General features: G+C 37.0%; 1 protein-coding gene and 2 long non-coding RNA genes across 5 annotated transcripts; 1 reads left to right on the top strand and 2 right to left on the bottom strand.

Annotated features, from left to right (window-relative positions):
- Window positions 1-11,214: 11,214 nt before the first annotated feature.
- Window positions 11,215-16,176, bottom strand: LOC132059434 (uncharacterized). 3 transcript variants are annotated; one of them, XR_009415561.1, is made up of 4 exons: window positions 15,644-16,176; window positions 14,523-14,556; window positions 13,522-13,729; window positions 11,215-12,275 (listed from the first exon to the last, which is right to left on the bottom strand). It is a non-coding gene; the product is annotated as an uncharacterized LOC132059434 (long non-coding RNA). The 3 variants fall into 3 exon arrangements; XR_009415562.1 differs by having other exon boundaries at window positions 15,649-16,176; XR_009415563.1 differs by having other exon boundaries at window positions 15,665-16,176.
- A 13,261-nt stretch (window positions 16,177-29,437) lies between these two features.
- On the top strand, window positions 29,438-30,238 carry LOC132061172 (uncharacterized mitochondrial protein AtMg00860-like). The gene is made up of 3 exons (XM_059454030.1): window positions 29,438-29,513; window positions 29,649-29,815; window positions 29,924-30,238. Exons 1-3 carry the CDS (start codon window positions 29,438-29,440, stop codon window positions 30,236-30,238), a joined length of 558 nt encoding a protein of 185 aa, XP_059310013.1.
- A 13,950-nt stretch (window positions 30,239-44,188) lies between these two features.
- Window positions 44,189-44,780, bottom strand: LOC132060700 (uncharacterized). Its single transcript, XR_009415983.1, has 2 exons — window positions 44,531-44,780; window positions 44,189-44,398 (listed from the first exon to the last, which is right to left on the bottom strand). It is a non-coding gene; the product is annotated as an uncharacterized LOC132060700 (long non-coding RNA).
- Between the last annotated feature and the right edge of the window lie 27,309 nt (window positions 44,781-72,089).

Here is a 72,089-nt window from a genome sequence, read left to right as displayed (position 1 = left end):
TAAGAGGTACTCGTACACTACAGGTTTGCCAAAAACAGCCGATGATGATAAGAAAGAGTGGGTAGAGCCACGGCGGCTAGGGTTACCACTATGGAAACCCTCTATTTCCTTTTAGGGGTCGTTTGGTGTTGAATAAAAAAAATGAAAAGGAAAGAGGGTTTAACCCCTTTAATGTTCAGTTGGGCCGAGTCAGGTCCTTATTGGACCGGACCGGGCCATTTTTTTAAGGAAAAGAGGGGGTATATATATATATGCATGATATACATGTATACACTTGTATATCCTAGTATACGTACATATATATATATATAGGCACACTACAAATACACACATAATTAATGGAAGCTAATTAATTTAAACTCCTTAATAATGACTTAACACAATTAACCGACTACCCCAAACTAAAGACACGGGTAATTATGCAATTTGCAATTATGATCTTAATTGAACTTAAACTGTGGATTTGGTTTTTTCAATTATAGCCATATTTAGTTAAATCAAACAATTAAAGACTAATTTTGCAGTAATGACCTCAATTGACATAAGCCATGAAATTGGCTATTTCAATTAAGGCCAGAATTCACATAATAAGCAATTTATGAATATAGCCACAATTAAACACTTGATTTATTATGATTAACTCCAAAAATTGCTCAAGTACAAATTGGACATGCAGAAATTAAGATTTGAGAAGTAAGATGACTAGCTTATCTAATAAATTAGATTCCTTGAATTAAAAGGAGTAAAAATGCTTGCTAAATGAACTTTCAATAATTTTAACAATTAAATAAATAAATGCTTGAATTATTTCCTGATTGAATTTTGCAAATGCTTTGTATTAGTTATAAAAAATATGTGAATTGTTTTAGAATGATTTAAAGTATTATTAAGGTTATTTTGCCAGATGAAAATGGCAAAATATTAGCGAAACAATTTTATAAAATCAGTTTGACTTATAAAAAGCGCGTATTTAACTCCGTCTATTATCCAAGGACTCCGAATTAAAATAAATTATCAGACGTCAAAAATTAGGTGTCAATAGCTATTCCTTTACTCGCCACTATGACACGATGTGTATTATTTGTTTCCTATGTGAACTATGAAGTTTAGAGCTCTCAAGTGTAGTAATTCCATGTATTGAGCCAACGAATCCCCTAAGAAATGTTATGTGACTATAATCAATTGTTACTTGAGTGTGTTACTTCTCGAAGTCAAGTCGCAATGAAAATAGAGTTTCCCCATAGGTGGGACTATATTAGTAGTCTATAGAGTACGATTCCAAAACACAGTTCGAGAGGTGCTCCAATTTGTGTATTTGACAGTTTCATGTACTTCCTATTTGATGCTGCCCTGATGACACGAGTTTCATATGTCTAATAGCAGTCTCTTGTTCCTTTCAGTAGGTACGAACAGGCCATAATGACACCTCAAAAGAGTTTTCGTGGCATGACGACGTTTACTTGACGATCAGATAAGAATCTTATATGTTTGATAGTTGTGGTGTGTTCTAACGACCATTAGTAAAACTGGCATGGAGAGTTATTTGTTGGAAAATTTCTAGTAATAACGAGATAAGAACCTTACTTGTGTGATAGTCTATAAAGTACGACTAAAGGGATTATAGAACAGTGGCTAAGATGAATAATGCGTAGGATGAATTGTATGATGATTCTCAAGTGACAATTGGAAGTTATAAATCTATGGCTAAGGTATGGTATTTGATAGTTATGGGCTCTAGGCATGGGACTATAGCACATTACTTAAGATAAACGATATCCCACGGCTAATGTTTGAGTGACCATTATGGGATGTGGAATATAAAGTTAGATTGGGTTGTAGAGAGTCCTTATAGGAAGAGTCATGTGGATATAGATAGGTATGATTCCTTAAGAGAGTACAAAGGCCTTAAGAGGCTAGAGCGCAGATTTGAAGTACCAGTCAAGTATCATAAATGAAAAAGTGTGTCCGTTCTTATTGTATCCCTCGACATGAAGTCGAGTCATTTGTCTCCTCTCCTATATGAGTTCCACAAGATAAAGAGTGTAAGCCTTTCACTAGTATTCAGTTATTTCCATTATGTGACGTCATTTGTATCATATCAAGTTCCCATTTGCCTATGCACATATCCTTGGTTAGTATGAATGTTAGTTGTCGTCACATAAGTAATCCATGGACCATGAGCTATTTGAGTGCTATTGAACCAATCCGCATTTGATTGAACTTATTAGAGTCGTAAGTGATGACTATTTGTCCATCTTTCTTGGCATGGATCCTTAGTACTTTTCCTCCCTTATAAACCAAGAGCGGTTAAAGGCTGTCACGACCCAATTTCACTAAGTCACGCGGGCACCTACCTTTTCGCCTAGGTAAGCGAATCATTATCCCAACAATCATAAAAACATGAATAAATAAATAAATAAATAAGCGAAAGAAGATAGAATAACGTAAGTCTTATGATAATGATATAAGAAAATGCGGAAGTAATGAAATACACCCCAGTATCTGGTCTAGTCATACAAGAGCATCTAACTAAATACTACAAGTCTGAATAATAGTAATACATCATTGTCTCAAAATCATGTCACGGACGGAAATAAAGACATAATAAAATAAGAGTCTTCAAGGCGGCAAGCATCCTCGTGCTCACACTGTAAGACTCATAACAACAATCCTCATCTACTATCAGCCACGAGGAGTAGAGTTCGATCCCACCTAGAACGTTGCATTCATAAAAGAATGCAGCAAGGATAGGTCAGTAAAAACAACAAGTACTGGTAGGATCATAGGCTGACTAAGACTAGCTAACTTATATAAAGATAACAAAGTAAGATAAACACATAAACCAACAAGTACAAGTTAACACGAAACTATATCCAAAGTACAAGTCATCACCTATGTTATAACATCTAAACCTAGCTGTGCCAAGTCTCAGTATAATCAATCCAAATTAGTATATCACAATAGTGTCACAACAAGGCATCAGATTCAAAGGTACAATGCAATGCAACAGATGTATATATGATGAATGCAATGCATATGCACCGTACAAATGTACTCCAATGATGGAACATCACATCTTGGCAGCACAACCCATAGGGAACCCGTGAAGTCCATGTACCACTCTCACGATCCCCGCAAAGACCTCGGGCATCGGACACTCAATTGTTCCCGGCAAGAAATCTCGAGCAACGTACACTCAGTCCCTCCAGTAAATGACCTCGGATCACGAACTTTCGTCTGTCTTTTATGCTCTCCGGCAAAAATCTCAGAGGCTACACTCCCTCACTTCCATCATCAGTACAATAACAAGGAAATATCAATGAATCATGGAAATGAGTATGAATACGATGCAATGTAATATCAAAGTATCAATTCAATCCAAACAATACCACCCGGGGCACACAAGTAGTATCAATAACAAGGATACATAATAAGCCACAATGAAAGCCCAATCTCGTCTCAATACCGAATTAATTGAAGTATCGTAACATCATAGTCATGATATAATACTAGTCATAATTTCCCAATGTCTCAACGTGGCAATGAGCCAATAAATAAGTAGAACAAGATAAGTAGATCAACACAAAGGGGTGGCTAGCCCCCAAATCATATAACAAGGCCTAACCTAAGTCAATATCCAACCCAACTTCATACTCGAAGGTTTATATGCGTTCTCTAACAATATCATCTAAACATACGCTTTGCTAATCGAAGTCTCACCATAAGGTAAACCATAACCTACCTGGAGAGCCGAACAACAAGGTCTCCAAATCAAACCTTAGTCTTCCCCTTCCGTTGAGCCTCGAGATAGTGAAAGTCTAAACATATCTGAATCATGAAATTATAATCAAGAAGAACATCATTCAAGCCTTACTTATATTCATGACCCAAATCCCAACCTATATGGAATAGGGTTCATGAACTAGAAAGATGGAAATAGGAATCTATAGGTCTCAACATGAAATTAAAGTTCTAGATGATCAATTCCCATCAATAATAAGCTAGGAGAACTAACAAAATACTTAAATTTGGATTCTAGGCAAAACCCCAAATTTGGGTATGAACCCTAACTTCCAATCCCATAAATTAGCCACTAATTAGGAAGGAATCATGCAACAATAGATTCTAATCATCAATTCTATGCTTAATGAAGCTAACCCAAACAATAAATCAAGATTTAAAAGCCTAGAATGAAGAACCCATTGAACCCTCTTTTAATCATCAAACTCTTAAAGAAGTAGCATGATAATGGATTCCTAAGGTGATAATGTAATTATGGAATGGAAAGGAAAGTGAAGGGACTTACCACAATGATTTTCACCCAAGAATCGCCTTGAAATGCTCCCACTAACTCAGTTTTTGGAATAGTAATGAATGAGGAACTTAGGGCTTTTAACACTCATTTAATGAATCTATTTGCTCGATAACCGCTCCTGCGACAATGATACCACAGCGGTGATACCGTTTTAGCGTCCCCTCAGACCGTTGCGATGGTCAACTAGTGACTACACTAAGTGCTTTTGCGAGCGTACACGTTATAGCGTGTCGCCATTGCGGTCTCGGGTGCCACCACAGCGGGTGCCAGACACCAGAAATCCCCAAGTTTCACAATCTCAACCCGAAATTTTGACTATCACCCGAGGCCATTCCGGCCTCGCATACCATATGTCTATACATAAAAACACACTACAAACGCACTCGTCACCTCGAAATCTTCCAACGGAGTGTCTCGCTGAAGTCGAGCCCCGATTACCTCGAATCCGACTTCCCGACCCCGTCCTAAAATGCACCGAGTGCATTGGGAACCGAAATCAATATACGTACAAGTTCTAAAAGACCATCCGAATATCTCGGAATCAATGGATTTCTGAAAAAGATCCGTTTGCCTAAAGGTCAATTCTGAGTCAACGTTTTTTCGCTTTAGACCCAAATTTTCCGAAAGTCGCCCAAATCATATCCAAACACCTCGAGAAGTGTGTCAACGGTCCCCTCGAGTCAAACGTGAGCTAAAAAAGCTCAGGAAGGGTCAAAAGTACTGAAAGGACTATAATGACCAAACGGGTCGTTACAAATGCTAGTTGTCATTAGAGCTGCATTCATGTACTTAATAGTTGTCCAGTTTATAGGTTGGTCTAAATCACGATTTGCAGAGTTGGTATTTAATCGTATATACTTGGGTGATTCTTGAGAGTAATCAGATTCCTTAATTGTATTGTTTGCAAGTTACAGTGTCGTCTGAATAATTGAATCATTTGTAAGACTTCCCCCAGGTTACTATGTGGACTAAGTATGTAGTTGTCGTACAGAGTATGTGGCCTACAGAGGCTTATTTACTAGCCCACAGCGGCTTATTTGTTGGCCTATCGAGGCTTATTTGACGGGCTATCGAGGCTTATTTGACGGTCCACATCGGCTTATTTACTGGCCTACAGAGGCTTATTTGATGGCCTATCAAGGCTTATTTGACGGCCTACAACGGCTTATTTGCTGGCCTACAAAGGCTTATTTGACGGCCCAGAGCGGCTTATTTGTTGGCTATAAGCCGTGTCGATATTTTTTCGATTCGTGTTGCCTGCGTCATTTAAAGGAAAGTGTCCTGGGGGAAGTATAGTTGTCAATCGTATCAGAAAAAAAGAAAAAAATATATCTACGTGAATGGTGCTCTAAATGGACTTTATTTTAGAGTCGCCACCTAATTTTAGAAATTAAGAAAACCGGTTCGAAAGGTTCATTCAAAACGGTTAAAATTTTAAAAGAATCTTAATCTAACCAAAGTTCGGGTAAAAGGGATTACGTGATCCCCCGAGGAAGGGTTTAGGCACCCCGGTATTAAGGATCCGTAAAATACGATTGACCTACAGGTTCTAATAGTATGCCTTTGTAGATATAAATTGTTTGTGATAAAAAAATGCTTTTGTTTATATTCCTGCAAATCAAGATGTGTCATTTATGCATAAATACTCACTTTTTGAAGAAATGAAAATGATAGAGTTTTGCGCAAAATTGAGCGTTTTGGGTTTCGAACTAGAACAACTAGGTTAAAACCCGAAGGCGTTAACCTAAGTAGAACACTACGTAAGCCCACTCGAGTTTAGAAGAAGATTTTTTAGTTTTAAGTTTTATTAAAAAAAATCATTTTTGACATACTATTACTATCCATATTTTAACCATATTTTATATTTTTTAGATTTTTATCCTTTTAGTCCAAGTTAATCCAAAAAATAGTTTAAGTCCAATTTTGTCCAAGATGTCCATATGCACGGTCCACAATCATTTTTGTCTCTAGTTCCGCAAAATTAATCAAGTCCATTATTTTGTCCCAAAAATCATTTTTGTATGCTAATAATTGTAAAAATCAGTTTTATATGTAGAAAATGGTTTTTTGGCAACTCTAATACATGACAATTTTTAAGGGTTCCGATAAATCACATTTAATCAATTTTGACAAATAAATAGTAACGAGATAGGGAGTTGGGCCGACCAATTTAATGTGAGAAAAATGCATAAGTAAATATTTTTCCAAATTATGCTCCAATGCCTTAGTCCTTCCATAATAGGGGTGAATCGATCTAGAAACCTCGAAAGACCCACCAACAAATTTGAGAGGTTACAAAAGATAGGTGTACAAAACATTAGTAATAGGCCTAGGTCAATTATCTAATTTACAAAGCCAAAATGAATTACAATGCTTTTAAGCCTAGACCATAATTATCATACTTATAAATAAAAGGACAATTTATGCAAAAGGCTCAATAGTTGCTATGAATTAGTAACAAACTCACAAGAACTAAGTTTTTTTTTTTTTTTTTTTTTTTTTTGAGTAAGTTTCATAACTAGAAAATGTTAAATTTGACATTACATAATTTTAGCACAAAATTAAACATATCGATTTTTTGCTAAATAATATCGGCCCACCCCAAAAAAAAAAAAACCCGTGTCTCGTTAATTAATATAACTTAACGACTTTAAGGATTTATTCCATAATTAAAACAACTTATTACATTCCATTTAATAAGGACACCAATTAATAATCCCTATAAATAAGCAAAAAGACAAATGCAGAGAGGATAACTTCCTTATATAGTTCATCAAAAAAATTCTTATATATATACACACACACAAGTATAAAACAATCTATGTTCAGAAAAAAGAATGTACGCATCTTTTTAAAAATATAAAAAAATATATTAGATGTATGTTAAATTAGTAACCGTGTATTTTATGTATATATATGTATATATATATATACATATATATATATGTATATATATACATATATATAGATATATATATATATATACATACATATATACATATGTGTATACATACATATATATACATATGTGTATATACATATATATATATATGACATGTTTATATATATGTATATATATACATATCTATAGATATATATATATATACATATATACATATGTGTATATATACATATATATATATATGACATGTTTTTTATATCCCAGGTATATATATTGCTGTAATTAAATTTTAAGTGGTGAATATATCACAAACAATTTGAAAGGACTAGACTTTATTGTGAATACTATTAATTTTGCGGATACTCACTTAATCATGTAATTATCATACTTACAAATAATATTGAATAAATCATACTAAACCTACCACCGCAATGTCAAAATTCTAACTTAAGCTACTCTTTTTCTTATTTTTTTATCAATTTAACTAACCTAAAATCACTTAACATTGTCTAAATCAAACTTCTAATTTATTTTCATTTTTCAAATAGTAATAAATCCATAGGATACTCACTTAATCATGTAAATAAAGTTAAAGCTAGCACATAATCCTTTCAACTACACAAACATCATAAATAACATATAATCATAACTCGAAAATGAAATAAAGGATGGAATAAGAGGTTACTCCTTTTGATGGGGCAACCTAAAGAACAAAAGGAGGGATTGGAGTTCCATCAAATTTAACATCAACACTTCACAAATCTTTGAAAACCCTTGTCTTTTTAATTTTTTTGGATGATATCCGTATTCTTCTATGTATATATATATCTATTGTATTTATATTTTGTGTATTTTTAGTAAGAGTGTGTATAGGCTACTAAGTTTTTGAATATATAAATCAAACCTTAGCCATTTTTTTATTTTTATTTTTTGTAATTTTCGAACTCCCTTTCTTTGTTTTCTTTTTTCCTCTCTTGTGTGTGGTTTCAATAATGGGTCTTTAGGTGGTGAAAATGGTGAAGGTAAAAAAAAAATGGAGTAAAAGAAGGTGGTGATATGTTTTTTTATTGCTATGGGTCCCTCCTTTTTTTTTTTTCCCTCATCCATGACCATTTTCTAGGAAGATGATAATGAATATTTTTTGTTTTCTATTGTATGGTCCCTATCCCCCAAAATAGAAAGATAAAATTTTTCCCTTTTTTCTCTCTCAAAAAAACGTGACCTCCTCCATTTTTAATGTTCATCCCTTCTATTTCCAGGCAAGCTATTTTGATTACATGACAAAAAATAGGCGTATGTGGCCATAGCTTTTCCCCCAAAATCCTTATTCAAATTTTCAAAAATCATCCATTAAGATTTAATTCTATACAAAAAATAGGCCACTTGGCCGTTTTTCCTCCCAAGAAGATCTTATCCAAATAGTACCAACAAAGGTGCAAATGGATAAATCCCCTCCTTATTATTTATATAAATATAGCATAGTTTTTATACAGTTAATTAGTCTATACGCCCCTCGTAAAATAATATTTTGATGAAATAAAAATCAAAATACGTCGTTTTAAAACTCGAGCTTCAAAACGAGCCCAATATTGATATACTTCCGAGTAATATTTAAAAATGTAAAAAATGCGGTAAAAAATGAGTCGTAATTCATACGTCATTATAATTAACAATTTTCCCTAGTTAGACGCAGCAGGATAGGTATCTTATTTTTAAATCATGTTTGTGAAAGTAAATAACTCGTAATTTCTTGTAATCGTTAATTTTTATGGAATAATAATTATACGCCAACTTTTGCAATTTTCTCGGGATTTTTAAATTTTAAATTTTTTTTAAGGGCATCCTTACTCCATCTTGGACTCGGAAAATTTGAAAATTAAAATACGCGTTTTATGAGGTGAAAATTAGGTGTCAACACTGGCCTATAGAGGCTTATTTGATAGCCTATCGAGGCTTATTTGACGGCCCACAATGGCTTATTTTCTGCACAAAGGCTTATTTGATGGTCTACCGAGGCCTATTTGCAGGATAGATATTTGTCGTACTTATACATGATAGATCCCGTTGTGACTAGACAGAATGCTTGTTATGCTCGCATACGATTTATGTATTCTAAAGAAAGGTAAAGAATTAAGTTAAGGAACAGTAATCAAAGTATATGATCCCAAGTGAACAATAAATGGTCCCAGAACGTCGCTCCACATAGCGATCCAAAGATATCATCAGAAGTACAGTAAGGTTCAGTAAGTGTTCCTATAGATGTTTTAGAGCTTTCAGTTTAATCTACTTGATTACACTTCAGTTGTCTCCTTTATGAGCTTCAGTTTATAATGTATGTTTCGTGTCTGCCTTATGTACTCGGTACAATCTTTCTGTACTGATACCCCTTGGTCGGGGATGCCGCATTTGTTATGTGTCACATTGCATGTTCAGATATACGGGATGACGGTCATCCTCTCTAGACATTGCGTATACTCGGCGAAGGTATTGTAGGCTCCATTTCCATCTAGTCCTGAGTCAGATCTAGTGATTTCAGTAATATTAGAGACTTTGAGTAGCTCGGGGCCCTGTCCCAGCATTTATATCAGTTTTTCAGTAATAAGTATTTGTAGAGGCTTCATGGACAGTTGTATTATTTAGTCTTCTTGGTTATGTCATACAATTTGTGCAAGTTCATAATAGTTGCATATAGAGGATAGTCAATCCCATGCGGGTTTAGGGCGTGACAATAACATTATGCTTATCATGATAGGAAGCTCAAAGTAGTCATGACACATAATTAAGCACGTACAACAAGAATTTCAACAAGCACCCTACATTCCGTATAGCATTAATAACTCCAGTACCCGCATATATTCTAGTCATCTCCCATATACATAATATACACAAAACAAAATTAATTTGGAAACGTTCTCTCATTGAGGTCAAAACCTTAATGTGCCTCGGCCAAAGAAGCCTTAACCTTTACGAATCACCTTTCTTCGTTCGAAATATCCTTGATCTATTAAAAAAAATACTCTACAAGGTTAGACAAATCCACTGATACTAATTTTGCAATTTTATACTAGGTCGGGTCAAAGTTAACCCCAAAAAATAAAATTTGGGCCTCGTGGTCAAACCTTAAATTTTATTATATTTTTGTATTACCCATAACTCCACGAGTCTAAATTTATCATGAGATATCAATTCCGAGTTTAATTCAATGTTCAAATATCTAGTTTATCCTATATTAACTCTCGTGCAATCCCCCAAATTCTATATTCAAATTCATGATTTAGGATTAATCTAACATAGATTCATGTATAATTACTAGAAATCAATCTAGAATTGCTACCTTGTGTTATATGATGTTTCCTCTTCGGTTCACTTTCCAATCCATAACTTAGTTCTCCCCAAAAGTGAGTTAGAATGTTAAAAATCTTGAAAAGAGCCGCTTTATACCGCAACACCTTTTGCAATTGCAGAGGCCAGCCTCACGATTATGAAGGGCCCTTAATCTGGCTATTTCCGCAATTGTAATAGCCACGTCACAATTGCAGTGTCGCAATTGCGAGGGTATTATCCTGATCGGCAAACAGAAACTACATGTTTTTAGCTATCTTCCGCCTCATATTTAGATATCTTTTCTTGTGTTTAAATATATTTCGTTCACATTAAGCTTAATATTTGTGTTTCATTGTGTAGGGGATGAATTAGTGAAAGATGAGAATTGGAAACTAACAATGATGAAAATGGACTTTGAAGTTTGAGTAAAAGTCCAAGTCATGAAGTGGGATCGAGTCTAGAAGCCGAAAATCAAGTGCACATGCAAAATACATGAAGAAGGAAAAATAGGCCAAAAGTATGTGGACACGCCACTAGGCCACGCACCGCAGCAATGCATTGTCAGAAAACCTTATATTTAACCCTATAAGTTTTGACTTGGCACCTCGAGCTACACACCACACTTGGTCTCTGATAAAAGACTTGGTGCGCCGGCCCATGCGGCGCACCAGTGCAATTTTGGGTATTCGAATTTACTTGGTTTGTTAAGGGTGTTTTTTTCTAAGGGCTTCCCTACTCGGTATAAATGTGACTTAAACACGTTTTTGATGGGGGAGTTCACTGGAGAAGGATCGAGAGACGGCTAGAGGATGCGTGTCGTGGAAATTCATTGAGTTTTTCTTTATTTTATCTCATATTGTAGTTATGTTATTAATAATTAGAGATTTGTATGCCATGAACATGTGTGGCTAGCTATTATATGTCGATGATCAAATTGAAATTTTGCTTCTCCTGATTGCATAATTTCCATCATGGTGTCCAAAAGTCCTTAGTTTGCTTCTCGTATGAGAATGAACATGTTTATCAATAATCCTCTCAAGAAACTCATCAAACTCCTTTGAAAGATCCTTGAGCTTGCGGCTGAGTCCACTACTAGAAAAATGGCCTATAGCGAAGGGAAACATGGTCCCTAAAAGTGGGTTTCTGGTCCCTAAAGATCATGAACGACCAGAAAAAGCTGGTCGCCACCCGTCGCTCTCCGCCGCTAAAAGTCATCAACGACGAGAAAAATAAGCTGATCCTTAAAGAGTAATAGCGACCAGCGACAATCTGGTCCTTAAAACACTTTTAGAGACCTTATTTTCAGTCCCTAATAGATGAAGTTAAGTCTTAGTAACTGGTCCTTAAAGCTTAGCGACCAGCTGCCGTGTAGTCCCTAAAAGTACTTTAGGGACTAAAATACTGGTCCCTAAAGATACTTATGACCTGGGTCTCTGTCCAACATTATTTCTGCAAATCATATTCAATTTGCAACTAAAAACTAGATCACAAAAGGATAATATAATGATGATCCTGCTTTCATACACATATAATTAATTAAAAACAGAAAAAAAAAAAAAAAAAAAAAAAGAGAAGATTTGCATCAGTTGGCATCTTACAACCACAATATAAGCTATAGTAACAATATTGTGGACATGTTCCCTTAGCAGAAAATGTATGAAGCTAACATTCCTAGCCTATAATATAGAGTTTGTCCTCAAAAACTTGCTTCTTGTAAACTCCAGTATTCAAAACCTGTAACAAGTACGTAGTAAAAAAACATCCTTTAGAAAAAACTATAAAATCAACTAGACAATTGGTTAAATAATTTTCTATAACTTTACTCTAATAATGCTTTGACCACTAGTTAATTCCCCAAAAAGCAATCCAGATTGATCTAGTGTATGAATACAATTCAGAGATAAATAAAAAATGAGGCATACTCCATGTTAGATTCCAAATATCACACTGTACAATTATTTTATAAAAAAAATTCATTTTCATATGTCATACTGAACATACCCTGTTCAAATGCACCAACTAAAACGACGATTCAATTATGTTCTGCACTTGTAAAACATATTAAAAGCTAAAACGACAAGTCAATATGAAAGCAAGAATGAGAAATGGAAATCTATGTAAAAACCTGTATTAACAGTACACTTCTTAAAGTCTTAAGAAAATAATGCAAATACCAGACAAAAAGAAAACAATGATCTTCATACCTGGACCTTGAAACCCTAGAGATTTTTATTTTCATAGCAGAAAGCCTAATAAACGAACTAGAGTAATTGACTTTAGTTTGAAATACGGTTACATCCTTGTTCTATTCTAAATGATTGTAGATAATGTTGCTAAATTCCTTATGTAAGATTGAACTTAAACTGGCTTAAATTGACGATATGGACATGAAAAATTCATTTGATGGACTCTAACTTGCTTGAGGTTGCGAACTATATAATTTTAAACAGTTTGATGATCAGCAAAGATAGAAATAGCAAAAGATAAGATTGTGATTAAATGTTTTTCCTATTCCTAAACTTTGCTGATGTGCCAATATATGCTGGGAAGGAAAAACCAGTTTATTGGCAAATGAAAGAAATGGAAGCTACTGTGATCAACCTAGCCACTAAATATCCTGCTGGTGTTATTTTTAATATCATCCCTCAGGAATATTCTATAACATCAGTTTTTTAAGACCAAAGACTAGTTGTTGTACACATAATTTCATCAAAATTGGGATTACAGATAAAAAATCAGACACGCAAAAATATTAAACATTTACAAAGTTGTGAAACATCAGCAGCAACACCCAAATTAAGAAAGAACAAGAAGACAAAAACACCAAAAACCCAGAAATTAAAGCTGAAACTAAGCTCGAAGAACGAAAATTGACAACAACTAATAATGTTGCTACTCATAACCAGCAAATCAACAATCGCCAAAAAGCACCCCAAATGATACATATGAACATACACTAACTAGGTATATTATGTCAAACCTGAAAACTTTCGGTGGAAAAATATTCTTTACCAACCACTCTCATTGTTTCTTGTCTACCCCCTTCGGCAAATTCTTAAGAGCGTCTTGGATTGGCTTACCCTTCACATACTTTGCATCAATTTTCCTCTGCTTTTGTTCCAAAATTCTTTCATCCATCCCAAGATATGATCGCGATTAATATCCTTGTCATCACTCTCAAATTTATCCTGCAATAAATAAAACTTAGGTTGAACTCTAGTATGCAATTAAATTCCACAAAAAATGAAACAGTGGCTTCTAGAGTTAGGTTGAACTCTTGTAAGAATGTGGCTTCTAGAGTTAAGCAAAGAAAAGAAGAAAAAGAAAATCAGAGTACTAAAATGAAGCATTACACACAAAAAGAAAAAAAATAGAAACAGATAAACTCAACCTTCTGTATAACAGTGACAAGAATCATAACTGGCAATGTATAAGTTGATGAACAAAAATAAAACTTTCAGCTAAACCCCCAAATGACGTATTTCTCAATAGCCTGTGCAACTTTAACACATCAACAGAGGTTATCAATATAGCAATAAACTTTCTCCTGTAGTATACAGAGCAATAAAGCAAGAAGCCGCTACATATATATATATATATATATATATATATATGTGTGTGTGTGTGTGTCATACACATCAACAGAGGTTATAATATAGCAATAAACTTTCTCCCAAATTGTTTTTTTCATTAAATGAGTCAGTAGGTTACATTCATGTACTTCTCATTTTGTTTCTTGAGAGTCTAGGAAAAGATTCAGAAGGAACAGATAAGAGAAGCAGAGAAAAGAAGAATAGAAAGTAAAAAATCTGCAGTAGCAGCAACAGATAAGAGAAGAGAAAAGAAAAAAAAAACTATAATTATAGTAGCAGTAATTTCAGATCAGAGAAAACAAGAAGAGAAAGCAAAAAGAAACTGCAGCAACGATAGCGGTAGCAGAAAAGAGAACAGAACAGAACAAGAAAGAAGACATAACCATACTTGAAGAAGATAAATCAGTTGCAACAAGCAAAACCTAGACCAAAGAAGAGAGCAATGAAACAGATAAGAAACTTACATCTTTTTCATTTTAAAGTCTACTTTTTTTGTGAAAATAAATTAAGAGCATGCTTCAGTTGCTTCTCGCTTCATCTACACTTCACGTTTTAAGCGATCGAAGCAACAAGTGCTTTAAATAACACTGGAAATGTGAAGTAGTGCAAAAAGAGAAGTAAATAGGGAGTTTTAGCGATGGAAAAACAACTTTTCAGCTTTCCCCATATAAACAACCTCATGATAGGAGTACATAATTCTTTTTGGCTAGATTTTTTCCTAACAGAAATAGTTGAAAAACTAAATGATAAGAACTTCAAATACATGAAGAATGTAAATGTGTGTACGGAAAATCTTAATCTTTAACTATTGGTACATCTTTCAGAAAGAACCTTAAGCTTTAATTTGCATAAACCAGATTTTATTTTCAGCTTTTCTTCAATTTGCTTGAAGAAACATGTTTATTAACTAGAAGTTCCACTGAAATTTCAATCAAAGCTAAACATGCTGGCTTCTATCTACGTAAACTATTTTCAACAAGAAAAGCAGATTTTTAAGAAATTATGTATAACATCCATATTCTCTTTGAATAGTCCAATGAGAATGTACTATATAATGCTCATACATAAATATCATAAACAAAATAAGAAGAAAAAAGATATTTTGTTAAGAATATATTCATGAAATGAAAAAAAAAAAGGGGTGGAGGGTGGGGGGGAGGGGACAAAAATGTTGCCAAATATTACAAACGCACAACAACATATTTATCGTTCTAATTTCACTACAAAATATTATTTCCTTTTAACTTCATGAGAAGTCAATTTGTCTTTGTATTTCTCTAGAAAGAAATAAATCCAACCATCATCCTTCAAAGAATCAAGTTTGTAATAATATTTATCAACCACTTTGTTGCCTACCAAAATACTGCCAAAAAGGTCTAGAAAGACGAAGGACTACCTAAGCAAGAAAAAGCTTAATCTGAAGTTTCTACAGTAAAGGAACTAAATTAGAGCACCTAATGGGTCAAAAAAATTCAATCAATTCATAAGAAAAATCAGAACAGATAAAACCTTACAGTAAATTAGACCCACAATATTTCCTTATTCCTTCAGCCAAGTCTCCAGAAGACTTTTCAATGAAAACCAACAGAAAAACCCCACAATAAACCCTGTAATATGTCCTCAATCGTTGTCGTCCAACCCATTACTCCCACTTTAAGCCCTCACACAACGACAATCAATATTCCAAGCAAACAAAGAAACCCAATCGCAGAACCTTGGGCTAGAAAGAAAGAAGTGAAGGAAGATTCCTTTTTTTCATCCAAAAAAGAAATTTGAGCAAGAAGGGAATCTGGTTTGAGCGAGAATAAATCAGACAAATTAAATGAGCAAGAAGAGAATCTGGTTGTTTAGCCGCAGACCGACGATCACATTCTAAGCAATTTGGGATTTTAGGGTTTTGGAGCTAGAGAGAGAGAGGGAAAGTTTTAGAGCTTATATCGATTAGCGCCTTTAGTCCCTGAAATTTTATTATTAGCGACTGGGCTTTTGGTTTATGCAGTACCACATTAAATCCGATCCCTTCGTTACTTGGAAAATAAAAAATAATCTCATCCCTATAACTGTACCATTAGGGACCATATTTCAGACCCGTCGCTAAGTCTTGATCTCTAATAACCCTTTTTCTTGTAGTGGTCCCTAGAGATCAGTAAAACCAAGAAAGGGGGAAAATCTCCTAAGTTGGTGTTGCTGCTAAATGCACAACATCTTGAACTACAGCTTTGAATCCCCTCCTGCTTAAGTCCTCATCCATGTACTTCTTTGCAAAAACTATTAAGCAAGTCAAATTATCATTCAAGGACGTAAACTTCCACTAAGGTCAACAGCTACACAGTCATGAGCTTCCCTTTAAAGTGATTCAATCACAAGTTCAACTTCTTGCTTTCTCATGGATTGGAATGAATTTGTTTTATGACTATTCAAGAGAGCATAGTGCTCAATTTGCCCATGTTACGACAATACGCACCATATTTTGCAAATATCATTTTTTTCCAGCCATAAGCCAAATACTGAGATGCCTCATGATGAGGCCTACTAGCAAATATGTTATCATATATCTTGAGGACCTTTTTGACTGCATCAGCAGACGAGGCAACGATTTCAGGTACTAGCCCCAGTAGCATATATTGTAAAAATGAATGTGATATCTCAAAAAGAAGTGTGCAAATTTATTCCTACTAAAATAATGTCTACATTCATTTCTTATATATTTAATTTTTTGTTAATGAGATTAATCTATATATAATATAAAGTTAAGCGTAGATAAGGTGATACAAGACCTCAAAATATTTATCTTTTATCTCCTTTTTTTGCATTTTTTTCCATTTATGTATATATAATCTACTAACAAAATAGATTAATAAATGACACACAAAATAAATAGGAGTAGAAATCAGCCCACGTAGCAATAAATAAGAGAACAGCCCACGAAACAATAAATAAAGAAATCAGCCCACGTAGCAGTAATAACATGACCTTTTAATGTTAAGTTACCGTAAGACTTGGGATCGTTTGGTAACGTTTTCAATAACAATTACTCTTGCATTTACTTTTCACGTTAAATTTTGGAAGCAATGATCTTTCAATATTTTTTTTTGGCATATGTATATATATGCTCTTCATTGCTTTTCTACGTACACCAATGTATGCTATGTTGATACAAAAACAACTAGAAGTAATATAAAAAGATAGGCTGACTTATGTAGGTAATTTTCTCTGTCTTCTTTAATCTATTTTTTTTTTTCGGTATGGGGAGGGTGGATTTGGCGATGGAGAATTCGATTGATATACCTATTTGATACTTTTTACTCTTGACGTTGTGAATACTGAATTTATATGTATAAACAAGCGTATAATAGTTTAAATGTCCAATAGGTGACTTCTTTAGGATTATGATTAGGGGTTACAAAGTAAACCAAACCGCATAAACCGATAAACCGAGAAACCAGAAAAAAACCCGACTAGTTTTGGTTTGACTTGGTTTGGTGTTGAAAAAAAAACTTACCATAATTGGTTTGGTTTGGTTTTAACTAAAAAAGTCAAACCGAACCAAACCAACCCGACATTACATATATTCAAATTTTAAAATATTTTATACATAAAAATATTTATTTGTAATGTAATTTATAAATATTTCTTAAATTTTTTGTAGTTCTTTAACTATTATCATATTATTCAAGCTTGAACTTCGAGTTTTGAATGTCAATAAGTTTTATATCACTGTGGATGTTAGTAACTCAAATAAAGTCCAACTCAAATAAAGTTTAAACCAAAACTAACTCAACACTAATGCTAACAAAGAAATTCAATTTACCACTAGGAATGACAATAATGTTGGATATCTATTCTTCGCCCAGCATAATTTATTTAGAGAATATGAAAAAACATAACTTAAGTTTTATTTCTTTGTCATGTAATTAATACTTATTAGCCCTACTTATTTTAGCATGACTTAATATTTTTAGATTATGGTCATTTTCTTTATGGCTTGTTAATTAACAATATTTATTTTGACCGAATTTATTAGCTTTTTGTTGAATATTTTAATACAATGTCATCACTCTTCTCACATTTTGTGTTATTTTCTTAAGAAACACCTTAATTATATAGTTGTCTCTTACTAAAACTAAAGAAATATTTGAAGTAAAAGTTATATGTTTTGTATCAAGACTATTCCGGAAAAAAAAACCCGAAAAACCCGAGAAAACCGAATAACCCGAGGTTGAAAAACCCGAATTTTATTGATTTGGTTTGGTGTATAAATTTAAAAACCCGACGCAATTGGTTTGGTTTGGCGTTTAAAAAATCCGAACCAACCCGGTCCATGTACACCCCTAATTATGATGATGAGCTTTGAGTGATAACAATTTAATTATTATTTTTCTCTGCCATGATTCTTAATGTGAATATGCAAAAGGAGGAAATTGAAAGATATTCCTTCGTTGCTGAGGTGTATTTCTTATTTATTCTTTATTGCGTTATGGTGAGTTTTGAGTGATACCAATGTATCTTTTTGTCCTCTGGCATAGGAATTTGAATAGATGATATTAACTTTCTGGGTGTGTTTTTGTCGTGATGATGATTTGAGTGATATTTGTTTTTTCAAACATATGTATAAATTGAGTTTGCGGTCATTTTATGATTTTTCTTCTAGAAATTTGGGCAAATATGAGAAAAAGGAGTTATAGATTATTTTTAACAAGTAGCTAATTAAAATTAATATTCCTATGCGTTTAAAATTTACTCTACATTAAAATTCTTTAAGAATGCCATCCAAAATAAAGTTTCACATCATAGGAGAGAATGATGTGATTTGAATTCATAACAGAAACAATTTAACAATAAATTGGAGTAAATTAAGGAATTTGTTTGGTTAATTTGAATGATGGATAAGATCCAGTAAGTTGTAAAGCATGACTGCAATTTTGTGAAAATTCTTTTAGCAAAGCAGCAACTAACAACTAACAACTAACAAGCGCGAACTGAGAAGAAAGGTAACAAGAACAAGAGAAGGAAGAAATAAGAAAGGAAAGAACAAATTGTGATTCAAACTGCATCCATTACGTGTCATAACCACATAAATTATTATTTTTCTTATTATTTATTCTTTAATAGAAATTAGTAAAAACATAAAATTAGCTACAAGAAATTTTTGCTATTACTTTTTATTTTCATCAAATGCATGACCTTTTTTTATTGAAATCCTAGCTATTCGTAGTATGATATTTATTACTATTATTCAAACAAGTTGTGCTTGTATTATTGAAATAATTATTAATTTCTTTATTAAAATTCAAAGTTTCTAAATACATTAATAACTTTCATGTAAAGAGTATAATTTTTAAATTTCTGAATCAAGATTCTTTTTTATTTACCTTTTCTCCTTTGTACAATTGTTTTTTTTTTTTTTTTCTCTAAATAGAGAAAGATGCAAGATGTTACGTAGGAGTTAAGGATCTCCGCTAAGATAGCAACGTGATGTAGCAGCTGGTTCTATTTTGGCACTATATTTATTAGTTGTTGATTTTTGTTTTTTATTATATATTTTTAATCGTGATATTAGTTCATGGATAGTGAATCATATTTGTTGATGTTTGTTTGTAGAAATGTATAAAAAAATATAGTAAATCAAAGCTATCGTCCTTTCTAACATTTTCAATTTTTGTTTTCTTTCATAACCTCGCGCGAAGCGCGGTCAAATTCACTAGTTATAATATATAATAATATATTTAAAACAATTTCTAAGGTCTCAATATATGTTTGTAGCAGACCATTATTACTCTTAACATTCAGTAGCTTTGGAAAAACGTATTTGACTGAGCCTTAATGACAGCTATATTAAAGCAATTTAAATGGTCATCATGACATTCAATATGGTAAAGTTGTTAATTGCTAGCAGATTTTAACGTTATTTTTGGCTATCAAAGAAGGCTTGAATCATTTTTCTTCATCACTATATATGTACTATCTTGTGTGTTCAAAGAGAAGTTCTTCTTCCAATTCTAATTTTTGATATTGCCTCAACTTTACTTTGAAAAAAGCAAGTCAAATTATCATTCAAGGACGTAAACTTCCACTTAAACTTCCGATTGAAATTTTCATCAAGGGTAAAGGAAATTTCACTTATATATTTTTAATTAATTAGTTAGTACCCTAATTAACAATAATAAATTTTCCATAGTTTTTTTTCCAGCCATAATTAGAAATACTGAGATGCGTCTTCAATGATGAGGCCTTTCAGCAAATATGTTACCTAATCTGAGGACCTTTTCATATTTTTCAGAGCACCTTTCAAACCCCGAAGGTTACAAGGGTTTGAAAGGTTCTCAAAAAATATGAAGAATTTATTCCTATGGAGAAATTGAAGACGCATTTAAATTTAGAATTAATTGATTAGGAAATCGTAAAACATTTATATATTAATAATTAGGGTACTCACTAATTAATAAAAATATAAGTGAAATTTCCTTTTAAAACTTTGATGATCGGTCAAAAGCAATATAAAGTTATCAATGGCCGGAGAAGTTGAGATAAGAGGATGAAAATGTCGATTGTTCAATGTTGGGGGAGGTTTTTGATTTTTAAAGTAAAGTTGGAGGACGAAAATGATTTTTACCCAATCTTTGTTAGATTTGGCTCCTAGTTTTATATTAGAAGAGCTTGTTGAATCCTGGGGATATACCCATACTGCGTTAAAATCCTTGAGGATAGTGTCTTTGACATGCTTCAAGCTTTGAAGAATTCCATACAAGTGTTAGATTAAATATTTTCAGTAAAATTTCCAATAATTTTTAGGATATTTATTTCCTATGATTTTATGGAGAATACAAATTACAATGTGAATCAAAGGGAAGAGAAGAGAAAACAGTAGTAGCAGACATAGATGGAATGGAACTTTACTTGTTGGACTGTCAGATATAGAGTCCGTGGCACGTGTTGTTATGCCAAAGTTCTATTCGAGCGAGTTGCACCCGGAGACACGACTTTGTTTTTTCGTCGTGTGGGAAAAGAGATATGTATGTACAAGGGAAGAGCCAATTGGATTCGTGAATGAATCTCGAATCCTTGTTGGAATACAAAGGTTGACGAAGTAACACATTTTTTCTTATGTTAATGAGGTATGTAACAATATCATAATCTCTATGTTTTAATAAAATAATTATTACTCCTTCCGTTTCAATGAATGTGAACTCATTTGACTAGACACGGAGTTTAAAAAAGTAGAGAAGACTTTTAAACTTGTGGTGTTAAATGAATCACATATATTTTGTGTGGCTATAAATCATTGCATAAAGGTAAATTGTTTCCAAATATAGAAAGAGGTCATTCTTTTTTGCACGGACTAATAAGGAAATAGGTTTACATAAATTGAAACAGAGGGAGTATTATTTTGGTGTATGGCAAAATATGCCATCGTGCTCCTCAATGTAGAAGAAAATTAGCAGAAATGACAATTCCGCTAAGTAAAGTAAATTTAACTAAGCGGGTGAAATAATTATATTATACTAATGTTAGATTTTAAAGTTTCATCTTACCAAGTGATTGGCTTTCATATAATAGTTACAAAACGTTGGTGTATTGTTTGTTATGATGACTGTAAAATTGTCATTTGTCTTAAATGAGTTTTAATCATTTCATTCATTAAAATCATTGAAGTCATGTTAGATGTGAACAATGCCTTTTTTACATGGGGACCTTGATGAGGAAGTGTACATGAAGCTACCTCCTGGTTACTCCCCTCCTACTTCTTCCTCTGTTCCTTTGGCTCGTAAGTTGCAAAAGTCTCTTTATGGCTTGAGACAGGCTTCTAGACAGTGGCATGCCAAGCTATCTCAAGCTCTCTCTTCTAGGGGTTATTCTCACTCTCTGAATGATTACTCATTGTTTACAAGAGGGTCCGAGTCTTCTTTGGTGATTCTAGCTGTTTATGTGGATGATATAATCCTCATTGGCACTGATTTCTCTGAAATATCTGCTCTGAAATCATTTCTCCACAATCAGTTCAAGATTAAGGATCTAGGGTTTCTGAATTATTTCTTGGGTATTGAGGTGTTATATTCTACCTCAGGTGTCCTGCTTCACCAAAAGAAATTCATCCATGATCTTCTTGAGACTTTTGACTGCAGTAATGTTTCCCCTGTTCTATGTCCACTTGAGCAGAATGTCAAGTTGAAACTTAACGAGGGTGAACCATGTCCCAAGCCTGAAAAGTACAGATCTTTAGTTGGGAAGTTGAGCTTTCTTACACATACCAGACTTGATATTTGTTTTGCTGTGCAACACCTTAGTCAGTTTATGCAGTTTCCTTGTTTGCCCCATATGAAAGCTGCTTTGCACTTGTTGAGATACTTAAAGGGTACTAATGAACATGGCATTTTCTTCAACTCCAGCCCTGATTTCTCTGTGTGGATGCCTTTTGTGATAGCGATTGGGCTGCCTGTTTTGACACTAGGAGATCAGTTTCTGGTTTTTGTGTTATGCTTGGTGGTTGTCTCGTTGCCTGGAAGTCCAAGAAGCAACCCATTGTTTCCTTATCTTCGGAAATTAGGCCGGGAGCTATGAGCAAAGTCATGGCGAAGTTACAAATTTGTCTAGGTCGTTATCGATTTTGGTATTTCTTGTCCTTCTATTCCAGTTTATTGTGATAATCAGGCTGCCATACATATTGCTCACAATCCAGTGTTCCATGATTAAATTAAACACATAGAATTGGATTGTCATTTTATACGGACAAAGCTGGCTGATAGGCTTATTCACTTACTCCACATTTCTAGTTCCACTCAACTAGCTGATATTTTTACTAAGGGGCTTGGTGGTACTGCTCATCATGGATTTCTTCCCAAGTTGGGGGTTTTGTCACCCTCCAACTTGAAGGGGGGTGTTGGAATAATACCCTCTCCTCCAGATTGATACTTAGTTTAGGTGTTATTTCATTTATCTATATTGGGCTGGGCCCATTTTGTAATCTATGTGTTAGTAAAGCCCACCATATCTGTATAGGGGTGGATACAACATTAGATCAGATTTTCATTTGTACAAAACAACCTCAATAATATTTCTCTCTTCTCTCGAATTCTCTCTTAACACTCAAGTGAGTTCATATACTTTTGTCGAATTTTCCGCTACTAACAAGTCATTACTATAATGATGTTATTGGAAATCAGATGGGCAACAGTATAAGCTATCAAATTAGTCAGCATTCATTTGTGTTTTACATCAATTTACTAGTTAAGTAACCCGCGCTTCGCGAGGTGTAACATTTCCTTTATAAATTTAGTTATAAAAAATTATAATATTAAAGTAAAAATAAATTATACAATATAAATCATATATCAAATACCTATGCCTTGGTCCCAAGCAACTCAAGAGAAAACACAAAAAATATAAATAAAATATCCGAGGATTGAAATATATAAGGCAAAAAAAAAATCCTTGTCATTGAGAACACTGGTAAGCCTTATGACCAAGTTTTCCGCACACATAGCAAGCTCCTTTTGCCATCTGGATCTGACTCTTCCGTTTCTTGAAAATTATAGTAACATTTATTAGTGACAGTAAATAAAAAGAATTATACAAATTAAACATACAACAATAATTCTGATATACATATGATTGTAGAATAAAAATAATAACAATAGTTATTACTGCATTTTCTTCCTTACTTCTAGCTCCATTTTCTTCTTGACTCATCGTTTCAAGTTCCGCCTCTTTATATAATTACTGTCGGAAAAGTATAATAAGAAAATCAAAATCACCACCGCTACTTCACTAAATAAGCATTATCATTGTCACCACCGCTACTTCAATATTGATAGTTGGATGTATTTATAACGTTGACTCAACTTCACGACTAAAATCTCTTCGCCGCTTATAGTTACATATTATCTGTTTGGGATTTCCATGAACCCATCAGTGTGCATCTGCAATATGTCATGACAATAAAATAAAATCATACATTTGAAATATTTCAGGCCAAATTAAACTCAACTAAAAACTAATAAGCCTGATTGAAAAACATTTGCCTGGATATATAGAAACGACAGATGATGAAGAAATTGTTTAAGAAAAAAATGCAGAGCATAAAAAGGGAAAAGACAAACCTAATAGAAGAGCGTGTTTGCCTGGATAGAAAAGACGCACAACAAATTTCTCGAAAAATATTGCAACGCATAAAAAGGAAAATATTAGCACCAATAGCAACCAAAATCGATAAATATAAAAAAACTACCAAATAATTTGCTCCATTTTGTACCTAAAAGGGAAGATAACGGAGAAGGTAAAAATTAATGGAGGAAGAGGTTGGGAAAGTTATATTGTAAATACATTACAACCCGTAAGCCAAGCACTCGCCGAACCACAGTGTCGAAGACAGGTTTGGCCGAACACACAAACTTTTGTTAAAAACTTATATTACCTTAAGAAATTTATGTAATATTTATAAATTAGTAATTTAGAATCCAGTAACTTAAAGGGTTTGAATTCGAAACCCACAAACCTCAAATTCAAGCTCCACCTCTGAAGCCAAGTAAGAAGATTTGGTATGGAACAACCTGTGAAACTTTAATCCTGAGAATTTTGAGCCATCAAATACATTGTTAAAAATAGATTGTTTCATGTTGAGGAGAAAAGAGGCTATTAGTTTATATTTGTAGGGGATTAAATGTAACTTTTAAAATCATATTTATGGGTTTATGTGATGTAATACAATAAATAAGAAGATGGGAAAAATGTTTTGGATGAAGAGTAACAGTCTTTTGATCGTGCATTTGACTAAGATAGAGAAAATGATGACTAATTACATCCATTAGCTAGTAACATTTTGAACGTAAGGTAGAATATGAATAATTATTGATTAGAAAATGATGGAAAGATAGAGAAAAATCTCAAAAAAAGGAGAAAAAAGATAAATACAATCCTTGGCCATAGAAAGGTGCCACGTCATCTTATCTATGCCTAGCTTTAATATATATATATATATATATATATATATATATATATATATACTGAAATATTTGGAAGTGTGGAAGTGTCTTGCTAATGTTGTGTCACTCAATTTTGAGAAGAAAATAAAATATAAAATATTTGAGATGTACGATAATCATGGTACTTTATACAGTGAACTTTTGTTGTACTATAAGGGTACAATGATGCAAAGTGGATCTCAAAATTCATAATTGGTGATGTTTGGTACAAATATCAATATTTAGCATCACTTTACCTCTCGTTCTCAGTACTTTAATCACATTTTCTATGATGGAATCATTGTATTCATGCTTATGTTGGTGTGTGTTGTGTGTTTTGGTTCAATGAGGACAAATCATGAAAAAAATCGAGCTATTTCGATCAAGTTTGGGAATCAAGGACCAAGTGTGCACGAGAAGAGGTAAAGAAAAGAGACGACAACACACCAGGAAGGTGGCGCATCGCCTGGGGTGACGCTCAGCTCGACGCGCCTGGACAAAGAATGGAAAACTACTGAAATCATGAAGTCCCTGTTAAATCCTCTTGGGGCGCCGCCCACCAAGCCACTTTTGGTGATATTTTTCCGTTTCGATTGGGATTTGGTCTACTTATTTTATTTTTTCCCTACACTATAAATATACGTTTTATGAGTTGTAAACGTGGTGCTGGGATATTTCTAAGACTTGTAAGCCGCCGTTCTACTTTCTTTTTTCTAGGTTTATTTTATTTTCTTCTTTTCAACCCAGGTTATTCATGAATTCTTGTTCTTCATCTATAATCATGAGTAGCTAAACTTCTTAATTCTAGGGTTGTGGTGAAAGACATGATAGTTGGTTTGACGATAATTTTTATCAATTAAATTTTCATATTTTGGGTTGCTTTATTTATTCTTATGCTTAATTATTTAATTACTTGACCACTAATTAAACACTATATGTGCGTGAGTTGGACTTGAAAGAGGGAATTCACGTACGTAATAAGAATAAATAGAGTTTGTTCGATTTAATCGTTTCGCTACTGAGGATAGAGATATACCCTTTAACCCTACTTACTTGGTTACGAAGAAATAAATGCGTTCTTGTTACCTCTGGCGACCATAGAGATATAGGCGTTATAGTAGCATCTACCGGCTTGTGAGTAGTTCGTGAGAATATCATAAAATTACAATTAACCCGTCAAAAAATAACCCAGGAAATAAGATAAGTAGAATTGTCAAAAGATCAACTGGATTGTCGAAAGTCATGACCTTGGAACTTTCTCTCAACTAATAAACCTTACAGTCTTCATCACAAGTTTTTTAGTCACAAAAACACTCATACTCTATTGTTTACTTTCAGTTTTAGCTTAGTCACAATAAACACTTTGATTGTCACCTTCTTGAATAGTTGCAACAAAATTTGAATTAGTTGAATAGTATATTACTTGTACGACCGCGTATACTTGCGTGTGCGTTTGGAAGCAATAAGTTTTTGGTGCAGTTGCCGGGGACTTAGAAAAAATTACTATTTTTCTTAGTTTGAATTTTTGAATTTCTATTCAGGTTTTTACTCTGGTTCTTTGGTTCACTTGTGCTCCTCAGGTGCATTCTCTTGTTTATGCCAAACACTCGAAATCAAGGAAAAGCATTAGCTGACTTTGACTCGTAAATTGAATGGACATTACACAAGCAGAAAAAGCTAGTGGATGACGAGCGTAATCTCGGGTTTGTCAAAAATCTTGGCGTTGATAACAGGGAATTTTTCCGAGTTCCTGCAAGAGTTGCTGAGATGGCACAAGAACAACAAGTTCTTTTGTCTAGTTATGCTAGACCTAGTCTGGCGAACACTGCTAAGGCTATCGTCAAGCCTAATATCACTGGAAATTTTGAGCTGAGAGAAGGAACAATGCGGCTGGTGCAGAATACGTGCCAGTATTAGGTTAAACCTCATGAAGACCCCACATAGGCACTTGATGACATTCGTGGAGTTGAGCGAAAATTTTCAATATAGAGATGTCTCCGACGATCATGTGAAGCTCATTGTTTCCGTTTTCATTAATTGGTGAAGCAAGGGATTGGTTGAAAAATCTTCCTGTTGGGTCTATTACATCGTGGGAGATAATCGGGCAAGTTCATCAATAAATTCTTGTCACCCAAGAAAATGAAAGAGCTAAGAGGAAAATTGCCACCTTTAATCAAAAATACTCTGAATCTCTACCACAGGCATGGGAGAGGTTTAAGGGTTACTTGCGAGATTGTCCACATCACAAGCAGTCGAAGGAGATTATTGGCAATTATTTTGTAGAGGGGCCAAGGCATGAATCGAGGGCTTTGTTGAATGCCTCTGCTCAGGGACAGATCTTGAACAAAACATGTGAAGAGATGGAAGCTCTCCTTGAGTTAATGTCTGAAGGTGCTTGCGAGTATCAAGAACCGAGTTGAGCAGAGATGCCAAAGAAAGCCATTGGGGTTTTTCAAGTAGATGATGTTGCAGCTATTCGGGGCGATATTGGGACACTTTGTAATCTTCTTACGAGGGCGCTTCCTCAATGTCAATAGATCCAACCAGTTCAACATATTCAGCAAGCAGCATGCGAGAGTTGTGGTGAGCCTCATGCTTATATTAATTGTCCTCTGAATCCAGAATCAGTCTATTATGTGGGGCAACACAATCGTGGTGGTGAAAATCAGGGAAATTATTTCGGAAACAATTATAATCAGCAATACGAAAAGTAGGACTTCTATAAACAGAACAATTATGAGAAGCCCCAAGCTCAAATAGCTGGGAGTTTGGTGGAAGAAATGTTGAAGCAATTTCTAGCTCAACAACAAGCAGTTCAGCAACAAAATCAGAAAGTGCAGAGCGAGTTGTAGAAATCTATTCATGAGCTCGAACGTCAAGTCGGGCAGATGGCGATTGCTCAGAATGTCAGACCACAGGGTGCTCTTCCGAGTGATACTGAAAAGAATCCGAAACAATGCAAAGCAGTCACCTTGAGGAATGGCAGAGAACTTGAAAAAGTACCATCAAAGAACAAAAATAAGGTAGATGCTGAACTCATTCCTGCTCAAAGAACTGAAGCTGAAAAGAGTCCCGAGAAAGTCATGCAACAGCCTGAACGTGTGGTGACTAGACCACCTCCACCATTCCCAAGCGCTTTCAGAAACAGAAAATAGATGCAGCCTGTAAGAAATTTCTTGACATATTGAAGCAGGTACATATCAACATTCCTTTAGTAGAGCTCTTACAAGAAGTTCCAAAATATGCTAAGTACATCAAGGATGTTGTTGCAAATAAGAGGCGTTGGACAGAATTCGAGACTGTGACACTTACTGAGGAGTGCAGTTCTAGAGTGAGGAGCAAGATTCCACCAAAGTTGAAAGATCCGGGCAGTTTCACTATTTCTATCACTATTGGTAATATCGAGGTTGGGCTGGCATTGTGTGATTTGGGTGCTAGTATTAATCTGATGCCCACCTATGTGTTTCAAACGTTGGGGTTGGGTGAGCCAAGGCCAACAACAGTCACTTTGCAGTTAGCTGATATATCTCTTACATAAAGATGTTCTCGTGAAGGTGGGTCCTTTTATTCTGCCGGTTGATTTTATTATCCTTGATTACGAGGCAGATAAGAATGTCCCTCTCATCATGGGAAGGGGATTCTTAGTGACTGTTGATGCGGTTATTCGAGTCAGAGATGGGAAGATGTCTATGACAGTTGATGGGCAAGAAGCTACTTTTGATGTTTTCAAGGCTACTAAGCTTCCGCCCCATTATGAAGAATTGAAGATGATTACAATTGTGGAGCCCGAGCTCACGAATGCAGAGTTAGATCACTTTCTAGCTTCTCGAAATCCTTTCGAGATAGCATTGCTATATGGTAAGGACTTGTTAGAAGATGAGAACATCGAGGAGAGTCTTCACATTCTTGACACTTCTTGTGCATAGTTACGAGCCAACACCTCGTTTGAGGAGTTAGACAGACCAAAATCATGGAAAAAGCCGAAACCATCTATTGAGGAAGCTGAAGCCATTACAATCTCATCTTCTCTATGCTTTCTTGGGCAGTGGTGACATATTGCCCATAATCCTCTCTGCTTATTTGTCTGATGTGCAGGTTGAACCTATATTATAAGTATTAGCATACAGAATCCAAGCCCTTGGGTGGACTATAGCTGTCATCTGAGGCATCAACAGTTCATTTTGCATGCATAAAATATTATTGAAGGAGGATAGCAAGGCCAGTGTTGAAAGTCAGAGAAGGCTGAACCCGATCATGAAGGAGGTGGTGAAGAAAGAGGTGATCAAGTGGCTTGATAGCTGCATTATTTACCACATCTCAGACAGTAAATTGGTGAGCCCCGCCAATGTGTCCTGAAGAAAGAGGACATGACTATGGTGAAGAACGAAAAGATGAGCTGGCACCTCAGAGAACGGTTACTGGTTGGAGAATTTGCATTGATTATCGAAAGTTGAACACCGCCACCAGAAAGGATCACTTTCCTTTGCCTTTCATGGACTAGATGTTGGATCGATTGGATGGGCACAATTTTTATTGCTTTTTGGATGGTTATTCAGGTTACAACCAGATTATGATTGCACCAGAAGATCAAGAAAAGACCACTTTCACATGTCCATTTGTCACTTTTGCATTCTGGAGGATGCTTGGTTCATGTAATGCTTCGGTTACATTCCAGAGATGCATGATGGCTATTTTCACCAATATGGTGGAAAACTATATGGAGGTATTCATGGATGATTTCTCGGTCTTCAAGGATTCTTTTGATGATTGTTTGTGCCATCTTGATGTTGTGTTGGCTCGATGTGAAGAAACTAATTTGGTGCTTAACTAGGAAAAATGTCATTTCATGGTTCGAGAAGGCATTGTTCTTGGGCACAAAGTATCAAGCCAGGGCATTGAGGTTGACAAGGCTAAGATCGAGGCGATTGAAAAATTGCCACCACCCGTTTCTGTTCGGGGAGTGCGCAGTTTTCTTGGGCATGCAGGCTTTTATCGGCGGTTCATCAAGGACTTTTCCAAGGTTGCGAATCCGATGTGCAAGCTATTAGAGAAAGATGTGAAGTTATTCAATGAAACCTGTCTGAAGGCTTTTGATGAGCTGAAGGTGCGGTTGGTAACTGCATTCATTATCATTGCACCTAATTAGATCCTGCCATTCGTGTTGATGTGCGATGCAAAAGATTTTTCTGTGGAGGCTGTTCTTGGTCAGAAAAGGGAAAATATTTTTCATCCTATTTATTAAGCCGGCAAGACACTTAATGCAGCCCAGATGAACTATACAGTCACAGAGAAGGAGTTATTGGCGGTTGTTTACGCTTTTGATACATTCCAATCTTATCTGGTGGGGACAAAGGTAATTGTCTATACTGATCGCACTGATGTTTGGTATCTATTTTCTAAGAAGGATGCAAAGCCCAAACTTATTCGTTGGGTGTTGTTGCTACAAGAGTTCGATATTGAGATTCTTGATCGAAAGGGCATAGAGAACCAAGTAGCAGATCACTTATCGAGGCTTGAAGATCGAGAGCATGTTGGTGAAAATGTGGTGATTAAGGAGACTTTCCCAGATGAGCAACTTTTTGCTCTTCTATCAGCCGAGCTCCCTTGGTTTATAGATATGGTGAACTTTCTAGTGAGTGAGGTGTACCCTCCCGATGATAATCATGAGAAGAAGAAACAAGTTCCTTATGATAGCAGATTCTACATTTGGGATGAGCCGTACCTCTACAGGATTAGCATAGATCAGCTGATTAGGAGATGTATTCCAAAGGTGGAAGTCCCTGCAATTCTTGAGAGCTGTCACTCATCACCTTATGGTGGAAATCATGCAGGCGACAGAACAACTGCAAAGTGATTCAATCAGGGTTTTATTGGCCGACGTTGTTCAAAGATGCTTATGAATTCGTGAGGGCATGTGATAAGCATCGTCAATGAACTGGAAACATTTGAAAGCGGCATGATATGTCATTGTATGGCATATTGGAGATTGAAGTATTTAATTGTTGGGTTATAGATTTCATGGGGCCCTTCACACCATCCAAAGGGAACGAGTACATTCTTGTGGCAATCGATTACGTGTCGAAGTGGATGGAAGGCATTGCACTTCCCACCAATGATGCTAGTGTGGTAGCGAAATTTCTGAAGAAGAATATTCTCACGAGGTTTGGGACCCCGAGGGCTATTATCAGCGATCAAGGTATATATTTTTGTAACCGGCTCTTTGACAAATTATTGTTTAAATATGGGGTAAAACACAAGGTAGAGAGTAACACCATCCTCAGACAAGTGGCAAGTAGAGGTGTCCAATCGAGAAATCAAGAGGATCCTGGAGAAGACGATGAGCGTGAGTAGGAAATATTGGTCGCTGAAGCTTGATGATGCTCTGTGGGCATATAGAACAACCTACAAGACTCCCATTAGCACATCTCCATACAAACTGGTTTTTAGTAAGGCGTGCCATCTACCGGTTGAACTTAAGCATAGATCTTATTGGGCAATAAAGAAGAAGCTGAACTTAGACATGATACAAGCTGGTGAAAAATAGTTGTTGCAGCTGTACGAGTTGGATGAGTTTCGCTATCATGCTTATGAGAACGCGAAAATGTACAAGGAGTGAACTAAGAGAATACACGATAAGAGAATCCAACCTGGTGAGTTTGATCCTGGGCAGTTAACGTTGCTGTATAATTCCCATCTGAAGATCTTTGGTGGGAAGTTGAAGAGTGAGTGGTCTGGGCCATTTGAGATAGTGCGTGTGACAACACATGGAGCGGTTGAGCTGAAATCGCTGGATTCTGACAAGTTATTTTTGGTGAATGGGCAACAAGTGAAGCACTACTTTGGAGAGGTCATTGATGGCGATAGGACCTCGGTGGAACTGGAAGAAGCTTAAGAGATCCTGCATCGTGCCGTGACGTTAAATCAAGAGATTTGAAGGCCTACCCAAGACCACCGTACTTCGGAGAAAAGCTGATGCTGATGCATCGGCCTCATCTTCTGAGGGTGAAGCTACTGCAGAGAAGGAAAAACTAGTAAAGAGATAAAGACGGTCTCTCGATCCTTCTGATGATCCTGCTGAGGGCAAAAAGAAAAAGAGGATGGTGGTCAAGGTCAAAAGGAGCGGCTTTCAAAAAACCACCGAGAGCAGGCTCAAAGACGAGGATATTATGTTATCCTCTGTGGTCCAACCACTGAGAATCTTAGAGGGTATCGATCCGGGCCTCCAAGACTTGGAAAACACCAACCAAGAGCTGAAAAGCTCAAAGGACACTGTTCCATCGTCGGTAGTTATAGAAACTGCTGACCAAGAAACGGGAGTCCCCGAAGAGACTATTATTGTGCTTTCCCCGACTCGGGGCCTCAAAGAAAAGATTCCTAACTGCTTCGTTGTTCAAGGATGCCTGGCATCCCCCGATCCCCGGTATAAGGAAGATTTACTATATCCGGCCGGGGATGTAACTATATTGGTCGAGGCCACAACACACAAATCGGAGTTGTCGTCCCGCTTAAACGCACCGCCTTTCCGAGATGTCGGGCCGAAGAGAGACCGACGGATCCATCTTTCGACCTTCGACCTGTCCATCGACCACACGTTCGACGGTGGGGAAGGCCGGGAAGCCGTAGAGGACTACTACGGGTTTCGGCACCTAACGATCCCTAGGAAGAAGCCGCTCTGTTAGGGGTCCACTCGGACCCCCGTTAGACAAGCAATTCCCTGCCCCGAGCGTAGATCCTAACCATATGAAGAATGTTACGTTTCTGGTGCCGGCAGATGTTAACATGTTGTCCGGTCTAGTCGGAGCGGCCAGTTATTTACCCGTTTTGGCGTCCGATGAGGACCTACAGAAGATGAACGAGGTCAGTGAATCGTGCCTCTTTAACGAGGCCCAGTAGGCCATTGATAAGTTGGTATTTTCCAACTTATTTATTGTTTAATCTTAGACTTTTGATTTGTTTGATTGAGAAAATAGTGCAATTAATATCGTTTACTTCCATTTTATAGGTTTTACATGCTTGAGAAGTGATCGGAAAGAAATCAAGTGAAAAACAAGTCAAAAAGAGATCAAATTGATGAAAATGAGAAAATTGGCTAAAAGCGCAAAAAGTGGCTGGAAATGCAAATTTGAAAATCTGAAATGTGAAGGCCATTTTCGTCACTTTTTATTGGGGGAAAGTTGTTGAACTATAAAAACAAGACATGGGAGAAAATATTGTCATCTTTGGCCATTTTACAAGCTTTGGAGCTAGGGTGTTTTCACCACACTTTTGGAGGAGAAGATTGGAGCTCTTTAATGATAAATTTCTTAACCCTTTCTTCAATTCCTTGCTTTGTATTGCATATTTAAGTGTGTTGTATTTTATTCCATTACTTGAAACAATTTAAAAATATACATTGTTAAAGTTTTGGATCAAACTCTTGTTTTACTTATGTATTGAATGATTTTTATTTCTAATGAAGCGGGTTTTTGTTGCTTTAATTAATCTTGTTCATTAATGTTTCTTAAGGGATTAGCTAACCCTAGGACTCGCCCATTTACTTTGATTGAGCTCGGAAGTGGAAATCTAGTTGTGAAAGATTAATTAACAAGAATTTGAGTCATTAAACCCATCTAATAACTTGAGCTAGGAATAGGATAGTTACTTGAGGTTAAATTGATTGTGCCTAATATCACACTCTAAGGCTTGGAAAAGCTTAGAGTGAAATTCATTGATTTGGTTGGAAGACTTTCAATGAGATTTTAGAAATCATTATCTATCAACATAAACCTGCTCTTAGTTGTAAAATCATAAAATATATTAAATCGTTACGAGAGTTCCTTGTATCCATGCTTGTGGCCATTGATCATTTTACTTGCTTTCTAGTTAGTTTTATCTTTGTTAGTTTTTAAATCAAAAATAAAAACTAACAAAGATAAAACTAACTAGAAAGCAAGTAAAATGATCAACGGGGGTCAGAGGTGACCCCGAATAGAGCGGCCTTCCTAGGGACTGTCAGGTGCCGAAACCCAAAGTAGTCCTTTACAGCACCGGCTTCCCTACCCCCGAACAGGTGGTGGATGGTTAGGTCGAAAGATCGGGATGGATCCATCGGTCTCTCTTCGGCACCGACATCCTCAGAACGGGCAGGCATTTCGGCCAATATAGATACATCCCCGGCCGAGTGCAGTAAATCTTCCGTATACGGGGATTGGGCCGGGGTATGAAAGATATCCTTCGGAACAGCAGCAGCAGAATCTTCTTTGAGGCCCCGAGTCGGGGAAAGAACGATAACAGTGTCCTCGGGGACTCCCGTTTCTTGGTCAGTAGTTTCCATAACTACCGACGATGGAATAGTGTCCTTCGAGCTTTTCAGCTCTTGGTTGGTGTTTTCCAATTCTTGGAGGCCCGGATCGATACCCTCCAAGATTCTCAGTGGTTGGGCCAGAGAGGATAACATAATATCCTGGCCTTTGAGCCTGCTTTCGGTGGTTTTTTTAAAGAAGCACCTTTTGACCTTGACCACCATCCTCCTTTTCTTTTTTCCCTCAATAGGATCATCGGAAGGATCGGGAGACCGTCTTTTTCTCTTTACGATTTTTTCTTCCTCTGCAGTAGCTTCGCCCTCGGAAGATGAGCTCAATGCATCAGCATCGGCTTTTCTCCGAAGTATGGTGGTCTTGGGTAGGCCTGCAAAGAAAAAGAAAAAAGATGCCCGGTTAGTAACGATACATTAAGAAAGAAAATGAGGGAGCTATTGGCTTAATGTACTCACCGTGATGAAGATCCTCCTATCTATTTTTTTTAAACTAGCCGCCACTTGCGCTCGGCATAAGTAAGCTGGCTACATAAGCTCTCGATCCAAAGGTTCCATTTTGGAACCGTAGTAAGAACTTGAGGAATGGTTGCAAATAAAGGCAAAATTTACGGTCTTAAAAGCACGGTACCGGAAAGGTTTTCATTTACTTGAAGGAAGATGCACTTATGCATTGGGTTCCACTTCTCAGGAAATGGAAGCTGATCAGAGGGGATGAGGTCCTCGGACCTCACACGGACGAACGTGCTTTGCTACCCTCGATCCCTATCCTCGTCGATGCATGACAAAGGGACCTTCTTAGCTCGCTAGGTGAGCTTGATTAATCCACCCCGAAATACTCGGGAACTGTACAATCAGACGAGATGGTTAATGGTGAAGGCCTGTTTCGCCTCGGCCGTAAAGTAATGGGGAAGTCTCCAAAAGGAAGGGTGAATCTGACTAAGGCAGAGGTCGTACCTCTTGCAAAATTCTACGACCACCGAATCGAGGGGACCAAACGTGAAAGGCTAAGTGTAAACACTTAGATACCCTTTCACATACGTCGTGATATCCTTCTCGGGGCCGGGAATGACAATGCCTTTCCCTTTCCAGCCGCAGTCTTCCCTGACCCTTTCGAGTTTGTTAGGGCTAATGGTGCAAAGATATTTCCACGCTTCTTCACCACGATCTCTCTGTGAGCAGAGGACTATTTAAAGTATTTGCAGGAAACTTTCGACATATTAAGGAAATACAACAAAAAGCTGAACCCAGAAAAATATGCCTTCAGTTTCGGTTTGGGTAAGTTTCTCGGATTCATGGTATCGAATGGAGGGATCAAGATCAACCCGGACAAGATAAAAGCAATAAAAGATATCACCGTTATAAATGATATCAAAGGGTTACAAAGATTGACCGAGCGTATAGCTGCACTAAGCCGCTTCATCTCCAGGTCCTCGGATAAATGTCATCGGTTTTTCTCATTGCTGAAGAAAAAGACCGACTCCGCCTAGACCCCCGAGTGTTGGAAGGCTTTAGTAGAACTCAAAAGATATTTATCGATCCCACCTTTGCTACATACACCAAAGGCAAACGAGCAGTTCTACCTCTACTTGGCGGTGTCCGAGATAGCGGTAAGTGGCGTCCTGGTTCAAGAAAAAGAAGGTACGCAGTACCCAGTTTATTATGTGAATAGGACTTTACATGACGCTGAAACCAGGTACCCACACTTGGAAAAATTAGCACTTGCTTTATTGAGTGCATCTACGAAATTAAAACCTTACTTTCAGTGTCATCCCATATGTGTTGTAACATCGTACCCCTTAAGAAATATTATGCATAAGCCTGAACTCTCAGGCCAGTTAGCAAAATGGGCTGTCAAAATTAGAGGGTACGATATTGAATATAAACCCCAAACTACTATCAAATCCCAAATGTTAGCGAACTTCGTGGCCGACTTTACACTGGATATTTTACCCGAGGTCTTATGAGCGTATCGTACAACGGTAAGATCTAGTACCGAGTAAACCCTGTTCTCCCTAGTGTATGGAGCCGAGGCACTAATACCCGTCGAGGTCGGTGAACCAAGCTTAAGATTTCAGCACGCTACAGAGGCATCGAACCACGAAGCAATGGCCACTGGTCTAAATCTAGTAGATGAAAAAAGAGAAGCAGCCTATGTCCGATTAGCAGCTCAAAAGCAAAGGATGCAAAGATACTATAACCGGAGCGCCAATCTTAGGCATTTTCAGATCGGGGACTTGGTCCTGCGAAAAGTCACACTCCACATAAAGAACCCCAATAAAGGGAAATTGGGCCCAAATTGGGAAGGGTTGTATAGAGTCACCGGCATAACAAGGAAAGGCTCCTATCAGCTCGAGTCTGAAAATGGAAAAAAAAACTCCCAAACAACTGGAATATGGCGCACCTAAAATGATACTATTGCTAAGGTATGAACAGTCTTTACCTTTCCATTCTTTTAAGTCTCACAATGCAGGCATACGTCGAAGTGGACATTGGAAGCAGCACAATGGAAGTCGAGAAGTCATAGATTTAGGTCTGAAAGCACGTGTTGCACTCTTTTTCTTTTCGATCGATTTCGTCCCGAAGCGTGTTTCCGGCAAGGTTTTTAATGAGGCAGCGCCATACAGCGTGCTACTAAAACTAAGAAGACCGGTCAAGAACCGAGGACTGGGGACTGCCCATGTCGGATCAATAGTACTCGAGCCCTCACACTTCGGACTCCAGTACTAGGGGACTATCATACCCTGGGCAAATCGATACCTATTCAAAGCCAAGGCTTGAGTGATAGGATTCTTTTGTAAGGGCCAAATGATCAATTGAATCATGCCCGATTAGTTCGTTCCTTCCACAGCAACTGTTGTAGTCTTGTCTCCAGTTCAATCACTAAAGGAAATTTCTCAAAGTATCATTTTAGCTGTTACTATTACTTTTGCATTAGAATTACATTTTATCGGACCCCCGAGAGTCCGATGTATAAAAACTGAATAAAGCCCAAATTATTAAAGACTATGGTCTAAAATCTTAAAGACTACGACTTGAAGTATTAAAGACTACGGTCTAAATTATTTGAGACTGCGTTCTAAAATATTAAAGACTACGGTCTAAATTATTAAATACTAAGGTCAAAATTATTAGCCAAAATTAGTAAAAGATGCGGTGTATGACATCAAAGAATATGGCCGACCAAGATCCGAGGCCTTAGAAACTCCGATCTAAACACATAGTGCAACTCGGAGACGTCCGAGTATGAAAACATGAAAATAAAAGCTCGTACATATTCAACAAACTACCACCGGTCAGAGCTAAGAGACCACCGGTCTCAGAGTTATGTCTAAAACTTTTTGCCGAGGCAACATTACACATCAGTCTGAATCAAAACCGAATACCTGATTATTCTAAATCCTAAGCAGAACGGATAAAGATATCGAATAAAGCCGAACAAAAACTTTTGTATATATATATCCAAAATATTTACAAAGGCTCAGAAAATAACCTCGAGCATAAAAAGGCCCAAAAATTACATATAGACAAAAAAATAGCTAAGTCTTTTTAAGCCTGTCCTTACTCTGAGCCACCGGAACCTCCGACCGAGTCAGCATCACTGCCCAACTCCTCGGGATTGGGCTGATACTTAGCCTTTGCCTCTTTCTGGAGCCTTTTGGCCTCCTCGACTAAGGCTGATACATCTGCTCCCCCGGCTTGGCTCTTGGCCTCCTCGACCAAGGCTGATACATCTGCTCCCCCGGCTTGGACTTTTTCTAGTATCTTCCTCCGGTTCGAGCCTCTGTCGATTCAATATCGGCCTTGTACTGAGCCAACATCTCATCAACATCGAAGAGTTTCTCAGAGTCCTGGTCGAGTTTGCACTTCAGCTCGATATTTTCACGGCCAAGAGTGTCATGCTCTATCTCGGCCAAAGCAAGTTGCGATCGGAGTTCTCCAATAAGCCTAGACCATATATCGGCCTTGTCCTCCGCTACCCGAAGCCTATCTCTTTGGTTGATTCTAAGCCCTCCTTAAGGATATCTCTCTCTGAGGCAAGGTCGTCCGTCTTACTTTTGAAGGCTTCAAGTTCATCCTTGAGTCCGTCAAGCTCGGACCGGAGCTGGTCGATCAGGGTTACTCTCTCCTGGGCCTGAGAAGTAGTGGCATTAGCTTCAGCTATTAACTGATTGTTGTAAGCTTCAAAAATCCTTACCTTCTCAGCCAAAAGGTCACGATCTTCTCGAGCCTTCTCCAATTCTGATTGAAGGGTGGAGGAATCGGGCATACCCCTGATATACTCCTCTCGTTGTTCATAGAGTCGTTTCTACAACTCCGTCTGTTGGGTCTGCTCCCGGAGCCTGATCTCGAGACGGTCTACCTCCACCCTCAATCGAAGGAAGCTTTCATAATGAATCACAAAGGCTAAAGTACAAGAAGAAGTCAATTATCGAGATAACAGGGAGAAACAAGAAGTTTGCATAAAAATAAAAATAAGATGAGGCATACTCGATTAATGGCCTGCTGGGCCTTATAAAAGAGGCACGATTCCCTGACCTCATTGATCTTCTACAGGTCCTCATCGGATGCCAAAATGCCCAAATAATTGGCCACTCCGACTGGACCGGATAGCATGTTCACATCTATCGGCACCAGAAATGTAACCTTCTTCATATGGTTAGGATCTATGCTCGGGGCAGGGAATTGTTTCTCTAATGGGCGTCTAGAGGTAACCCCGAATGGAGCGGTCTCTCTTTGCCTAAAACCTGAGTAGTCCTCTACGACACTACCCGATGGTTTGGTCGAAAGATCGGGATGGATCTGTCGGTCTCTCTTCTGCACCGACATCCTCGGAACAAGCAGGCATTTGGCGGGATGATGACTCCGGTTTATGTGTTATGGCCTCGGACAATATAGATACATCCCCGGCCAAATCTTCCTTATACGGGGATTGGGCCGAGTTGTGGAAGGCATCCTTCGGAACAGCAGCAGCAGAATCTTCTTTGAGGCCCCGAGTCGGGGAGAGCACGATAACAGTTTCCTCGGGGACTCCCATTTCTTGGTCAGTAGTTTCCATAACTACCGATGATGGAACAGTGTCCTTCGAGTTTTTTAGCTCTTGGTTGGTGTTTTCTAAGTCTTAGAGGCCCGGATCGATACGCTTCGAGATTCTCAGTGGTTGGACCACAGAGGATAACATAATATCCTCTTCTTTGAGCCTGCTCTTGAATGTTTTTTGAAAGACACTCCTTTTTACCTTGACCACCATCCTCCTTTTATTTTTTCCCTCAACAGGATCATTAGAAGGATCGGGAGACCGTCTTTTTCTCTTTACGAGTTTTTTTGCCTCTGCAGTAGCTTCACCCTTGGAAAATGAGCCCGATGCATCAGCATCGGCTTTTCTCCAAAGTATGGTTGTCTTGGGTGCCTGCAAAGCAAAAGAAAAAAGATGTCCAGTTAGTAACGATACATTGAGCAAGGAAATGAGGGAGATATTAGCCTAATGTACTCACCGTGATGAAGAGCCTCCCATCTTTTTTAAACTAGCCGCCACTTGCGCTCGGCATAAGTAAGCTGGCTACATAAGCTCTCGATCCAAAGGTTCCATTTTGGAACCGCATTAAGAACTTGAGGAGTGGCTGCAAATAAAAGCAAAATTTACGGTCTTAAAAGTACGGTACCGGAAAGGTTTTCATTTACTTGGAGGAAGATGCACTTATGCTTTGGGTTCCACTTCTCGGGAAATGAAAGCTGATCAGAATCCCCACACGGACGAACCTGCGTTGCCACCCTCGATCCCTATCCTCGTCGATGCACGAAAAAGGGGCCTTCTTAGTTCGCCGGGTGAGCTTGATTAATCCACCCCGAAATACTCGGGCCTGTATAATCAAACGAGATGGTTGACGGTGAAGGGTTGCTTTGCCTCGACCGTAAAGTAACGGAGAAGTCTCCAAAAGGAAGGGTGAATCTGACCAAGGCAGAGGTCATAGGTCTTGTAAAATTCTACGACCACCGAATCGAGGGGGACAAACGTGAAAGGGTAAGTGTAAACACTTAGATACCCTTTCATATACGTCGTGATATCCTCCTCTGGGATGGGAATTACAATGTCTTTCCCTTTCTACCCGTAATCTTCCCGGACCCTTTCGAGTTTATCCGGACTAATGGTGCAAAGATATTTCCACGCTTCTTCACCCCGATCTCCCTGTGTCAAGTGTTTTTTCAACTTTAAATTCGTTGTCCAATGAGTAGGTGCTGGGAATAAAATCCGACGTAGGTGGGCCGAGGAAGTTCCCTCGGTACCGGAGGTCGGAGCTACGTTTTGGGGTTTAGTTTTTGAAGTTTTCGCCATTTTTCTAGAAAATTACAAGGATTGGAGATTGGAAGATGAAGATATGAAGATATGGGGAAGACTAAATGAAGATGCGAAGAAAATCTGGGCAAAAGGAATGAATGTATGAAGGTATGAAGATTTGAAGGTTTTAGGAATGGATTGAACAACGATGGTTAATTGGAAGAGCTTGAAAACAATAGTAAAAAGGTGAAAGTGAAAATTTCACACTTTTATACAGTGGAACCGAGACGGTTCACATTCTATAACCATCAACGTAGCCTATCAGGACTTGACGCGTGTCCGGTGTCAAAACGATATGACAGATGCGACGCTTGAACTTATCAACTTGACTGAAGCTTACAGAGGAAGGAACCGAATCGGATCAATAGTACTCGTGCCCTCATATTTTGGCCTCCAGTACTAGGGGACTATCTGTATACGGGCAAAACCGAGGGCAAGGATACCCTCCGTTTCCCGACAAAAAATGTAAGATCATGATGGTTGTTGCTGGATAGGACGAATCCCAGTTGGTGTCAAGGTCAACATTGGAGCGTAGCAAGATCGGGCTATTCTGATCCCGTGTCATTGAGTCGGGCTGGAACTGAACATCGAGACAAGACGAGAAGGCGGTTAACAATGATAAATGAGGGTCCGAAGTATCCGCCATTAGTCGGATATGGCGGCGCCTATTTCGCTTATCAGTAACTGAAGATTTTATACCTTATTTAGACTTGTACTAGGGTTAGGAGTCCTCTACTATATAAAGAGGAGGACCTCCTTTTTTCTTGGCCAGTCTTTTATACGCACAAACACACAAAACAATACAATTTGATTCTAAGCGATTATCCATCTCTCTAAGTGCTCTATCATTATTCATTACTTAACCACTGTAACACGAGCCCGGTTCCTAGGGCCCGAGCCAACCGATCGGTCACTTCCTTGGACTAATCGTTGCTTTACCGTGATTTGATTGTTTTTTTACTCGCACTTGCATTACTATTTTACTATTTATTGTTTTATAGTCATTCGTATTAAATCAAACCGCATATCCTTTGCACCGCGTACAAATTTAATTGTTATCCATTTTAAGGGTAAACACATTCCAGATCTAGATGAAAGCTGGTGTGGTATGTTTCTTGCCTTCTTGGACAGGAAATGAGAAATCACTTTTTGACAATATATAGTTAGACGGGTGTTGTTGCTACCTTTTTGAATAATTCTTTTCGCACTCGTAGATTTTCAGTCAGGGCTCCATATTCATGTCGAGGTCATCTTTTAATCGGAGTTCTGACTGTGCATCTAATATCGTTTCTTCTCAATTCGGTGTACAATCTTTCATCTCCCTTTAATTTGTTAACTATGCTATGTGACTTTATTTTGTTGGATAAGAAATTGAATGTTAAGGGATCAAACAAAAAATAAAGACTTTGATTCTAAATAAAGGATAATAAATAAATGGGGTCTTTTTAATGATTTTCTTGTGATTAAGGTCCTTCATTAGTGAATATTTGGAGAACTGTCTCAACCCCTTATCAGGGTCGTCTCAACAAGATTGGGGCCCTAAAGCCAAACTTCATAGCGAGGCCCTAATTTTTTTTTTATTTTAAAAAAAAATCATCATATATATTTTTATTTAAAATCTAATTTTGTAACTTTTATAATGAGAATCCATTAATTATTGTTTTAAAATCACCAAGAACAATGCAAAATTGTTAACAATTTTTTCAAATCAATATATTTCTAAAAAAAAATTCAACTAACAATATAGCTAATCAATCACGTGACTAAAAAAAATTTATACTAAATTTATGTGAATCAATTCGAATTTCGAGAGTCAAACTTCGTTATATTTATCATGAATTCAGACAATACAATCTTTAAGTTTTTTTGAAGAATGATTTACATATTTAGAAAAGTTTCGAAACAAATTTGCCATAAAAACTTCATAAGAAATTGGCCCCCAAAAGTTTGGGGACCCAAAGCCATTACATTACTGGCTTGGCCTTGAGCCGGCCCTGCTTCTTGTTTTATCTTTTATTCAATCTCTAAATTTGGAACAAGAGAAGCTTGCATCACGGCATTACTTAGATTTTTTATTTGTGTCGTTAATCTTTTCATGCTGGCGCTTTACAAGCTTGAAGTATCGTTTGCACAAATAAGAATCTCCTCTATTACATGATTTCTTCTTTATATAGATAGATATAAGATATATGTGGCAGTGATCTAAGTTGTTGAACGAAGAAGGGCAACCTGAGTGACCTGTCTATTGACATATATCAGCCAACCCCTGTGTAGCGGCTGGTCTATTGATATACAAAAATTCGTATCAACGTTCTTTTTTAACTATTTACTAAAGCAATTATAATATGGAAGTTGCTTTAGGTCAAGTGTTTGGATCATTATTATGTTTACCCTTGAGACATTCAACGAAATATTTTAACCTTATAAAATAATCGGAAAAGGGTCAAATATACCGTTGAACTATTGGAAAGGGGCTAAATATACCTTTCATTATACTTTGGGGCCAAATATACCCCTACCGTTATACTTTAGGCACAAATATACCCTTTATTTTAACGGAGGTCACGTAACATCATAGTGTTGGCCTATTTTAACTATTTTTAAATTAATTAAAAATTGAGGCAAGCTCCATCAATGACGCCGCCGTTGCCACCTTCTGCCACCGTTGCCGGCGCTAGTCAAAAATAGTTATTGATGTGCTAAAGATAGAGTTTCAAGGAGACAATGTGCAAACTGTTAATTTCGTTCATTTAGGGTTGTATTTGTTTACATCCGATCAGCAGCAACCAACTTCAACCGTCAACAGGTCAAATAACTGAGAAAGGGTGAGGTGGCAAGGATGAAGAGGTTATGATATGAAGGGAGCCAATACAAATAGGATTAATGCGGATATATTTAGCCCTTTTCCAATAGTTCAAGGGTATATTTGGCTCTTTTTCGTAAAATAATTTTTGAGTTTTGGATTGATATGTTTTAGATTAGAAAGACCGTGAATTCTTCATTTTTTGCTTCCGTGATTAAGGCTAGCAAAATGGTTAAAACAATAAGTAACCATCCAATCTGATTCATTAAACATAGATTGGATAACCGATTTTTTAAATATGCATATTTATATCATTGGTCGTTTAACTCATTTTTTGTTCGTTTTAAATATGAGCTAATCACATATTTTATTCATTTTTATTTAATCCGTTTTCGACCTATTCATATCCGTTCTGGTCCGTCCGTTTACCGCTCCAGATATTCATCGGTTAATAATCACTTCATGGGTTGGAAGAAGTAGAGGATGACGTCTATCCTAGACATGTGCACTCTAGTGCTTGAAATCAACGTCTAAACACATTAAAAACATAACTATTTTTTCTCTTTATTCTATTTGGCGGTTAACCAGCGAGAGGCAGAAAAAGGCGAAGGAAGGAGAGTAAATAAAGATCATTTTTCAATTAAGGAGGCCCGGGAAAAGAAAATCCAACCATATAAGCTGACATAGTTTATTATAAATTTTTAAATATGCAGATTTAATACATTAGCTTCGTTGTGACGACAACAACAACGATTACTATCACATGATCCATAGTCAAACCCTCGGCCTTTGCAATCAAATTGGCAATCTTCCGATGTAAAGTCAGGCGTGCATGTCTTAAAGCAAAATGGCCTCTCTACATCATTTGTGGTACCTATCACACACACACACACACACAAAAAAAAAGAAGAAAAGAAGAAGAAGAAGAAGATTAAAATTAACAAAAAATAAAGATTAACATGCAAAGTTAAAATATAAGTATGTCAAGGTATCTTATGCGATTTACCAAGAGGATTTGATGCAGTTGAAAATGGAACAACTAAGAGAAGGAAAACAACCAAAAACTTGGGAAACTCCATTTAAAACTTATTCTTTCTGGATATATGCTTAGAGTATATAACTTAGTACCACAATGGGGGAAAACATAGCTATTTATAAGGGGCAAAATTAATAAGTAGATATACATAATTTTTTTTTGTACAAAAGGAAAGAAGCATTTATGTTTGAGGTTGAAGCAATCTTGAGAAAAAAGTCAACAATCCATTAGGGGGGAAATCGCTAGAATCTTTTTTGTTTACAAGAGGAAGGTTATTAATTAAGCATGTTGAGATTAACACTATCTTGAGTTTTTTTTAGCAATTTATTAGAAAGAAAGCTGCTAAAATCAGTTCTGTTTAAGAGAGTGAATTTAAAATTTTGAATTATGAGAAACTATTTCACGGGCCGGTCTTGTAATACTCCAATCCATCGTTTTAACTTTTTTTGAGTGCTTGACAATTTTTTGAACATGTCATGAAGTTGCCAAAACTATTTGTGACTTAATCTGTTACAACTATTATTGACTTATGTGAGTGATTCGAGTTGAGATTGAACGGATTCGAATACGTTTTGGACTGAAACACTGAACTTCTTTTTTATTATCTGCTCTTGTGGATTGGACCATTAAAAGTTTTGTGGCACCAAATTCACTAGTGGTTACAACACGTGAGAATGTGATGTAGTTTGACTTCATGACAACCAAAGGATGTGGTGCAGTGGATAAGATTGCTCCTCTCTTAACCAGATGTCTCGGTTTCGAGTCCTAGCTATGAAAAATCCTTGACAGGGAGCGCTTCCACCGAATGGGCCATCTGGATTTAGTCGGGCTCCAATGCAGGTACATGACACTAGATGAAAAAGCCAAAAAAAAATAAAAATTCATGTGACATATTTAAGCAAAGTTGAGTTACTCTTTGATAAATATTCCGACATAAGCATCCTACAATGTTATACAAGGCTGTTTTACTTTTCTTGAGACCCCGGGGACATTGGCCTCCGCCACAGTGAACTATTAAGGATCGCATCCTCAACATATTCTACATTATATCTTGCACCTGTGCAATAATAATTTAATAACTTTAGCGCAATAAAATGAAAGTTTTGGGTCACCGTTCATGAATCCCGACAAAGCTAAACAGTGAGGTTAGGCACGTGTTCCTTTTTTAAGTTAACATTATTAAAACTCTCAACATTTAGAAGAGCCCCTTTATGTCGAAGTAATATTTTCAAAAAGAAAGTATTCAATTTCTTATAATTACCCTTTTGTGATAACAATCGTATAGATTGGCGATTTACTTCAAATGAATGCTTCTTCGACCAAATACGTTATACTAATAGAACCAACACACAAGCAAGCTGTGCGAAAAACCGCTTGAAATAAACTACCTGAATGATAGAATACATGGAAATTGAAATTGCTCATTTAGCTCTTTTTATTTTTCTCTCTTTGGCAGGAAGAAGATGTTAGATAGTTTGTAATATAAGAGGTCTTAAGTTGAATAGACACATCTGTTCGTGAAAAGACATGACTATTCTGAAAAGTCATCTCTCAAATTCCATAAATAAAAGGACACTCTTGAAGTAGCATATAGAAAAATTTGATGGTATAAACATGGGCTTTGTTGTATCCTGAAGGGAATTGCTTGTATTTTCCCCAATTTATATACGGGCAATATCTCTTTAAGGAAAGTCGATTATTCCATGCCTCAAAGTCATTTCTTCTTCGATTATATTTACCTATTTTTTCTAACAATCTTAAAGAGATATTGAGTTGTTGCGGAGCATTCATAATAGTGATTGCGTGATATCACTATTGCTGCAGATTCAAACTCGAATTCGAGTGTATGAGTGTATCCTTCTGGAGCCAAAGTGCAGATCACATGAAAAGAAAATAAGCCAATGATGATGGCAGACATAGAACTCCTGGGCGTCACGATCCAACATGTGACTTACTCCCGCTTCTTCTTTTTGTGAAACAACAGATTGGTTTCACCATTTTCCAATTTGAATCTTATCAAGTGATTCAATGTAGAAGGTTGTGGGACTAATGATGTAATAACTTAAAGTTAGAGGAGTTAGTTGCAAATAGTTAGTTAGTGACAGCTGTAAATGATTAGTTAGTTAGACTAGCTAGTGGAGTAAGTTTTATATATATCCTTGTACTGTACATTCAGTTCAAGTTCAAAAATGAAGTTTCTCCTCTCTTCCTTGTGATAATTGATTCTTCCATGGCTGAATTCTCTCAACATGGTATCAGAGCAGCTAGGTTATGAAAGTACAAAGGGGGGGGGGGGTGAATTGTAAGCCTATTAAAAATCTAGTCGACTACTGTTTGGTTCCAGTCGACTGATAGCGAGACAGCCTGCACAAAATTGTTAGTCCTTCGATTTGCACAAGTATAAACCACAACAAATAGTAAGGGTGCAGAATATAATATGAGAGCAATAAAATAAATGACACCAGGAATTTTTATACTGGTTCGGAACCAATGTGGTATCATAATCCAGTACCCTTGTGTTGCAAGGAGGTTATCTCTTTAAGCTCTTTGTAGTTTGAGTTGAGTACAGCCTTTATAGTTCTCCTCGTTCACCACCAACATTCACAAGGTTGGTTTTCACTCGCTCACCAACAACGAACAAGGGTTGGTTTTGACACGCTCACCAATAACGCACAAGGTTGGTTTTTCACTCGCTCACCAACAACGACTCTTTGGTTTTCACTCGCTCACCAAAGAAATGAACAATGACACAACCTCTCAATACAAAGCCTCACCAACTATACTATATCTCTCTCTTTTTTTTTTTTGTTTACACAGTAAGTCACTCAGGATTACAATGCTTATGAAAAGTAGAGCAAAGAACTTGAGAAGGTTGAGACGAAAGTATAAGTGGCTGCGTGCCTATTTTCTTGTTCTCCTTGTTCTTTTTATAGTCTTCAATAATTAATTAGCCGTGCATGAATCGTGGACTTAGATATCTAGTTGCTCCTCTTTGAATCCGACTGTCTTTGAATAAGGTAGTGCCAGCTTGTTGCTTTGCTCTAAGCTTCCTGTAGGTCTTGAAATATATCTTCTTTCCTTGAATGAAGATTTTTGGCTATTGAATTTCCTTGTATAATCTCTTTCTTCCTTGAATGTTGTACTATCAATAAATGATCACTTTCCTCACCTTTCCTATTGCAGAGAGCTTTTGAATAATTTTAAGGAATTGCCCTTCATATTGATTTCCTTTCCATTCATAGAATGTTGACAATTATGCTCCTTGATTCCTTAATTGTAGTAAACAATAGTATCATTTATTCAACCAACAAAGCTATCCTTTTGATCTGCTTCCTTTCAAAGATCTTGGTAAATAATTTCTCTCCACAATAATACTTGTAGTAACGTAGCAAATAATATCAACCATATCCTTCATAAGATTTGCTACGGTAATAAATATCTTTCTTCCAGAATGACTAATATTCTTCTAGTACAAATATGAGATCTTATTAAAGCAACCCAAGGGAATTTAAAGATCCTCTTCATTTCACCTCGGATCTTGATTTATATTAATTTGAATGTAGTCACATTCATCTTCTACAATTTGAATTTTGATAATTTGAATGTGGAAATTTTTGTGCACTTGAGACGTACGGCATATCTTGATACTCCATCATTTTTGGATCTTCCTTAAGTAACAAAAATATCTTCTTCCCTTTTGTAGAATATTTTCCTTTCATAAGATTGTAGTAAATATCCTTTCCATGATTCTTCTAACTTGATTTGGGAAAATCTTTTTCTTCCATATCTTCTCCCGTAATTCCATCTCGTAATATCTTCTTCTCCATATATTGTTTAGATCTTCACCAAATCTTTCTTCATCAAATAAACTGTACCAAAATAATTTCACCACAAGTAAATGTTCTTTTATTAAATAATTGTGTTGGTTTGTTATCATCAAAATTAGTAGGTGAAACCTTGGACCTAACAATCTCCCCCTTTTTGATGATGGCAAACCATTGCGTACAAAACTTTCAATTTTAATAAAAGACTAAATCAAAGATGATAAGAAGGATGTGGACTTCCCTGAATTAGTGAACTCCCCCTGAACGTATGTTCTTTGATTCTTGGAGCACGACATGAAATGAAAGGCTCCCCCTCAGTTCATGCTTTCTCCCTATTCCTTATGTATTTCCTGTCTGAAAATACTAACATGGCAAACGTTTTGTACAGGAAACTTCTCCCCCTTTTGCCATCATTAAAAGGGTGAATTACAAAATGCTAACATATTACATGGGATATAGCATTTAACACATAATAGATCTAGCTAATATAGTGATCAATATAAGTCAATTGAGAACCATAATCCATAAGTATTCAAGGATCATGTAAAAAGAATACCTTTAAATATTCAATTTGATAAGAGGGAATTTTGCTCTAGTTTGAGAAAAATAACTATTAGAGATATATCAAAAGAGTTGCGAACCACATAAAGCATAATAACCAAATGGTGAAAACATTTTGAGCCAATTGAGAGCGTTTGTAAGTACCAATTGAAGAAATCACACATGATAGCTAAAGGACAATCAATCCGGAAAAAAATTGAGCGAAGTTTTCATAATGTAAAATAGTGGCAAAATATTTTGAGCCAATTTTAAGAGTAGGTTATAGGAAAAGAAAATCATGTACTTCCAAACTCACAAATAATAGAAGCATATGAGTTAAAGAGAAAAAATGAATCTTTCTCACCAGAAAAGGATATAAAATTATCCACCATATAGTATCAACCTAATTCCTTTCTTCAATGTGAGAAAATAGCTCCATTTGATATTCAATTTCCTCAAAATGCGACTTTCATGTAATCGTTTATCCGCTTGACACTTCATTTGATTTGTGTACTTTCCGATGTTCTTCTTTGCAAAAGAGATAGGATGAGCTTACTAGAGTATTCAAGCATAATGAATTTTCCATACAAAATCTCTTGAGTACTCCCTTTGGATACTTGGCTTCGCTAAAGAACCTCTCATCTACTTTTGTATTATTTGAAACTTGAAGAAGAATGTTAACTCACCCTCGTAATCAACCCAAGTTCGAATACCTTGTAAAATCTTATGAAATTCCTTATACACCTTATCGTTAGTACTACATGATATAAATATAGGCAACTATTGAATTACAATCATGATTTTTGAAAATGATTTTTGGAACAAAGAGAAATCAACTTCTCTTACTGTTCTCTTGGGATGGTTTCAAATCAAAAAAATTCTGGTAGAATAAGTATTCTTTTAGAAGATAAACTATTGGGATATGCTTGACAAAATATTTTTTAGTTGTAAAATCATTTAGAGAATTACTTTTGACATGCATTCTGAAATAGTTTAAAGGCTTTATAATATGCTCATGAGAACTAACATACTAATAAAATCTCAAGAATGAAACAAACCTTCTTGCTGTGAAACCTTGGGCTACAAGTTTACCCTTAGTTCTCACAACCTTACCATTTCAATCAGGTTCATCTGATTATCCATAATTTCAACTCGTTTGTCTTGGAGATAAGTTCTCGTATGTTATCTCCTTTATTTGCGTTCAACTTTTCTTGCATTGCTGGAATCTTTCATTTATTTTCAGTGCTTCATCATGACGTTCTGGTTAAGCTTGTACATACATATTCATCAATATATTGCTTGTTGTCTAGAGTACGTTCTTCATTTTCATGCTCAATTTCACTTCAAAGAACATTTGTCTAAAGAGAACGTGCATAAAGATCTTTATAACTGATTGTCTAAAAGCCATAAGAATTATAAGTAGTAAAGATTACGGAATATACCATGAATTTTACCACTTTGTCCTTACTATGACGATAAACATTTGCAACCAAAAGGATGAGAATAATCAAATGATTTTTCTTCCTTTTCATATCCATATGAAGAGTTCTTTAAGATAGATAAAAAATCATAACTCATGTAACTTGTGAATAATTATCAATCATAGAAATACATACCTCTTGCCTTCAAGATTTTGAATAAGTCCATATGAAGAGGTTATGAAGGCCTCAAGTTATACAACGTTCTTGGGCTTTGAATGAGGCGTTAGTATTCTTACCAAGAGAGCAAATACATGTGATTCCTTTAAGAATGATCTCAGACCCACATATATATGAATCAAATTTATGTTATATCAATAAAGATTGCATGCTTGCTTTTCCTAATAACTTATGACAGATTTAGATTTTAAAATAGTGCAAGCCATGTTTTCTAGTTATTCAAAACCTCTAGGTCAATGTTATAACCGTTATCAACAAAATAGTACCATGATGCAATTAATCGACTCAAGCTATCTACAGTTGACTACTACCAGACTAAGCTTAAATCAATAGCTCGATATACATCGCCTAATGCGAAAAAACTTGAATAAACTTTAGTAATACCAATCATTTCAGCTTTACCATCATATGTTCTAGCTCCTTCATTATTGTAGAATACATATGAACTTTGGAGCATATGTTGTTCCTTGATTAGCCTCTATGCAAATATGAATCATTCGATTTTTATGGCTAGACTCAAGGAATTCTGCAAAACAAATTAGTTTGCTTTTGGTACCCAAGTGTTTTTGGGTCTTCATGGTTAGTAAATTGTGTAGTTGGAGATGCGTAAGTGTTTGGGTCTCCAAACATATTTAGATCTTACATGATTTCTAGCATAATTAGAAATGCTTTATGTCCGGAATTACCACGAATGACATGTAATATGAGAATAAGAGTGTTCACACAGGTGCCTTATTAGTCGACTTGAACCTTACTAGAGTTGACTTGGTTGAAGTAAGGCATCTACTAAAGGATCCTTTTCATTCGTGCAACCGGCAGTTCTTAAGGAGATAAGTCGACTTCCATTGATCAAGGTGGTGACTAGAAGATTTGTACAAAGTCTTCATTTGCTTGTACAACTCGTGGATTTTCTTCTTGAAGTAAGTCATATTTAGTCCGACATTCCTTAAGTCGAATATCCAAGTCTTTCTTTTCTCCGTTGAACTTTCTTGAATGCACCAAGAATTCTTTACAAATCTTTCAAAGCTAGATCTAGAGTTTCTGCAAATCATCACAATTATTACAAGTCATGATAGGAGTATGACATACCTCGTCGGTTTCTTCCTCATCACTCGAAGAAAAGGTTCTGTGATTTTTGTCGGTTTCTTTTCCTTCGAGGAAGCACATGAGCGCCATTTCTCCATGATTACTCTCTTTATCAGATTCATCCTCGTCGCTCCAACTTGAAGTTTTGGAATTCTTCTTCTTGTTGTTAGGACACTTTAATTTAATATTTCCAGTTTACCACATTCGTAGCAATGTATGTTCTCTTTGTTGGACCTCTTGATTCGGATGGATTGAGCTCTCTCTCGCTTCTTGCTTCTTTTCCTTTTGACTTTGTTGGATGCCTTATCCATGTTTTCTTGATATACCTAATCTTTTATGGTGCCACTCACGGATAGCTTCCAATTTGTCCATATTTCTTTAGCAATTTTACAAGAGGATATTTTCTCATATTCTTCTTACCAAGAGCACAATGGAGCAGGTATATTGCTCTAGCATTTGTTTGCATAATATCCAATTGTTCTTTTGTGTAGTAAAATATGGATGTCTTTTTTTCGACCTTCTTTCCAGCACTATTGTTCGGAATAAGCCTCGACCCATTCTTAATAACTAGCTAGGCTTTATAATCTGTTGATTGAACATAGATCTGCATTCTATCCTTCCACTGATTGTAGTATAAACTATTGAAGTAGGGTGGCCTGCTTGTTGAGAGTCCCTCTTGAAACATGGCTTGATGGGAATTTGATGCCACTCGCCATGGATCTTTCCTCACTTCTTTTTAAGCAAAAACAAAAATGTGAAACGAGTATCGATACCAATTGAAAGTACAAGGGGGGTGTGTGTGTGAATTGTAAAAGCTTAAAAATCTAGTCGACTATCTTGTTTGGTTCCGATCAATCAGATAGTGAGACAACCTATACAAAATTGTTAGTCCTTCGATTTGCACAAGTATTAACCACAACAAATAGTAAGTGCGAGAATATAATATGAGAGCAATAAAATAAATGACACCGTAAATTTTTATACTAGTGGCAACCAATGTGGTATCTAATCCGGTCCCTTGTGTTGCAAGGAGGTTATCTCTTTAAGCTCTTTGTAGTTTGAGTTGAGTACAGCCTTTATGGTTTTCCTTATTCACCACCAATGTTCACAAGGTTGGTTTTCACTCGCTAACCAACAACGAACAAGGGTTGATTTTGACACGCTCACCAACAACGCACAAGGTTGGTTTTTCACTCGCTCACCAACAACGACTCTTTGATTTTCACTCGCTCACTAAAGAAATGAACAATGACACAACTTCTCAATACAAAGCCTCACCAACTATACTATATCTCTCCTCTTTTTTTTTTTTGTTTACACAGTAAGTCACTCAGGATTACAATGCTTATGAAAAGTAGAGCAAAGAACTTGAGAAGGTTGAGACGAAAGTATAAGTGGCTGCGTGCCTATTTTCTTGTTCTCCTTGTTCTTTTTATAGTCTTCAATAATTAATTAGCTGTTGCATGAATCGTGGACTTAGATATCTGGTTGCTCCTCTTTGAATCTGGACTGTCTTTGAATAAGGCGGTGCCGGCTTGTTGCTTTCCTCTAAGCTTCATGTAGGTCTTGAAATATATCTTCTTTCCTTGAATGAATATTTTTGGCTATTGAATTTCCTTGTATAATCTCTTTCTTCCTTGAATGTTGTACTATCAATAAATGATCACTTTTCTCACCTTTCCTATTGCGAGAGAGCTTTTGAATAATTTTAAGGAATTGCCCTTCATATTGATTTCCTTTCCATTCTAGAATGTTGACAATTATGCTCCTTGATTCCTTAATTGTAGTAAACAATAGTATCATTTATTCAACCAATAAAATCTATCCTTTTGATCTGCTTCCTTTCAAATATCTTGGTAAATAATTTCTCTCCACAATAATACTTGTAGTAATGTAGCAAATAATATCAACCATATCCTTCATAAGATTTGCTACGGTAATAAATATCTTTCTTCCAGAATGACTAATATTCTTCTAGTACAAATGAGATCTTATTAAAGCAACCCAAGGGAATTTAAAGATCCTCTTCATTTCACCTCGGATCTTGATTTATATTAATTTGAATGTAGTCACATTCATCTTCTACAATTTGAATTTTGATCACTTGAATGTGGAAACTTTTGTGCACTTGAGACGTCGGCATATCTTGATACTCCATCATTTTTGGATCTTCCTTAAGTAACAAAATATCTTCTTCCCTTTTATAGAATATTTTCCTTTCATAAGATTGTAGTAAATATCCTTTCCATGATTCTTCTAACTTGATTTGGGCAAATCTTTTTCTTCCATATCTTCTCCCGTAATTCCATCTCGTAATATCTTCTTCTCCATATTTTGTTTAGATCTTCACCAAATCTTTCTTCATCAAATAAAGCTTGTACCAAAAATAATTTCACCACAAGTAAATGTTCTTTTATTTAAATAATTGTGTTGGTTTGTTATCATCAAAATTAGTAGGTGAAACCTTGGACCTAACAAGTTACAATAGCTAGGTTAGCTACAAACGAAGGAGATTAAGAGTGCAATTAGAGATTTGTGAGTTCATTTGTGTGAGAATTCAATCTGAATTCGATCGAAGCTAGGGTTTCTAGTGAGAAATTGTTTGTGTTCGTGCATTGCAAACTTCAATTCAAGCAATTTGAGATTGAAATCGAGTAAATTCTACAAAAGTAGCTTACAACTATGGCGGTTCATGAAGAAATTGCTACAGATACTGAAATTCAAAATCAAAACACTCAACAATCGGAGCAAGTTCATCACAATCATCTGCTATATATTCATTCATCTGATACTCAAGGTTCGGTTCTAATTTTAGTTTTACTTCAAGGATCTGAGAATTATTCTTTATGGAGCAAGTCTATGAAACTAGTGCTGCAAGGCAAAAACAAACTAGGTTTTGTTCTAGGCACCTATAAAAAGGAAATGTATGATTCTAGTCTTCATGAAACATGGGATAGATGTACTGCTATAGTATTAGGATGGATTATGAACACTGTGTCTAAGGATTTGTATAGCACAGCGATATATGGTTCTGATGCTCATAAGGTCTGGGAAGATCTCAGAGAGAGATTTGATAAGGTGGATGCATCTAGGGATTTTTTCCTTCATAAAGAGATTTCTACTTTGACACAAAGAACTGCATCTGTGTCTGCATACTTTTTCGTGACTTAGAGAGTTATGGGATGAATTACAAGCACTGACTCCTCCTCTTTGTTGTCCTTGCCCTGAATCAAAGAAATATGTTGAACATTTTCAGTTGCAGAGATTATGGTAGTTTCTCATGGGGTTAAATGAAACCTATAATCATGCTAAGAGTCAAGTCCTCATGATCTACCCCCTTCCTAGCATAAATCAAGCATATCCTATGATTTTTAATGTGGAGAGTCAAACAAGGATTGGACAGAGTCATGTTACAGGAATGACTAATGATGTAAGTGACACCAATGCTCTTATGACTAATAGAATTCAACTTGCCATGGCTAACAAAGTTCAAACAGTTGATCCCACTACTTGATTGTCTAACAAAGGTGTTCATGGTGGTTATAACAACAGTTTCAGGTCTAGGACTAATAGTTCTGATAAGTCTCAAACTTACTGTGTGTTTTGCAAGTTTAAAGGTCATACAAAGGATACTTGTTTCAAACTGCGTGGTTATCTAGCTCATTTCAATGTAAAAAGAAAGGAGGACCTGCAAACTCTTATGCTAACAATGCAATGACCTCTGAAGATCAATACCAGTCAAACTACTCTAATGCACCTGGTTTCACTCATGGTTCAGGATCAAGCGATCCAGTACCAAACACACCTATGGCATTCTTTACTCAGGAGCAATACTATCAGATCTTGCAAATGCTCAAAGTGAAGGAACATGAACCTATCGCAAATAGAGCTAGGCTGAACTCAGAAGCCAGCACTTCAAGAAACACACCAAGTATATCTGCCACTGCAAGTAAATAGACTTACCTTGCTATTTTGTCTAAGTTAGTTGAATCTAATTGGATAATTGATACTGGTGCCTCTAATCACATGGTACATAACATATATTTACTCAAAAGGCTTATAGTACAGGATGTGAAAGATAATAATAAAGTGAACTTACCAAATGGTAAACAGGTAGATATCAGTCACATTGGTGATGCATCTATTTTGTAAGATAAAACCATTCAGAATGTTCTGTACATACCATATTTCAAATATAATTTGTTGTCAGTCTCCAAAATCACCAGGGCACTTGGCTGTGTAGTGGCATTTTTTCCTGACTTTTGTGTCTTTCAGTACATCTCAAGTGAGAAGGTGCTAGGGGTTGGTAGAGAGGATGATGGCCTCTATATCCTATAGGCAGATCAAGAAGTTCTACACAAGAAGAAATATGAGCAGCACAATCTTCCTACTGCAAAGCTATCTGATCAATTTACTTCTAACACTGTCAATATTAGTAGGATGATTGCTGAGAATAAAATATGAGATATTCATTTGTGGCATAAGAGACTAGGTCATGCCCCACTTAAAGTGCTAGCTCAAATTACTTTGTTTCATAATGTGAAGCCTAAAGATCATGTTTATACTGTGTGTCCCATTGCACAGGAATCAAGACTGTTATTTCCTACTAGTACATCTCAGTTTACATGTGCCTTTGAATTGCTACATGCTGATGTGTGGGACCCTTACAGGGTGCCAACTTATGATGAGAAAAGATATTTCTTAACTCTTATTGATTGATGATTACTCTAAATTCATCTGGATTTTTTTGATGGTTACTAAAGCAGACACCATAGTTGTTCTTAAAAATTTCCTTCTTATGGCCAGAACTCAGTTTAACAAAGGGGTGAAGTGCTTGAGAACTGACAATGGAACTGAGTTCCTCAATGAGTAAGTTACTTCCTTACTCACATATCATGGTATGCTCTATCAGAGCTCTTGTGTGTACACACCCCAGCAGAATAGGGTGATGGAAAGAAGGCATAGAACCATCTTGGACATGGCTAAAGCTTTAAGATTGCTCACATGCCCTTGAAATTTTGGGGTCATTGTGTCTCCACTGTTGTCTACTTGCTAAACAGGTTGCCTAGTCAAGCTCTAGGTGGTCAATCTCCTTATGAGAAACTGTTTCAAACCCTTCCATCTCTAGATCACTTAAAAGTATTTGGGAGTCTATGCTATGCTTCTAAAGTCAAAAAAAAAAATTGAAAAGTTTAGTCCTAGAGCAGTCCCTTCTGTTTTTCTTAGCTACTCTCCTTCACAAAAAGGTTACATACTCTTTGATCTAAGTTCTAAGGATAGCTTTGTCAGTAGAGATACTGTCTTCAAGGAAGATATTTTTCCTTTTAAATCCACTCAACCTAATAGTTCTCCAAACTTTCCTGTTTTGACTCTTACTTCTGATGATGATGGTGTTACTTTCTCCTCTCAACCTCTTCCAGTACTGTCCTCTCCACCTGACTCTCCTAGCCATGATAGTGATCAAAATATGTCCTCACCAGATCCTATTTCTTCTCCTACTCCATCTAGTCCTGCTCCTCTTCCTACTTTACCTTCTACTTCTTCTGATGATGTGAGAAAGTCTTCAAGATCCATCAAACCTCCTGCCTGGATGACTGATTATGTCATGCCTTCTAAACCTAAAATCTAAACTTCTTTATATCGAGGGATGAGGAACCATATTATCCTGCATTCCTTAAACCTATGTTGTGAGTCGTGTAGGTGGCATGTTTAAATTAGGACCATACATTAGGATTTTTTTCCTCTCATCACTAGCCGGTCGGGATGCTATCTCTCTTCTCCTTTGCAAACATCTGCTCATGCTTTTTCTAGCTTTGTTTCTTATGATCATCTGTCACCTCAATACAAAGAAGCTTTGACTTCTTTCTCTAATATTATTGAACTAATATCTTTTGCTAAGCCTAGTAAGGACCCATTGTAGGTAAAGGCTATAGAATCTGAATTTGATGTACTAGAGGACAATCACACTTGGTCCATTGTAGACTTGCCTTCTAATAAACAACCTATTAGTTGTAAAAGGGTGTTCAAAGTAAAATATAAATCATTAGGAGAGGTGGAGAGATATAAGGCTAGACTAGCGGCTAAGGGTTATAGTTAATAAGAGGCGTTAGATTATTTTGAGACCTTCTCTCCTGTAGCAAAGATGGTCACAGTCTGAGCTGTTGTTGCCTTGGCTACCTCTTCTGCTTGGTATGTGTTTCAGATGGCTATGCATAATGCATTTCTCCAAGGTGATCTGCTAGAAGATGTTTATATGCGCATTCAGAGCAAAGTGTGCAAACTTCACAAATCATTGTATAGTCTAAAAAAGGCCCTTAGGCAATAGAATTTGAAGTTGAATGAAGCTCTGACAGATATGGGGTTTGTACAATCTCACTATGATTATTCATTGTTTACTCAATAGAAGGAGGGTGTTATTCGAATTGTATTAGTCTATTTAGATGATCTACTAGTAACTAGTAGTAATCTAAGACTGATTAAACAAGTGAGACAAGATCTCCAAGCCAGGTTCAAGATGAAGGATTTGGGTGAATTGAAGTTCTTTTTAGGAATAGAATTTGCCAGTTCTGAGAAAAGGATTCATTTGTGCCAAAGAAAGTATGCACTTGAGTTAGTCTCAGAATTGGGGTTAACTGATTGCAAGCCATATAACACACCTCTTGAATTCAATCACAAAATTACCTCAGTTGAGTATGACACTTTGTTTCAACCTGAAGTAGCAGAACATGATGCATTATTTTTTGGTAAAGGCAGCTATCGGAGAATTTTTGGTAGACTGCTACACTTAACCATGACAAGACTTGATCTAACTTTTGTAGTTCAAGTTCTAAGTCAACATATGCATGCACATAAAACCTCTCACGTGGAAGCTGCTAACAGAGTGGTTAGATACATCAAGGGAACTACTGGTCTTGGTCTGTTTATGCCCTTAGATGGTGACAGGAAGTTAACTGCATATTATGACTCAGATTGGGGCTCATGTGTTGAGACTAGAAAGTTAGTTACAGGATATGTGGTGAAACTTGTAGGTGCACTGCTACCTGGAAATCTAAGAAACAACAAACAGTTTCTAAGAGTTCTGCAGAAGCTGAATTTAGAAGTATGGCTTCTCCTATTGCTGAAATCACATGGTTGAATGGGTTGTTTAAAGAACTGAGCTTGAAGCTGATGTTACCAATAACCATATTTTGTGACAACAAGGCTGCTATACAGATTGCTGCTTATCCTATCTTCCATGAGAGGACCAAACATATTGACATAGACTGTCACTTTTTAAGGGAAAAGATTCAAGAAGGACTCATACAAACTCAACACATTGGAACAAAAGAACAACTTGCAGATTTGCTCACAAAAGCCTTATGCAGACCACAACATGAATATCTTGTATGAAAGCTGGGAATGAAAAACTTGTTTTCTTCCATCAGATTGGGGGGGAGTGTAGAAGGTTGTGGGACTAATAATGCAATAACTTAAAGTTAGAGGAGTTAGGTGCAAATAGTTAGCTGGTGACAACTATAAATGATTAGTTAGTTAGACTAGTTAGTGGAGTAAGTTTTATATATATCCCTGTACTGTACATTCAGTTCAAGTTCAATAATGAAGCATTTTCTCTGAACTCTTTTCTCCTCGCTTCCTTGTGATAACTGATTCTTCCATGGCTGAATTCTCTCAACACTCAAACACCTGCAAATAATGAATGATGACTACAAGACTTGCAAATTCGTGTCATAGTTACGTTATTTGCAAGTATATGGCATAATGCAGTATAAAAAAAGCTCTATGTAGATCGAAAGAAGAAAAAAATGCAAACCTTCAATTCTCATACATATGTGAAAGATTGTCGGAGAAAATGGTACCTTCTTATGACTGGAGACATTTTCATTTCCACAATTGACTTTGAGGATGAAAAAAGTAATCGCATCAAAGCAATGGACAAAGAATTGGCAAAAATCGGGTTCTGTTTTCTTCAACTCTTTTATTATTTATTTATAAATTTCTACTCTTTGTGGTTTGATAAATACAATTGATATAAATATTAGGGTAGACAAATTGTTTTGTGATGATCTTTAAATGCATGATAATCTTGGGAATAACATATAAATTTGATATATGTTTATGATAAATTTGTTATTCCATGACAATAGATTAATTACAGATGACTGTGTTGCATGCATTAGATCATACGAAATATATCTTCAAGTTTGTTTATGATATAAAGCATTTCAATTGGTTGGATCATATCTATACTTGAAAAATGTTATAGTGATTTGGAATCTTGAGAATTACTACCAAAAACGCGTGTTTGAAATCTTGGCAAAACAGACTGAAAATTATAAGGTTATCTACATTAACAAAACCGTGGCTAACGCTTCATGGACAAAATGGGACGGGTAAAAATTTCACTCCCTCCCTTTTATTTTTCATTTCTCCCCATTTATCTACCTTTTGGGTTTTTATTTTTTCTCTTCTAACAATTAACAATGCCCAGCAACCGAACTTCACCCAAATTAATAATACCCTGCTCCCAAAATCAACTGTTCCCAAATCGATTGCTCCCAAAATTTGACCATCGATTCTTGCTTATGTGACGAAATATTTGCTCCATCGATGTGATTTAGCTATTTTCTTTTCAGTGATTTGATTCTTCCCATGAATGCTTGTGTGTGTATGTGTATGTGTATGTGTATGTGTATGTGTATGTATGCATTCTTGAAATACATAAATAGCTGGTGATTGCTACTATTTGTTAATGGAATTTGATGCATAAATGACGATACCCTTTTCATTTGAAGGCCTAATTTAAGCGAATTTATGGTTGATGAGTTTAAGAACCTCCCCTTTTCTTTGCTTTTTCTTTTATTATTTAGTATAAATTATACATGGAATTTGGTGAAGGAAAGATGGTATGGGAAATAAAAAAAATGGTTTGTGGAATTTGAAGTTAAGTGAAGAAAGAGCTAATTTTTTGTTCTTAAGTCAATTTTTTGTTTAATCTTCAATTGGTTCCTTTAGGGTTTCTGTTTGTGCAAAAGTTTAAAAGAAAATTCCCTTTCTTCACCTATGCATGAATGCAAAAGCAAGTTTATGCTTTGTAATCTCTTAAATTTCTATCACTTTTATTGTTTTATTGTTAGAATTTATGGGATTTTGGGATATTTTGACTGGGATTTTGGGTTAAATTGATATGTTGAAAGAGGTGATTGTGCTGAGAGTTTTAAGGAGTTTAGTTCCAATAACATTAGGGATACTTTTAGAGTTATTTTGCAGATGGGTTTTGTGCTTATGTTTTGCGGTCAAATGCCTGTCATTAAGGTGATTTTGTGAAAAGTATCCTGCATATTTTAGGAAATGAGAGTGTACCATGATAAATGGATTGAGATTTGCCTGTTTGTGTGATTTTTGAGCACTCTATGTCTTAATATAGGACGATGTACTCAAATATAACTAAGATATACAGCCTTGTGGTGCCTTTGGGCACACTAAGACCTGTATATTTAAGGGATACTGAGATATACCACTTCTATGGTGACTTTTGAATTGCCTGCATGTGCCTTTTAGCTGATTTATGCCATGATTAAACCTTTTGTAAGCATGTATAGTAGTTAATTTGAGTATAATGATTGTACACAGGGGAGGGCGTATATCTAAAATATACTAAGTATACCCAAAATTCTGTACACCCCAGGTGTATATGAGTTTGTACACTTATATATATATATATATATATATATATATATATATATATATATATATATATATATATATAATGCTAAGCATATGTTATTCTTGTATTTGGGCTTTAATGAGATTGGGCCTATTACGTTTGGTTTGTTTCTTTCTTTTTCTGATAGGTGTATGGACTGTTCTATTCAACCCAGTTGAGTTATCCGATTTTCTGTGTCTTGGGCCAGTCCCTATCCCATTATTTGAGAATTGCATATATATATCTATATATATCTATATATATATATATATGTGTGTGTGTGTGTGTGTGTGATAAATTATGTGTAGTCCTTATTTCTAGTTATGCATACAAACCTTAAGCATCTACTAATCCTTATCTCTTTGTTGTTCCATGTAAATCCAACTTGGGCCATTCGGGCCATCCTTGCATTAAACCTATTGGGCCAGAGGCCCAACCCCTTTTCTTAATCGAGTGCCCATAAATCTAAGAAAGGGGAGCTAATATATTGAAGGCCCAACCATGGGCGAAAATGGTGAAGGCCCAACTATGGCTGAAAATAGTAACTGGTGGGCTTAGGTAGGCCCACCTGTCTAAACTCCCTTTTGTTTGATTCATTATATGTAAAATGTACTTGTAAAGACATGTGAAATTATTGAAACCCATGTGGATGTAGAACTTAGGAAAAACGCCTAGTATTTTAGAAAAGTCGCCTTAAATATTTTCAAAACTCAACCGTTTTCTTAAAGTTTGTAGGAATTGGATACTTAATTGAAATTTTGCTAAGCTTTAAAACTGGATCAACACTGTAATGAGCCTAAACAATCTGAAAAATGGCTAAATAGAAATTTTGGACTTTTCGTCCTTGGCAGAATCTGTTTTGGGCCTTAAGCCCACAATTAAGTTGGTAAATAGAAAAAATGAACTGATTTCAAAGTTGTTTTGCGGCTTCAAATGATAAAGGACAACCTCTTAAACTTGTGTTAATTGTTAAATGATAAGATATTAAGACTTGGAGATTTTCAGAAATCAAAGGACTATGATTTTGGACTTTAAAACTTGAGAAAGAATTTGAAACCTGATGGGCTGAAAGCCCAGAAACTGCCTGTGGACTGAAAAACATGGGAAAGATATTAAGACCAAGTTTGAGGAAAGATGGCTTTGGTGAGAATATGGTTGATCTATACGAGCTTCTAATGGGTAAATCCGGACTTAAACTAAATAATTGTATTTTTCTTATATCTGTATGTATAAAAATCAGAGATATACTCCATTCTTTTCTATATATATATATATATATATATATATATATATATATATATATTAAACCCATTTTATTAGAACTAAAGCAGTAGTGACTCTACAAGGGAGAAATCCCGGGTGTGTCCTAGTCCCAAGAATGAAGTGAGTTGAGCACTTACGTAAATTTTTGAACCCCAAAACCCCTTTTTCTAAGGAAACTTTTTGCCAAATTTTTTCTTTAGTTTATGATAAAAAAATGAATGACATTTTGCAGAAAACCAAACACTTTTACGCAAATAATATATTAGTTACACATTGAAGCTCGTAGGTCAATCGTATTCTATGGATCTTTAATACTAGGGTGCATAAAATCTTCCCTAAGGGATCACCAGAACCCTTACCTCGAACTTTGGTCCAAAAAGAATTTTCTCTTGTTTGATAAACCCTTTTAACCCGATCTTCCTAACTTCCCTTAATAAATTAGGTGGTGACTCTAAAATACTAAAATACAATTAGAGCACCTGCCACCTCCTAGTAATTTTTAGGCGCCCGCATAAAAGTGAACCGTAACACATGGTATGGGGATAACCAAATCATGCCCAAAATAACATCAAAGTTTGATATATCAAGAATCATCAAATCAACCCAAGTCTCAAAACCCATCATAGTGACTACACAAGATCGGTACACCCGATCCACCACTACAGACTCTCCCACCGGAGTAGAAACATAAACTAAAACATCAAGAGACTCACACATCATATCTAGACCCGATGCAAAATAAGTAGACACATATGAATAAGTAGAACCCGGATCAAATAAGACAATAGCAGACCGATGAAAAGCAAAAATAGTACATGCAATCACAGCATCTGAGGCCTCTCCCTCGGGTCTACCCGAAAATGCATAACACTGGGCTCCACCACCACTAGAGTGGGAACCCCCATGACCACCTCCGCGGCCTGTTGAGTGCCACCTTTACCCGAATGAAAACTCCCTCTACCACTCTGGGAACCACCTCTCGATGGATGACTGCCGGTTTGAGTGCCACATCTACCCGAATGAGAACTCCCTCTACCACTCTGGGAACCACCTCTCGATGGATGACTGCCGATTTGAGTGCCACCTCTACCCGAATGAGAACTCCCTCTACCACTCTGGGAACCACCTTTCAATGGCTGAATAGTTGGCCTCAGAGTAAAAACTGGGAGCCGGGGTGTGAACCACCCTGTCGAACTCTGGGGCAATCTCTGGCATAGTGCCCACCTGACCAAACTCAAAACATCCACCAGAGGCCACAAGCTGAGGAGAAGAATCGGAGTAACCACCACGACCATCTGGCCGAGAATATGATGACTGAGAGCTCTGCCCTAAACTATACCACAACTACGACCCGAAATACCACCCTGAGAAGGCTGGATAGCTACCTGGACTGGCCGACTGAAGTGAGGACGATGGCCTCTACTATGGTGATCACGACCTCTAGAAAAGAAACCTCGAAAACCTCCCGAAAAACGAGGCCTCTTCCCAGACCTATCCCCAAACTCCTAGTACCTAAGGGTCTCTATACCTTGAGCCGCATCAACAACACCCTGAAAGTCCTTGCCTGAAGAGGCAGCAAACATAGCAACAATATTGAGATGATACGATAAACCTCGAATGAACTTGTGGATCCTCTCTGCCTCATCGGGTAGAATAGTCAAGGCATGACAGGACAAGGCATAAATCTCCATCTCGTAGTGAGTAACACTCATAGATACCTGCTCAAAATGGTCAAATCTCTCACGCCTCCCCTCAAGCTAGCTGAAAGGGACCCACTTCTCTAACAAGACTATCGAAAAGTCCTCCCAAGTAAGCGGAGGCGATCCAATGAGCCTAGTCTCCAAGAATACCCTCCACCACTGCTTGGTGGGGCCAATGATCTGCATCGCCACAAACCCCACACCATTGGACTCCACTGGTCCAAGGGTATCTAACCTCTCATGGCAACTAACCAAGAACTCATAAGCATCGGCATCAAGATATCGATCATAAGTCTGCGGCTTCATCTTGTCAAACTTGTCCCACTTCTTCTGCTCACCAATAGTCATAGTAGGCGGAACCCTTAGCCGTGCAACAATACCCGAAAGAGTTATACCCGGAGTAGGAACACCTACAACTAGGGCTCGAAGAGCCTGAGGAGCCACATCGGCGGCTGGCCGCACTCCTGAAGTCCTGAAACATGCGGCTACCTGCTCGAGAGTATGTGCTCGTACCCGAGTCTAGGATCCTTTAGAAAGAGCTAATATCATGCCTGCTTGAGACATCTAATCAAAGTAACTCAAAAGACTGGCTATGGTATTCTAGGGAAACTCTGCAGGCGGGTGAAGTGGGGGAGCCTGACCCGATACCTCTGCGGGTATCTCACCCTCGACCTGATCACCGCCGACTGGCGCCTGAGACGCATCACAAACAGGTCATGAGCGGTTGTGGGCGCTCTAGCAACACGGGCTCTAGCAAGGCCTCAATCTCTACCACGTGCCCTACCTCCCCTAATGACTCTGGGAGCAAGTATAGGAGCTGGTGCTAGACCCTGACCACCTACCGCTGCTTTCCGTGTTCTCACCATCTGTGAGAGAATGAAACAAAAAAGTCTTAGAACACATTAGAAGTAATTACGCACGATAAGGAACAAAAGATGAGAGTTTTCCTACATGTCCTATAGCCTCCTAAGGATAAGTACGGAGCTCTTCGTACCCATCCGCGAGACTCTAATAGACATTGTCCTTGTATTGGTGAGATCGATTTACCTAGGGCTCTACTACCAATTTGTCACGACCCAATTTACCAAGTCGTGATTGCACTAGTCCCACCGTACTAGTAAGCCAACACTAACCGTTAACAGCCCAAAATAAGCAAAAAATATTAAAAGAGGAAGTAAGCATACAAGTCATTTTCAAGTCTTAACAATCTTAAATAGAAATACTTAAGTAATTATTACAATCTTTCCCCAAAATCTGATGTCACCATAATACAAGGACTACTAGAGTATAAATAGCCTGAATACATAAGGAAACTGTTTGAAATGAAGAAGACAGAAAATAAAGGATAAGGAGAATCCGGACCCATCCCAAATCCAAATAGCTCACCCCGGCCTCTCAAGTAACTCTCTAACGGGGAACCTGGTAGTCGCGGCCTCCACTCGTGCTAGGGATTGAGTATGCACATTAAAAAAGATGCAGCAAGTGTAGCATGATTACAATAAACAAGGGGTACTCAGCATGCATCGTTGACCAACCCTTTCCAGAACAGAGATGAGCGTTGGTCTTCGACATCACAACTACACTTTGTCCGCGATTAGTCCAAATACGAGACAATCATAATAACAGCTAAACCCACATAACAGATAGATTTTCAAGATAAGGCAAAACAATTACCAATAATCCCAACGACAATATAAAGAATGGATGAATGATATGCAAACACAATGCAAGGCCTTTGTTTTCACTTCCCGATAAACAAACGTTCGAAAATTAACGAATCTTGACCCATGGGGGGGGGGATCATGAGGCCCATATATCACCGCTTCGTTAATTTTCTCGGATCACGACCTCAATCATATCACATCTCAACAACCTGTCTCTTAGCCAATCGGGCTCAAATACTAATAGAATGTGCCAAAACATCATCACTCGTCCTGAATAAGATCCCATCGGACTCACAATCATATCCTCAAATCGTATGCATGAAAGCATGAATATGTCATGCATCAAGTCAACAACAAGTATAAATGCATGAAATTCATTCTTATGTTCATGACACCATAAAGGCTTCACTTTTTTACTTATTTTTCATTCAACGAGGATATATGTAAGAGTGATATGCACACGAATAGACAAGATAGAAATTAATCATAATGAGAGACATAAGTACAGGCGTCGGACTCCAATCACAGATCCAAAGAATCGTATTATTCTATCAGCTAGTGCTCAAAGCATGGCATTCAGACTAATTATACAATTGAAATTGCGCAAATACCCATAACATGATGACCGGTATCCGACACTAGTGCTCGTCACTTCAAAAGTATCGGAACCCCCTTAATTCACCCCAATTCCCTCTTATTAGGTTCATTTTAGCCAACACACACATTCAAGAAAGAGTTCAAGGTCTCAACATCCTTGGAATGCAAAATCTCGAATCACGATTCCCTCTTGCCACTCCGAATAGTCTCCAAACGAACAAAGTCTAGTCAAATAAGGACTATTCGTTAGAATAAGAGTCTATCAATACCCATATTGCTACATAATCCAAAACTCCCAAATTTAGCCGTAAAATTAGGATTTTAAACCCAAAAGGGCAAAACAAAAAATTGAACCTAGAATCATGATCTTTATACTTAATATAACCCATAAACCGAAAATCATCCAATAATAATCACATATCATGCTCAATTTCTAAAACCCCCAATTCTCAAGTTGGGTTCCAAAACCCTTCAAATTAATCTCTTAAAATCAACATTCTGAGCATGGGTTACGGGTCTAAATCATGGAAGTAGTAATAAAACCAAGTTAGGAGACTTACCCAATGATTTTTCCTTGAATTGCATTCAATTCTCCTCCAAAAACGCTCTCAAACTTAGATGTTTTTTAATAGAAGTCTGAAGGAAGAAGATGCTAAGAACCACATTCTGCTTAGCGATGCACGCACCTGCGCACTTAGGTTCGCACCGAAAAACTCAAACCGGCGGAAATATCCTCGCCACGGCAAACCCCACACAAATATCACCACTTCACAGCGGCGAAGCCAAGCACGCGGCTGCGCACACGCGCCTGCGGGAAATCCTTCACAGGGGCAGACCAAGGCCAACCCAGCAATCCTTTGTTCCTACGGGCATTCTCTCGCCTGAGCACATCCGCAGGGGCGGGACCTCGTTCACGCCTATTCAAACACCAGAACCAGAAAAATTTGATTTTTGACTTCCAATACCCGAAATCTCGAGACAAACCAAATATGCAGACACATGTAAAAACGCGCTATGAGCTCACTCGCGCACTCAGAATTTCTAAAAGAGGTCTCTCTAACCAAGTCAACCCCGAATGGGCAAAAACCAACTTTCCAACCAAATGACCGAAACGCGCCAAGACCCTCGGGAACTGAACCAAACACTCAAACAACCTATATTCGATGTCTCGAAGCTAATGGAACCAATGAAAGAGGCAATTACCCCCGAAGATGCCTAAAGTCAATCTAACACTTAAAGGTTACTTAACTTAGCAAATTTCCAAAACAAGAAAGGGGGCAGGTTCACAAGGGAAAAAGCAAGAAAGAAACCAAAATGACCTAACGGGTCATTACACATACTTTCTCAACATGGAAACGTGCAACACTGGGTGTACAACGGCCAACTCTTGTGGCAACTTAAGCTCATAGGCTACTTGACCAACCCTTCGCAGGATTTTGTAAGATCCAATATATCTGGGACTAAGTTTCCCTTTCTTGAAAAATCCCATCACACCATTCATACATGAAACTTTTAAAAACACCCAATCATCAACTTGAAATATTAAGTCTTTTCGTCGCACATCTGAATAGGACTTTTGGCAACTCTAAGTCATTCTCAAACGCTGTTAAATCAACTTGACTTTCACCATAACCTAATAGACCAAATCTAGTCCCAACAACTCTGTTTCACTAACATCAAGACAACCAATGGATGACCTATATCTTCGCCCATACAGAGCTTTAAACAATGCCATCTTGATACTAGCATGGTAATTGTTATTTTAAGCAAACTTAATGAGAGGCAAATGATCATCCCAATTACCTTTAAAATCTATGAAACATGCTCTCAACATGTCCTCAAGATTCTAAATAGTATGCTATGCTTGGCTATTTGTCTGAGGATGAAAAGCTGTGCTTAGGTTTACCTTGGTACCCAATGCTTTCTGAAAGAATTTTCAAAAGTTCACTGTAAACTGAGCACCACGATTTGAAATAATGGACACTAGAGTCCATGCAATCTGACAATTTCATGAATATATAACTTGGTGTAATCTTCTACTGAATCTATGGCCTTGACTGGTAAAAAGTGTGTTGATTTAGTAGGTCGGTCCACAATCACCCAAATCGAGTCGTGTCTTCGCGATGAGTGAGGTAGACCTGTTATAAAGTCTATATTTATCATCGCCCATTTCCAAATAGGAATATCAATATTCTAAGCTAACCCACCAGGCCTCTAATGCTCGACTTTCACTTGCTGACAATTCGAACACTTGCCCATAAAATCTGCTACATTCTTGTTCATATCATTCCACCTGTAAATTTTCTTGAGGTCATGGTACATCTTCGTGGAACCTAGATGGATAGAATACCTGGAATCATGAGTTTGTGACATAATCCCCTCTCAAAGTCCATCTTCATCTGGAACACATAATCTGCCCCGTACCTCAAGGTACCATCATGTCCCTATTGTTTGGAAGGCGTTTTCTTATTCTTATGAATCCCTTCCTTCAGCTGCAACATGTAAGGATCACTAAACTATTTCAACATGTAGGGATCACTAAACTATTTCTCTTTTACTTCGGCTACTAAGGAGGAATAAGATCTGTTTTGAACAACAACTCAACCATCTTCGAAGTCCAACAGTCGAACTCCTAGGTTTGCCAAACGGTGAATTTCTCTTGTCATATATCTCTTATCTTCCTTAACATGATCTTAACTCCCCATGGTTCACCGACTAAGAGCATCGGCTACTACATTTGCTTTCCCTGGATGATAGAGAATATCCACATTATAATCTTTAAGAAATTTGAGCCACCTCCTTCGCCTGAGGTTCAACTCTCTTAGCTTGAAAATATACTACAGGCCTTTGTGATCTGTCAAAATATCAACATGCACTCCTTACAAATAATGAGGCCATTTCTTAATTGCAAAAACCACAGCTGCCAATTCTAAGTCATGAGTCAAATAGTTCTTTTCATGAGCCTTAAGTTATCTGGATGCATACGCAACAACCTTACCATGCTGCATTAAGACACATCCGAGACCAATTCCCAAAGCATCACAATATACTATGAACCCTTCTACTCCTTCTGGTAGTCTCAAAACTGGAGCAGAAGTCAACCTCTTCTTCAAATCTTCAAAACTTTGCTAACATGCATCTGACCATTGAAATTTGACCTTCTTTTGAGTTAACTTAATCAACAGAGCTGAAATAGAGGAAAATTCCTCTACAAAACATCTATAATAGCTTGTCAGACCCAAGAAACTTCTTATATTAGATACTGAGGTAGGTCTAGGCCAATTTTTTACGGCATCAATTTTCTGAGAATCAACCTTCACTCCTTCTCCTGAAATCACGTGATCGAGAAACGCCACTGACTTAAGTCAAAATTCACACTTTGAAAATTTTGCAGAAAGATCACGATCCTGAAGTGTCTACAATACTATTCTGAGATGTTATGCATGATCAGTCTCACTACGGGAATATACCAAAGTGTCATCAATAAACACGATGACGAATAAATCAAGATAAGGCTTGAAAACCCTGATCATAAGGTTCATGAAAGTAGCTAGTGCATTTGTCAACCCAAATGATATGACAAGAAATTCGAAATGACCATAACGGATTCTGAAAGCGATTTTTGGAATATCAGCTTCCTTAACCTTTAACTGATGGTATCCTAATCTGATGTCAATCTTAGAATAACACTGGGCACCCTGAAATTGGTCAAATAAATCATCTATTTTGAGGAGAGGATACTTGTTCTTAATGGTGACTTTGTTCAACTGATGGTAGTCAATACACATGCATAAGGAACCATCTTTCTTTCGGACGAACAAGACTGGTGCGCCCCAAGGTAAAACACTTGGCCTAATAAATCCCTTGTTGAGAAGATCTTTTAACTGGGCTTTTAACTCTTTGAACACTGCTGGAGCCATTTTGTATGGCAGAATAGATATCGGCTCTATACCGGGAAGTAGATCAATTCCAAAATCTATCTCCCTATCGGGAGAAACTCCAAGAAGATCTTCTGGAAACTCATTAATGACTGGTACGGATTGGATAGTCAAGGTCTGGGTATCTGCATTCCTGAATTGGACTAAGTGATAGATGTACCTCTTGAAAATCATATTTCTGGCTTTGAGATATGAAATAAACCTACCCTTGGGTACTACTGAATTGCCCTTCCATTCTATGATTAGTTTATTAGGAAACTCAATTCTTACTATTTTGGTTCTACAACCTACTGTGGCATAACATGAAGCCAACCAATCCATACCCATGATTACATCAAAGTCTACCATTTCCAACTCTATTAAGTGGGCTATGGTTCTACAGTGATAAACTAAAATTGAGCAACCTCTATAAATACGTCTAGCTATAACTGAGTCTCCAACTAGAATGGACACTTCAAAGGGTTCATGCAACTTTTCTGGTTCTATCCCAAATTTCTTAGCAATAAATGGGTTTACATATGACAAGGTGGATTCTGGGTCAATAAGGACATAAACGTCGAAAGTGAAAATTGTTCATGTACCTGTGACAACATCTGGACGTGCCTCTATATCTTGATGTCCTGCTAAAGCATACAAGTTGTTTCGACATCTGCCTGCATTGCCAGACTTAGCTGCACAATGCCCTGACTGGGCTTGAGAATTTCAAGGAGCTGCTGAATTCATGGACTGAGCCACGTTACCTCCGGTACCTTGTCTCGCTAATGGACAGTCCCTCTTAAAATGTCCCCACTGGCCACCCCCATAGAATATATACATGCCCATGCGACACTCCCCTAGATGTCTCTTACCACACTTGCTGCAGACCGAATTATCATAAGTCTTCTGACCCACACTATCCTGAGAATAGGAGTATGCTGGTCTGAAATTCTGTCTCTTCTGATCAGTCCAGAACTTTGGGATGGGGCACTGGCAGCAAATGGAGCAGGTCCTGATGACCTGTTCTTGAAGAATTTTTAGCCTCCACCTCCCTCATGGTTGAAGTCACCTCCCTCATGGTTGAAGTTACCTGCAGACTTAGCTCTTTTGTTGAATTCCTTGTCATTCTCTTTCTGAAGTTCTTCTTCTTCCTTCATTCGGTCCTCATTACCCTGAACAAAAGCAACCATCTTAGTAATGGTCATTTCTCTATTCTGAGCATCAATATTTTCATCACTGTACAAGTCGGGTATAAGCCCTAACACAAATCGCCTAACTTTTTCCCTCATATCAGGGACCATGTGCGGAGCATACTTGGCCAAAGAAACAAACTTGAGGTAATAGTCATTCATGCTCATATCATTCTGCCTGAGCCTCTCAAATTCATAGGCCTTTGCCTTCCGACCTCAAACGGCTGGAAGTGGTCAATGAAAGCATCTATAAACTCATCCCAAGTTGCAGGAGATGCATCTTCCCCACAAGACTACTCCCATGTCTCATACCAAATAGGAGCAACATCCTGTAACTGATAAGCTCTCAACTCTTTTGCCTCCGTCTCTGAAGCATGCACGACATGAAAA

Source organism: Lycium ferocissimum, chromosome 6 (genome assembly GCF_029784015.1).
Source record: "Lycium ferocissimum isolate CSIRO_LF1 chromosome 6, AGI_CSIRO_Lferr_CH_V1, whole genome shotgun sequence".
Taxonomy (NCBI): Eukaryota; Viridiplantae; Streptophyta; class Magnoliopsida; order Solanales; family Solanaceae; genus Lycium; species Lycium ferocissimum.
Note: the sequence above shows the minus strand (reverse complement) of the source record. Positions and strands in the feature narration are given on the sequence as shown.

Bases quoted from the DNA above. Each gene is read 5' to 3' on its own strand.
- LOC132061172 (XM_059454030.1), top strand. From the start codon at position 29,438: ATGTGTCCTGAAGAAAGAGGACATGACTATGGTGAAGAACGAAAAGAT. The intron at 29,514-29,648 runs GTTGGAGAATTT...ATGGTTATTCAG, and splicing joins ACCTCAGAGAACGGTTACTG to GTTACAACCAGATTATGATT. The intron at 29,816-29,923 runs GTATTCATGGAT...GTGCTTAACTAG, and splicing joins TGGTGGAAAACTATATGGAG to GAAAAATGTCATTTCATGGT.